We start from the raw sequence: 71,854 nt of genomic DNA on the forward strand, positions 1-71,854 counted from the left end.
GACTTCGCTTGCACCAATTCACTGACACAGTGAAAGTCAAAAGCCATATGTTTCAATTTGCTGTGAAAACTAGGTTCGATGCAAGAGAGATGCTTCTCATTTTATTACAATGCAATGTAGGAGAAACTGGTAGGAAAATATGTAAATCCTTAAGCAACTGACACAACCATACAACCTCAAGAGTTGTGTGTGAAAGATCCCTATACTCAGCCTCAGTGATGGATCTAGCCACAGTAGGTTGTTTCTTTGCACTCCATGAAATTGGATTATGGCCAAAGAAAATGCATAAACCATTTGTAGGTCTTTTGTCATCTGGAGATCCAGCCCGATCAGCATCACTAAACCTCTGTAAGGTTTGAAGACCCTTAGAGAAGAAAAGTTCATGATCAATGGTGCCTTTAACATATCTCAAAATCCTTTTAGCATCACATAGATGGACAATTGTAGGTTGATCCATGCATTCACAACAAAGCTGATCTCTGGTCTTGTCCAAGTTAAATACTGTAGAGCTCTTACTAAAGATCTATATTCAGTTGGATTTTCAATTTTGTCACCATCATTTGCACTTAACTTGCAAGAAATAGAAGCTAGAAAGAAACATGGCTTAGCACCAACCATGTAATGATTTTTATCCAGTAAATCCAAAGCATACTTGGTTTGACATAAAGATAGACCAGAAGAATTTCCCTTTACTTCCAATCCCAATAAATAACGCAGAACACCTAAGTTCTTGACAGGAAAATGAAAGCCCAAAGCTATAACAAGCTCATTGCAATAAGAAGAAGAATTACCCGTTAAGAGAATGTCATTTACATAAACCAGGAGGATTGTAATTCTTTCTCAACCCTTTGAACAAAAAGAGAATGATCAGTAGCTGAAGAATGAAAACCCATGGAGCGAATAACATTATAAAGTTTCTCATACCAAAACCTAGGGTCTTGTTTGAGTCCATAGACAAATTTGTGCAATTTGGAAACAAAATGTAGCTTAGATGCATCTGTACAAAACCTTGAGGTTTCTCCATAAACACCTCTTCATGTAAATCCCCATGTAAAAATGCATTTCTGGCATTTAGTTGCTAAATGTGCCAATTAAAATAAACAACTAAAGACATAATTAATCTAATAATTGTTGGTTTTGCCACATGACTAAATGTCTCATTATAATCCAAACCAATATGTTGATGAAAACCCTTTGCTACAAGTACTATAAACCATGTATCCTACAACATTCTGACCAGGTTCAGATGTTATAAGAGACCGTATGCCAACATCTTTCAGCGATGTGTGTTCTTGAACCATAGAAGTTTTCCATTTTGGATCCTTATTTGCTTGAGTAAAGCATGTTGGAGTGACTGGAACTGTAGGACTGAGGAAAGATGCAGAAAGAAGATGTTTTGTAGCAAAATACATCTTTGGTTTCGAAATACCAGACTTACCCCTTGTTATCATATAATGTTCATTTTTGAATAACATGAGAATGATGTTGAGAATCAACAGAAAGTGGTGATGTGGTTGTTGTTGATGTATTTTTATCATAAGAATGAGGTGATAGTGAAGTAGTTGCTGGAGAAATAGGAACTTCATATAACTGAGTAGCATCGATGGATTTATGAGCAAAATTTTCAAAACTTAGTGATGAAATAGATGCATGGATAAATAATATAATAGTATAAGAAAAGGTTATTTCATTAAAACTACATGTCTGGATATGTAAACCTTTCCAGAAATAAGGTCCAAACACATGTATCCCTTTTGTTGTGAGCTATATCCAATGAAAACACAAGGAGAACTTCTTAGAGATAATTTATGAGAAGTATAAGGCCTCAACCAAGGATAACATATGCATCCAAAACTTCTTAAAAATGAGTAACCTGGTTTCTTGCCAAATAATTTCTCATAAGGGGATAAAAATTGAATACTTTTTGTAGGTAATTTGTTAATTGTATAGTTTGCAGTCATAAATAAATCTGCCCAGAAAGTATCATGAAGAGTAGCCTCGATAAGAAAATTTTTGCCCACGTCTAAGATATGTCTATGCTTAACTTCTGCAATTTCATTTTGTTCAGAATTACAAGGACAAGTAAACTCATGTTTGATTCCATGTAAAGCAGTAAAAGTAGAAACTTTTTTATTTATGAACTCACCTCCATCATCAGTTCTTATAGTTACTATTTTAGTGCACAACTGGTTCTCTCTTTGTGTATTTGAAATTTAAAAATATAGTCTTGAAATCAGATTTAACTTGAAGAGGAAAAAGCCAACAAAACTTAGAAAAATCATCAATCACATTAACGTAATGGAGGTAGCCACTATGTGACATTACAGCAGGTGAAGGACCCCAAAGATCGGTATGTAAAAAAACTAAAGGTTTATAGGTATAAGAAGTGGAAATACTAAAAGGAAGTTTATGTGATTTTCCTAGCTCACAGCACTCACAGAAGAGTGGTGTTTTTATTACAGTAGTATTAAATTGTTGACACACTTTTTGTTGGGTTTGAAAAGAAGAATGAGCTAATCTGTGATGCCAGATTGCTGAAGTAACTTTATTGGTATGTAGGGCTTGAGTTGGTAGGTGGAAGTTGATTGGAAACTGACATGAGGAACCTACAACAGAATCTTCCAAGTTTGAAGATCCTGTACAATCTAATCAAATAAGTAATGGTGCAATCATTATCCGTGGTGAATTTATGAACTGGTAAAAGATTATGAGATGAATTTGGGACATATAAGACATGTTGAAGGCTGGAGTGTTTATTAGAAGTAGGAAAAGTAATAGAGCCAACCTAATTAGTGGACATACCTTCACCATTAGCTGTTTGAATATATTCGTATCCATCATAAGCAGTGTAATCATCAAGTACAAATGTATCATTAACAATATATGATTGTTTGCTCCACTGTCTGCATACCACAGATTATCATCAAAAATATTAGCAGCTGCCAACATAGATTAAAGATTTTGTGGTGGAGATTTACCTTGATAAGCAAATTTCAATCTGTTGGAGCATACTGGAGCCAAATGACCATTTTTACCACATATTTGACAAGGATATTTATGACAAGTAATTGAAGAAGGAGGTGGAACTGAGGCAAAAGTTGGAGCAGCTGATCTAAATGTTGGTGAATGAGAAACACCTCTATAAGATGGATGAAAAGGTCATTTTCCTCAGTATTAGGACTATATTCATCTCTCATAACAGGATGAGGACTACAAAAAGGATATGTTGGCGGATATGAATTGATATTATAAATCCTACGATTGTTTTGAGCTAGAAAAGCCTTATTCTCAGTATCTACAAGAATTGACTTAGATCTAGAAGAGAGAACAATTTCTTCACTAAGGAGAATATTATGAAGTTTAACACTAGTGACTGGTGGATACTTTACACGGACTGGCGTAGCGGAAGCATCAAATGAAGAGCCCAAACCCGATAGAGTTGTGACAACAATCGACCCAGCAGCTGCTAAAGCATCAACAACCTTTTGATTTATGTAAGATAATTGGTAATGAACCATTTCCTAGCTGAATGGATTGAAGTTTGGTACGAAGTTGAATTGTGTGAGTAGCAAAGACTTGTGAGAATCAATGTTGAAAATTATTCCATACCTCGAAAGAATTAGTAGCACCTGCTAAGTAAGGAACAACAAATTCAGACATTGTAGAGTATAAGAGAAGAGTAATTGTTGAATCCTCATTTTTCCACACATAATAATCAGGACTATCAATATTGTTGATTTGCTCATCCGAACAAACTTTAGCAACAGTAATATAATCCGTAGCACGATACTTATTGAGAAGCGCAAGGAATAAAGATTTACAAGTTAGAAAGTTGTCTTCTTTGAGTTAAAGAGTAATAATGTTGGCTAATTGATGAAGAGAAATCTTAGAAATTGACTTAGAATGATCCATTGAACAAAAGATTAAACAAAGTAAGAATGAGAAATAGATTTTAAAATCAATAAACATAAATAGATATGAAGATCAAGAAACGAAGATGATGAAAAAAAAACTAGATCTAGAATCGTAAATACGAAACTGGCTGAGAAACACAATAAACGAGTGTAACAGAAAACAGAGATAAAAGATCAAGAAAGAAAGATTCACTCGTTGTAATTGAAGGGAAAGGTTGAGCTCACAAATAACCATTAATGGCGAAGGTAAAACGTGGATCGAGTTGTACCTATGATACCAAGATAGATGAATTATGCTTCTCATTACATCAAACCTTACACATATCATCACAGACATAGAGTTTGTATACTCTCATTGACACTAACAACCACATAAACATTTTTTTTTTATCAGCAAAGAAAAATATTTCATTGATCAGAAAAAGGGGGCACAAAAGACTTGTACCACCCAAGAGGAAACAAACAGAAAAGAGAGAAGAGCAACAGAAACATAGAAGTAAAAAAGACCACAAGAAAAAAGACTAGAAGCTAGGGAGGATAAAAATACACCGTATTCCAGTTGTTTATGACTGAATCAAAAGACACCTGCTGAAACTCATCAAAACAAAGCGCCCAAGAGAAGAAACAGTACTTAGCTTTGTCGATAACCCATTGAAGTTCCGTTTTCTTGTTGCAGAAAACTCTAGCGTTTCTCTCTAACCATATAGACCACATAAATATTAAGCACACAATGACGGATACGTGTGAATGACAACACATTGTAAAAAGACAGTTACAATTAAAGAAATAGTTACAATTAAAGAAACAGAAACAGAAATGTTGACTGACTCACTGAGTGATATATTGACTATTATGTGCTAGGTGGATCCTTATTAGGAGAGGTAATGCAAATTATATATTTAACGGAGGGAAGATAATGCTAAGTTAATGATGACTCGTCTAACAGACACCTAAATATACAACCTAAAGCTAACCTAACCATTAGACGTTTTGCTAATGAATGATTTATAGGGAAGGTAACACAAATTAGACATCTTTAGAAGGGAGAAACACACAAAATACCCCTAAAAAATGTAAAGTTAGTGGACTTTAGAAAGTTACTTGGCTAGAAACAAAGCATCCGACTCAACCAGATATTTAGTTTCGGCGAGCCTTGACTATGCTATGACCTGCTACCCATCTGTAACATGGCATAGCCAAGACTTGGCCAATTAGCACATTCTGCAGAACTTGAGGAGCATATTTTTATTTTTCTTGAAGCATGTTTTGAGGAGCATAGTGGTTGCTTGTGTCATGCACCGAAAATGTGTCATAGTAGTGATGACTTTGGCGCAGCTTGTGGACGTAGGAATATAGTATATCGTTGTTTGTATACCCAAAAAAGAAGGCCAAAAAAATTTGTTTTTCCTGATTGACTGATCTTTGTGTTATTTTTTTTTTTTTTTGGAGGAACCTGATAAATCATAAATCTGACTAAAAACGTCATATCCCTCAACCATGTGATGGTCTCTCTTTTTATGAACTTCCCTATTTATATTCAAAAATAATCACAAAAAAATTTAGTTGTCATTGCCAGATTTGCCTAACTGGATGTCAAAAACTAATTCCTATTTAAAACTCTGAATTTCGATCTAAATCCCTAGAAAATTCCGCCCCACCTCTCTAATTTTCTCTCTCACTTCCTCTGTTCTTGAATCTCTGGAGAAATTTCTCTCTTTTAGAACTTAAGGAGAAGAAGAAGAGATATTTCTCTAATGGCGGATGGATCAGATAAAAGTTGGATATTAATGGTAACAGCACAATCGCCAACAAATATTGCAGTAATAAAATACTGGGGGAAAAGAGATGAAACCCTTATTCTTCCAATAAATGATAGTATCAGTGTTACATTAGATCCAGATCATTTATGTACAACAACAACTGTCGCTGTTAGTCCCAAATTTGAGAAAGATCAGATGTGGCTTAATGGAAAGGTACACACATTCATTCACACATTCTTTTTTTTGTTCTTGTTTATTGTTATTTCATGTTTCAAAATTTTAATGTTGTTAGCTTGTATACGGTTTTGTTTTAGTGTAGGAAATATCCTTAGCTGGTGGTAGATTTCAAAGCTGTTTGAGAGAAATTCGAAGCCGTGGAACTGATTATGAGGATCAAGAAAAAGGGATTTCTATTAAGAAACAAGATTGGGAGAAGTTGAATGTTCACATTGCTTCTTTCAATAATTTTCCAACTGCTGCTGGTTTAGCTTCTTCTGCTGCTGGATTTGCTTGTCTAGGTAAGATTAGTTTGTAATTTACTTCAAGGAATAAGAGTTTTTAAGTTTGTTATATCAGTTGAGTCAAAAATTTGATGAAGATGTTAGCAAGATGGAATTTTTAATTTATGGAAGGCGTTCATGTTTTTATTGGATTAGATGACTGTACTGTGATGTTCAGTGTGAAATTTCTAGTAGGAGTTGGCCGTCGGGGGAATAGGGACAGATCAGAGAATTTTTTTTTAAATAATTGTATCTAGTTTTATTCTGTAGACTCTGGACCATCAAATGCTTTGTTAACAATACTTGATAGCATATATACCTATGTGACTGTGTCTGACATCGGGTCTAGTTAAACTAGAGAAATATGTGTGAGCTAAATAAACATGTTTAGTAGTTTTAAAAACCTGCCTATCTGGTGATCTTGATCATATAAGATTTGTATTTTCGAAGATATTTTTTAATCAGTTATTTAAGGTATCTTAACTTTCTTTTTCAGTGTATTCCCTTGCAAAACTAATGAATGTGAAAGAAGATCAGGGGCAGCTTTCTGCTATAGCAAGGCAAGCCCATTTAACTCTGTATTTGCTCCTTATATTGAATTGCCAATGTTGCTCGTCTCGAAATTTCCTCCATGTGCTAGAATCAAGTATCTTGTTGCTTCAAAACCACTGTGGTTGTGAATTTGTCAGTTAAACTGTGCAGCTGTAGTTATGTTCACTATTATGTGTATCAATTCAAATCTTTGCATGCTTTTGAGTTTCACAACTTATTATGGTTTTACTTCCAATAGTTACACCTATTGCATTCCTATCTCATATTCCGAAGCTTGAATGTAGTATGTTCCCTTTATCCAAATATATGTGAATTAGCACAGTAGTTAATTCTTCATAAACTTGGGTACTTACTTCTACAGGCAGGGATCAGGCAGTGCTTGTCGCAGTCTCTATGGTGGATTTGTCAAATGGGCCATGGGAAATGTAAGGTCTTAATGCCTCGCGTTAACAGTGGATTGCTTATCTTTAGCCATCTCATCCATTTCACAGTCAATATCTAAATCCGTATTTGTAATTGGTTAGGATCCAAATGGAAGTGATAGCATTGCAATTCAACTTGCAACTGAAGCGCATTGGGATGAGCTTGTAATTATTATTGCAGTGGTATGTGTCACCCTTTGTCCTTTCATATAGTTAAATCAAATGGTATCTATAATTGCGTTCTTTTGGATTCCATTCATTTATTTTGAATGGAATGGAATTTTTTCCCATAGTTCTCTTTTATATGGTGATGCATCTGCAGGTGTGAGTGCCTTACTGATTATAAATTTTGATTTGATGATGATTCATCACAAGAATTAGTAATTTATGTAACATTAGGATGGAGCCAATCTAAGCGTGATGAGACTAAACCCAATCTTGTTCTTTTTATCAATTTCTATCTTCTGAACTCAGTTTAGCCTAATTCAATGACATTGACACTAGCTTCTATAAATTGCAATAGGACTACTCTACTCCTTCACCAGCATCCGCTAGTTACTATTTTATTTCCGCTACTTAGCTCTGATATTTAAGCTTCATTTCTGTTTATCTAGGTAAGTTCTCGACAAAAGGAAACAAGCAGCACCTCAGGAATGCGTGAAAGTGTTGAAACAAGTCCTCTTCTCCATCATAGGGCAAAGGTAAATTACAAAATGTCTATGCTGTATGTTTATTTCAAGATCTCATTTACATGCTCCGAGGAGTTACTTTATGTCCATGTAAAAGTACCACCTGTGATGGAGCCTGATTCTTTTTTTTTTTTTTTTTTTTGGATTCTGATAGGAGGTAGTGCCGGAACGCATAGTGCAAATGGAAGAAGCTATCAAAAATCGCGATTTTCCATCATTCGCTAAGTTAGCTTGTGTTGACAGCAATCAGTTCCATGCATGCTGCTTGGACACATCTCCCCCCATTTTCTATATGAATGATACTTCCCACAAGTGAGTTTTGTTGTTTTAGTTTCTCAACTCGATATTCATGTCAGCTGTAACTCGTGATCTAACATATTTCCTATTTGTCAATTTCAGAATCATCAGTTGCGTGGAGAAATGGAACCGGGCTGAAGGTACACCACAGGTAGGGAAATATTATACTTTACTAATTTGTATAAAAGACTGAATATACATAAATGTTCGTATACTGTTTCCTGGGAGAATTCTTCTCTGGTTATTGCAAATAAGTTATTCTGATTTATGAAATCTGGGACTTGACAGGTGGCTTACACCTTTGATGCGGGTCCAAATGCAGTTCTAATTGCGAAGAATAGACAAGTTGCTACCCTTTTGCTCCAGAAGTTGCTATTCTATTTTCCTCCTGCTTCAGAAACCGATTTGTCTAGGTATAAACTACTCAGGCTTTGTTTTCGTATTTCCTTTGCTTGGTTAGCATTTTTGTATCTTGAGATAAGGTATGAATGTATACTGTAAGTGCTATAACCATTGTTTTCCTAATATGAACAATTTCGTCCGATCTCTTGTTTCAGTTACTTGATCGGAGACAAGTCAATACTTAAAGAAGCTGGAATTGAAACAATGAAGGATGTGGAAGCTTTGCCACCACCTCCAGAAGTCAAAGATAACATCCCATCCAAGAATGCAGGTGATGTCAGTTACTTCATCTGCACTAGACCTGGAAGAGGTCCAGTAGTTTTCAGCGATGAAAAAGCTCTTCTCCACCCAGAAACTGGGTTGCCGAAGTAAATTATATCTGATGAGGTTTTCTGTTTTTTATTGTTCTTTTCCTTCGCGGCTTTCCTTATCCAATACCCCTGCCAGATTGGTTTAATCAGGCTACCCTCAGTATGTTAGGCTTGTCATTGTAATTGGTTTCTTGACCTGATCTCTGCTTGAGTTATTTTTCTTTCTCAATTTGTATTTGATTTTTTTTCAGTTTGGTTTTAATGTCATAAAGGGTTGTTGTACTGTTTCAGTTGGTTCAAGGACCAAGATAATAAAACTGTTATTTAAGAACTACTCTTTCACCATCTTCCATCAAGGCATGCCGTAGGCCCATCTAGAATCCTGCCAACAATTTCATTTCACTTCACCCTACTTCTTCCCATCTGGAAGGTAAAGATAACCAACGCAATCTGAAAATGGGTTCTCAACATGTTTTAGAATCAATGAACAAACTAGTCATAAAAAACCATAACAGCAAACACCAATCGGCAACAGGCCAATGAAAGACGCAAACAATCAATATTCTCTTTCTCTCTCCTCTGAATCGGGCGACAATGCACTTCCACCTCAGTTAGTATTTTCTTTGTTTTTTAACTAATAATTTGTTTGTTTCGAAGTTTGATCATCTGTTCTTGTTAAAACTAAAACTTTACAATGATTTGCATTTTCATTTAACAGATTTTTCATTCATAATCTCTGCTTATCTCTCTATTTATTCATAATTTCTTTTATTCATTGCATTATGTTCTACTAATCATTTAGTACTCTTCTAAGATGTGTTTGCAATTTGTTGTTCCCCTAATGACGTTTGTCACTTATATTGTTGTGTTCATGGCGTTTGCCGAGCTTGTATTTACAAATCGTTTGATGAAATGGAAGATCTGTGAGAGATTCAATGATGTTTGGTTGAAGAAGATTCAAAGTTGTACTGACTCAGTCCCTAGTCAAAAGTCCCGCTCACCAAAAAATTCAAAAAAAATCAAAAATTCCATTTACTTTATCATTTGTAAGTTTAGGCTTACCTTCGCTATTAGCCTAAACATTTCCAGCTGTAGTTTCCTTAGTTACATTCCGCCCCAATCCCATATCTTAAATGAGTATAATCCGGTAAAAGGTAACAATATTATCCGAAGTCATAGTCATTACCCAAAAACCTTTGTCACCACCATCACTATTAAAACTTGACAAAAACCCTGATAACTGTATCAACCCTAAAACTTTCAGTAATTTCATCATGGAAGAAGAAGGATCGACACAAGTTGGCGAGTTGGTTAGCAAATTCAAAAAAGAAACTCTGGAGTTAGGAGATATCAATGATGCAATCATTGTTCAGCCGGAGAATGACAAAGCTGTGGAAGAAAGCACTTGGGAAGCAAGTGCTATTGGAAGGGTCATTATAGAAGGAAAGATGAGTCATGATATGGTGCTTAAATACATACAATTTACCTGGCCTTTCATGACATAGGAAGATGTCAAAATCGTGGAGATAGATCCAAATACCTTCATTTTCAAGTTTAGCAACTGGGATCTTCTGAACAAAGTTATAAATGAACGTCCCTGGAATATCAACAAAAAGCTCGTGGTTGTTCATGATTATATTCCTGAGATGGTGTATACGGCAAAGCACTGGGGTTTCCAACACTTTTGGATACAACTCAGATTTATTTTGCCTGAGCATATGAATGTAGCAGTTGTGACGAAGATTGGATAAATCATGGGAGAGGTGGTAGATATTGATCCAAAGGATGCTATCCCAGTTGGTAGTGACCCAGTCAAAGTTTGTGTGAATGTTGATCTCACCAATCCTTTAAGAAGATGTGTTAAGGCAATAACAAATGCTGGCTTGACTCGCTGGATCAAAAAAAATTTTGAGCGCCAACCTCCTGGCATATGCACTGAATGTTACATGATCAAGCATTGTAGGGGTGCTTGCAAGGAAGCTGCAAACTACTTGGATAAGGCTCATGAAAAGCCATAGTTTTTCGGAAAGGTCGACAATCTTAAGAAGACAGTGAGCACCAAAAGTATTGTTAATGCACCGGCATCTAAAAGCAACCAGAAGACCTTTACTAAAACTACTGTTTTTGTTCCTCCTAAAGATGGTGAAGCTGTGAACATGGATTTTCTTCTTAAGCAGAAGGATGCGGATGATGAAGATAAAACTAGGCTAGGAAAAAGACTTAGGATTACTGATAACTCCAACCCTAACCCTAAGGAGGATGAATCTTCTTCTTCTACCAACATCATCAATGATTCAGGCACGGATTTCCAACAAGCTCAGAGATGCACAACTCGAGGAAAACAAACTATTAATGCATCAAAGGAGAGTCAGGTACATTCCATCATTAATTTAACCCCTTTCTGCATTAAATTTTACTGCTTCATAAATTTTGCAATCATATTAGTTTTGACTTTTACTCACAATTTAAGAATAGGTTTATCACGTAAAATTACACGCATTTATTCTCATATTAGGGTTTATAAACTTTTTACAAGTTGTTGTTTCTTATATTTTTTTTAGTAAATTCAAATTTTTTTGTCAGTATGAGAATACTTTCTTGGAACGTGCAAGGTTTAAAAACCTATGAAACCCGTAATCACCCGAATGATCTTGTCAGAACCCAAAATCATGATGTAATTTTTCTGTGTGAAACTAAAATAAAGCAAGAAAAGAGTAAGCCCATACTTAGTCACTACCAATATCTGAACCAAGCTTTCATTGAGCCAGTAGGATTATCTGGAGGTTTAGTGATCCTTTGGAAGAATGGTTTTTATATGTGATTTGTTAGAATCTAGATTAAATACTTTCAACCTAGCAGTTCAACATGATCCTAGTAAAGTTGAATACCTTCTTACTTGTATGTATGGCTATGCCAACTATAATAAGAAGAAAGAGCATTGGGAATTTATTCATCAAATTTGTGAAAACCATTCTGGACCATGGATTCTTATTGGAGATCTAAACTTTCATCTTATAGATACCAATAACAACACTACCTCTTCTGTTGATGGTCTTGTTAACAATATTGTTCAATCTTGTGGTCTTGAAGATTTAGGATTTGTTGGGAAAGATTACACATGGTCTAGAAACAATTTAGGGACTGGCATTAGAAGATCCAGGATAGACATGACTTTAGGAAATGTTGAATGGAATAACAACTATCCAAATTCCAAACTTATGCATCTAAACCAAATTGGTAGTGATCATAGTCCTATCTTGTTTCTTACTAATTCTCATGATTCTGCTTGTTGGAAGCCTTTTAAATTCTTTCTAACTTGGTTAGAAGATGAAACCTGTTCTTCTGTAATTGAAGAGGCTTGTAACATTGATATTACTGGTTCACCTGGTAAAGAAGTTTCAATCAGCTAGAAAGAGACTTTCATTCTGGAACAAACATCACTTTGGTAATATTAATCAAAGAGTGGATGAGTTACAAAAGGAGCTGGAAGTCTTACAATCACTTCCACCTACTGATGACAACCACAACAAGATTCTCTGCATCAACAAAGATATTAATAAGTGGCACAAAACAAAGAGTGAATTCTATCAACAGAAGTCTAGGGATCACTTTTATCAAAGATATGGACAACAACAACAAATACTTCCACACTAAAGTCATCACAAGAAGAATGAGAAATAATATTGATGCTTTACAAGATCATTCTAATAATTGGTTATTCACAAGGGAAGACATATCACATCATCTTACTTCTCACTTCAAGAGCATAAGTACTTCTGCTCAAGTTGTTCAAGATGAAGGCCTTTTTCAGTTACTTTCATCCATTGTTTCTGCAGATGAAAATGCATTGCTTACTAGAGTGCCTTCTCTTCAGGAAATTCATGATACACTGAAAAGCATGGAGAAGTGGAGTGCTCCAGGACCTGAGGGTTTCCAAGAAGGTTTTTATAAAAGTCAGTGGCATATTATTGGAGATGATGTAAGCCAGATGGTTACTAGATTCTCTGAGACTAAGCATATGGTGAAAGAAATTAACAAAACTTATATATCACTTATTCCCAAGAAGAAGAAAGCCATTTGTGCATCTTATTATAGACCTATTGGTCTATGTAATGCTTCTTACAAGATAATTTCCAAAATCATTGTTAACAGACTAAAACCACTGATGGAAAATATTATTTCACCTTACCAAGAAACTTATGTTTCTGGCAGGTTAATAAGTGACAACACAATCATTTCTCCAGAAGTAATTCATTCCATGAAAAATAAAAGAGGACAAATTGGTTGGCTATCCCTCAAACTAGATATTTCTAAGGCCTTTGACAGGCTTGAGTGGAATTTCCTATTAAAAGTTCTAGAGTACTTTGGTTTTAGCAAAGAGTTTTGTGATCTCATATATCAATGCATAAGCACTACATCACTGTCAGTTATGTTAAATGGATCTCCATGTGAAGAATTCATACCAACAAGGGGAATCAGACAAGGTGATCCACTATCACCATATCTTTTCATCCTTTCTATGGAATTTCTATCAAGACATCTTGTTGCTGCTCAACAAGATAAATCAATTCAAGGTATTAAAGTGGCTGCTACTTCTTCATCCATCAATCATTTTATGTTTGCAGATGACTGCTTGATTTTCACTCCAGCAAATCTTTCTTCAGTCAACAATCTGCTGGAGTTATTATAAAATTTCAGCACACAATCAGGTCAGATGATTAATTTTGATAAATCTTCAGTGCATTTTAGTAAGCATACAAAACCAGAAGTTGCTGCAACTCTCGCACAAATTCTAGGTGTCAAAACCATGAATTCAAAAGAAAGATAACTTGGTTCTCCTTTGCTTCTAGGACATTCAAAGCAGGAAGCATTTAAAGCAATTGAAGAAAAATTCTTAAGCAGATACTCCACATGGTCTTCTACTTCTCTCACACAAGCTGGCAGATCTACCATGATCAAACATGTTCTTAATTCTTTGCATGTATATCAAATGGGTACTTTTAAGCTTCCCACACATCTGATCAACAAGCTTACAACTATTCAGAGAAAATTTTTCTGGGGTCACAATTCTAATAGAGGATACAATCCAATTGGTTGGCAAATCCAAAGATTTTGGAGGTTTGTCTTTCAGAGATCTTGAGAAACTAAACTTAGCCTTGTTAACCAAATTGGCATGGAGATTGTGTACTGAAACAGATGCACTCTGGACTAATATCATGGGAAGCAAAGACTTCAATTATGGCAACATTCTTCATCAAGACATTAAAGCAGAAAATTGTTCTTATACCTAGAATGGAATAACTAAGGGTTTGCAGGTAGTTCAACAAAACTATTTCATGGAAGTGAATAATGGGAAGAGAACCAAAATATGGTTAGATAGGTGGATCCCAGGTGAATATACACCTCCTCAACCTGTTAACGATCTCCATAGATTCTATCAAGATGTCGATGAATTAATACTTCCTAATACTAACAGCTGGAATGTAGTTCTTCTTGATCAACTCTTTGATATCAATACTTCACAGAAGATACAGAATATATTCTTGGATCCTTCTAAAGAAGACAATATGGTGTGGATGCCATCAAGAGATGGAAAATTTTCAGTTAAAAGCACTTACAAAAAACTCACCATGAATACTTCAGAAGCTATAGTAAATGGAATAATGATTCAGAAAAACACTTGGAAACGACTTTGGAAGAGTAATACAGCTCACATAATTAAGTTGTTTTCCTGGAGATGTATTCATGAGTCTCATCCCACAAGAAGCAGATTGGCTCGATTTAATCCCAGCATAGAAACTCAATGTGCAATATGTGGCCACTGTGAAGAAACAATAAAACATATTCTATTCCATTGTAGGCATGCTAGAACTGTCTAGAGATTTGTGAATGTAGATATTGATGAAGTTCAAAGAAGTTATGATAATATCTCAGTCTGGGTTGAAAGATGGTTCTCAAACAATAATTATAATGAAGATGATAAAGGTTTAGCAACTTTAATGATCACTGCATGGATTTTATGGAAGGACATGTGTGACAAGGTTTTCCAGGAAGTTAATCTAAACCCTTTTAATAGTATGCATAAAGTACATTATCACATGAACTTTCATTTGCATAGCTCATCTGTGAGTCAAAACATAATACATCCTCCTGCACATTCTCTTTGGAAACCTCCCTTGCAAGATGTTTTAAAATTTAATATAGATGCCTCATTTGATGAGAATACTAATACTTTTGGAACTGGCATTGTTTTGCGTAATCATGCAGGTAGCTGTGAAGGGTTTAGAGAAAACTACTCAAATGGAGTGCTAAGCCGGAGGCTGGAGAATGCACAGCTATACGAGAAGCATTATTGTGGGCTCAAGAAAAGCAACTCACAAATATCCATATAGAAGCTGATGCAAAGCTAGTGATTCAATAGATTACTGATAACGTACTTCTCATTCAGTGGGAGAATAGGAATATACTGAAGCAGATTAAAAGTCCGAGTAACAGTTTTAATTCCTGCAATTTTACTTATGTTAGTAGAGTTGATAATAGAGTGGCTGATGCAGTTGCAAGAACTGTTAGAGAAACAACCACAACCATTAATCTTTTAAATAATTTCTCTGAGGATATCTGTAGTCTCTTGGCAAGAGACATAAACTCTTCTCCTATTTAAGCAATAAAATGCATTATTCGTATTAAAAAAAAATGTTTTAGAAAATTCCAATCGCAAATTTTTGCTTAACTGAGTAATGTAGAATGGAGAGATGATTTATTGATAAGAACCCAACAGACAATTAAGTTTAATACTCGACGACTATGTCAATAGTATTGAACGGCAAGCGAGCACTCCATAATCGGTGCCTATCCATCGGTTGTCCTCTAGGCATGGCTTCCTCATGCATGCCCCAGATAGGGGTGGGACTTGGGTTGGGTGGGTTCAACCCGAACATTGGGCGGGCATGGGAAATGTATTTTGAAATTTTGGGCAAGCTCGGACAAAATTTTAATAAACCCGAGTTAAACTTGGGCAATCATGGGGACAAATATTTCTAACCCGAGCAACCCACCCAACCCGAGGAACTATAATATAATTAATAAACTATTTTTATAATTGGTAGTATTATCTATTAAGTATTGTAGGGCTTGTAGCCCATTGATGTGCGGTCCAATATAGTATCTAGGGTTTTCTTCCTACATGTATATATAGGATATTGTATCTAGGCTCCGGGGAATGGCAACGCTCCTCCTCCCAACACGACACCTAATGACGCATCCAATGGAGAAATTTCGAAGTTGGCCGAATTGGCACGAGTACAGGAGATCCACGGAAGAAACATAGACCTGATGAAGGATGCAATCAACAACATACTCAACTTTCTTATCAGCCTGACATCGGATCCGAATGATTCACCCACCCCGGAAACTCAAAGACTTGGGACTGACGTCTCGGATGATCACTCTCAGGTTAACAGCTTCACCACCAATCAAAAACCGGTATACCAGGAAGCAGCTGCGTTGGTGGAAAATTTATGTGAACTTTTAAACCAGTGAGCTGAACATTTGCTGCTATCAATCAAATAGCCCTAGACGCATGTTTGGTTCCCTCGCGATCAAAGACTCCAAGATCAGGGATGTCCGTCAATAATATTACATTTACTGAGGACGACATGATGGCAGAAGAAGGGCATAATCGGGACCTACACGTCACTGTTCGCATCAAAGATTCGGAGTTCAAAAGGGCCCTTGTCGACACGGGGGCGTCCTCCAACGTTGTTACTCTCAGAATTCTCAGGATAGCCAAGGTGCGGCCAAGCAAAATCATACGTCAGTCTACCATGATAACGAATTTCGAAGGCAACCTAACCGGCACGTATGGATACATCAACCTGAATCTGTCAGTAGGGCCAATCCAGTAAAAGGTAAAGTTCGAGGTAATTGAAAAGGAGCCAAACTACCACATGATACTGGGGAGACCGTGGCTCCACGATAATAGGATCATTCCTTCAACATATCACCAGTGTTTGAAGACCATGTTGAATGAAGAAGTTATTTGTATCCCCGCGTCGTTATCTCCTTATGCTCCAATCCCCGCGTCGTTATCTCCTTATGATACTGCGGTATGGAGAAAATTTGCGGGACTCGTCAGGCAGATTCCACTACACTCCGTACCTGACATGGACATCAATCGAAGAAAAGGACAGACTCACATCGCTGCACCAAGAGACCCGACCTCATGTTCTCTCTCCAAAAGAAAAACACGCCAATCTCCCCTCATCAAGTGAAAGCATAACTCACACTCATACCAAGAGGGAGCGGGCTTTTATCGCAAGTCGTGACGAAAAAGGGAAAACCGTATATCGGCGCCGCTGTTAGCAATTAGCAGGGGAGACTACCACCCAGTCTCTCCGCCAAATGGAATGTAACCACAGCAGTGAGCCACAAGAGGAGGTGTCAGACGCACCACAAAAACTGCAAGACGGAACCAACTCCACCACAGACGAACTCGAAGTCGTCAACATTAGAAGCGAGGAATCTCCACGGCCGATCTCCATCAGTTCAACTCTATGCGCTCACGAACATGGAAAACTTGTGAACCTTCTTAAGGAATATCGAGATGTATTTGCGTGGACGTACGAGGAGATGCCTGGCCTGGACGAGAAACTGGTCACACATCATCTACATGTAATACTCATATCCAAGCCAGTCAAACAATCCCCAAGGAAATTCAGACACGATATAGAAGAACAAATCAAAATTGAAGGTCAAAAACTAGTAGCCGCTGGTTTCATCAAACCCATTCACCATCCCACCTGATTAGCCAATGTGGTTCCAGTAAAAAAGAAGAGCGGCCGAATCAGGTGTTGCGTTGATTTTAGGGATCTGAACAAATGCTTCCCCAAGGATGATTTTCCTCTCCCTAACATCGATATGCTGGTAGACGCCACCAGTGGACACAGCATGTTCTCTTTCATGGACGGGTACAGTGGCTACAATCAAATAAAGATGTACGATCAAGACGCAAGTAAGACAGCCTTTCGTACTCCTCTCGGAAACTTTTACTATACCGTGATGCCTTTCAGTTTAAAAAATGCTGGCGACACCTACCAGTGCGCCATGACAACAATTTTCCATGATATGATGTATAAACAAGTTGAGGACTACGTGGATGACATAGTGGTTAAACCCAAAACCCGGGCAGCCCATACAGAAGTGTTGCGGCAGGTGTTTGAAAGGTGTCGTGAATACAATATAAAGATGAATCCTTTGAAATGTGCCTTTGGCGTCTCTTCGGGCAAATTTCTAGGTTTCCAAGTGACCGCCGAGGGAATCAAATTCGACCCAACCAAAACCAAAGCCATCCTCATGATGCCGCCTCCACGAACTGTGAAAGAACTCCAGAGCTTCATGGGTAGGGTAAACTACATCCGGTGTTTCATACCAGGTTTAGCTCAATTGGTTGCCTCGTTCACTCCCTTGCTGAAGAAAGGGGCAAGTTTTGTTTGGACGCCGCTGCAACAAGAGGCTTTTCGGAAGATTCAACAGATATTGTCATCTCCAGCCGTCATGAAATCTCATGTACAAGGAAGACAATTGTGTCTCTACACTTCTTTTATTGATACTGCTGTCGGAGCCCTCCTCACCCAAGAAGATGAGGAAGGAATTGAGCACCCTATATATTACTTCAGTCGGACTTTGAAGGATGCGGAACTCATATACCCTAAAGCAGAAAAAGCGTGCCTAGCTATGATTCATTCTTTTCAGAAGTTCAGGCATTATTTACTTTCAAACAAAGTGGTGCTGATATCCAGGTCCGACCCGTGAAGTTGTTGCTTTCAACGATCATAGGCATGAGACAATTCACTGTGGTAACCAAAGCCGACGAACAATGCTTCACCACGTTCCTAGTGGCAACATGGCCATATTTTCTCCATATTTTCGTATACAGAGTCACGAATTCCTTTCGCACCAGGAATTTACCGACGCTTCGGTAGCTAGAAGACAAACACTTCATGCGGATTTCAAATGACAAGCCTGCACTGGGATATTCATAGCAAGAGATGCCCAAATCAGCAGCGGTCGGTGTGCTCGGTTTCGAAGAAAGGAGGGAGGTCAAATCATCATCATCAACGACAGTCACACATGTCTCAGTTGGATATCTCTGCGCAAAAAAAAATCTCCTTTCGTCACTTGCCAGCAATAATAAAAAAATATCTATTGGTCAACGAAAGCATACCGATATGATCTTCTTGACTCGAATAATCCGGATGGGGGAATTGTCGCAAGAGCAAGAACGTCCGCGCTTAACTGAAGAATCAGGCTGACTCGAGGATGATTCACTTCTGCTCGACATGATGAAAGAAATATGGGTTCAACAGGAGAAATATTTGTCTTGAACTGGGAAGGATGATATATATTGCGGAAACCCTAGAAAGAAACGGATGCTGGAAAAACGCGGTGAGCCTACATGACAGCCGAAAAATCAGCCACAATGAAATCTCTTGTCGAAACCCAAATAAAAAAAAAACGGTCAAACATTCAAGGGAGGAATATATTTTCCAGCTTGGAACCCTGGCACAGACGCGTACCTGGAATGTGTTCTTCTTCCACAGAGGCGTTAACCACGCAAGAGGGCGACCAAGACAAGCCGAGCTAACGGCTCCGCGCCCAAGCCGAGCCAACGTCTCCGCGTCCAAGCTATCTCTGCGCCAAGCTAAGCCAATGGCTCCAAACCAAACCATCTCCGCGCGCAATCCAGAATGCGTCCGAGCCGCGTCCAAGCCAAGCCGCGTCCAAAACGCGCCAAGCCAAGTCGCGCCCAAACCAAGCCAAGTCACGCCCAATCCAAGCCAAGTCAAGCTAGCACCGGTGCCAACGCCAAGACGAATCTATGCAAAATCCTCCAGCGCAAGGATCACAGATTTCTTATGCCTTTCACTAAAGGTTAGTTGAATTTCCTTGGCGATCTCTTCACGTATTTCTCTCTCGATTTTACTCTCACCTGTCACCATCTCATGCTTACCCCGCAAATATGTCACTGTTACGTGCTAAGCAGAGGACTTAATGTTGATGGTGGTTTTTAGCTTAGGGTTAAAATCGTAAAACCTTGCATCAGATGTGACGTCACTCTGCAAGGAAACAGTGCTGCGAGTATTAACCTCTCCACCGACACATTTATTGAGCCGCTCAATACACTTTTATCCATAACACTCTGTAAATTTCGGCACCTTGCCAATATGAGACTCACTGAGTACTTTCCTGTGCTATGTTCCCCAGCAGAACCCTTAATCGGTATGGCATGACGGATTTATGTGCACTCGCAAAGGAGTAGCATGAACCTCCAAGTACCAAAGTTAAGACCATTGCACGAAATGCTCAGACAGAAAGCACACTACATTCTGTAGATAAAGATTTTTGTATGCATACAAAATCCAGCTAATTATTGTGATAACTCGCAAAGAACTCATAAACCCAACTAATTTGAAAATTAGGGTTTCGCGCCCCACGCAGTATACTGGACCCCGTTGGTCGAAACCATGCTTAAACAAGTTAGGCAACCGAATCCGCCACATCGCGCTAAAAGTGCGGCCGCACCCTAGCATGCCGACCTCTTTCCATCGACCAATCAGGTCACTTCAAATCCGCCACCGCGCGTTGGAAATATGGCCACTCCCTAGCATGCTGGCCGCACCCCGTCAACCAATCGGGTTGCTCCAAAACTTGCCACAACCTCAAAAAGGTCGCCATACTAAGTTGGCTTCCCAAAAAACGGCAGCATGCCGCACATGTCAGGCGCGCTTGCCAGACGCGCACGCCAGACGCGCTTTCCAGACGCGCACGCCAGACGCGCTTTCCAGACGCGCTTACAGGACGCATATGTCAGACGCGCTCGCCAGACACGCTTACCAGACGCGCACGCCAGACGCGCTTACCAGACGCGCATGCCAGACGCGCTTCCCAGACGCGCATGCCGCACGCGCATGCCAAAAAGCATGCGTAAGCCATGCCAGCACGCTACCACGCCTCTGGCCACCAACGGAAGGTAGCCATAATCAATGGCTACCCTTCCTCCTGAGGTGCGGATCTCAGCCGTACAAGTTCGCCACCAAGCCTGTGGCAACTTCTGGCCGCAATGCCAAATTCTACGGTTTGTGTCAAACCCGAATTTGGCCACGCCAAAGGCATGCGCAAGCCATGCCAGCACCACGCCCACGCCACTGGCCGCCAAACGGAAGGTAGCCGCGATCAACGGCTACCCTTCCTCCTGAGATGCAAAATCTCGGCCGTCGAAGGTCGTTACTGAACCGGCAAGCCTCTCTATATTAACTTGCCGCACATAGCAACATGCTACACGTTTTCCAATAAAAACACTCGAGACATCAAAACATGTCACAAACTGGGGGATGCTCATCAGGGTATTGGTCTGGCGGTTTACAGCGTGCGGCGTGCAATACGTCTGTTACAAGAAAGTGTCATAAGAGTGAGGAGGTTATTAATGGAAAGAAATAAGTGGTGAAACGCATCTTCATTATGGAAATATTAATTCCAAGCGTTACCCGTTACCACTTTTCCACCACTCAACCGCTTCCACTTCTTACGAGGCCAGAGTACGTTTTATTACGACTTGTATAAATAGGTTTCACCTATTTCCACCAAACAACAAGTTTTTGGTCAGATAACAATACACATCCAGAAATCACCTGGTAGCTTTCCATTCAGCTCTCCAGTTCAACTTTCGGATACAAGTCGCAAAACACCCACACTTCCAGAATCAACTATTCTGGCCTCAACACTTTCTTCGCTTCCCTCCCTAAGACCAACCCTTCTCCTTCACTTTGTGACCGAAGCAAGCCTGGAACGACCATTTCTTGGTTTAGGCCAGGATTGTATAGATTGATCTCTCGAATCAAAAGTACTCTCGTGCAGTACATTGTTTTGGGTTTAGATTTGTTTCTCACCCGCACTCACACGAAATTACCGAAATCAGCAGAAACGGTTTTCACCCACAAACAATGAGGCAATTGATTTCGGCACAAGTCATCAAGGAGAAGACGACATTTGAAGAACTATATTCGAAGCACTAAATGTGAAGCACTGCGTATGAAGTTCTACTAGACCGCACAAGGGGGAGCATTGTAGGGCATGTAGCCCATTGATGTACGACCCAATATAGTATCTAGGGGTTTCTTCCTACATGTATATATAGGATATTGTTCGATGTAACCTGATGATGCTGATAATAGAAACCTCTTTTTGTCTCTTTACTTTCTCCATATTTTCCACTGCAACATTAAGAGCAATTTTAGCCATTATCTTCAAACCTAATAATGAAAATATAAATCATATCTATCTCATTATTAATTCAATATGGAAAAAAAATTATATTAATGTCAATAATCATAAGGTATTTGGAAATTTAAGCTAAATATAATAATTAAATCTTATAATTACTAAAATTTGTTGTTATCACATTAATAAAAAATAAATTTTAAGAATTAAATTATGGTCATTAGGGTTTCTTTGTGTGTATATATAGAGTAGTGCTACGTTGACCGAGGCTGGGTACCGGGAGAAATCTCGTGTCTCACAGCCCCTGAGACCCGCTGGAGCTTGTAGGGGGTGGGCTTATGGGTCCCACCGTGGGGTCCCCTTTTTTTGTGTGTTGCAGTAGCATTCACGGGATTCATGCCCCAGTGAATATAACATTGTTGGTATATATATGAGTCTACTAACTAAGTATTAGCATGGTCAAGCCGAGGAACCCGGAAAACTCGAGGAATATAATTTGGGCGGGACTTGGGCAACACCTTCACGGGTTTCATGGGCAAAGAATTTCTACCTCGGGTCTACCTTGGCCAAACCTTCTAACCCGATCAACCAACCAACCCAAGTCCCACCCGTAGCCCCAGATCTATTCTATTCAAGTCTAAAGCAAGCTTGACTTGGCACATCTGTTCGGTCAAACAAGCGCGACTGAAACTTTCGGGGGAATACAAACAAAAGGAGAAATTTTAGAAGAATCCAGATCCAAACAGGCAAAACTTTACCGATACAAACAATGAAGTGAAAGCTGTAGTAGTGTTAGTACTGTACTGTTGGCTTAATTTAAAGAACAGAAGAGGAGACTAGGCGTTTCCCGGCTTCCCCCATTTTGCTGCTGCCTCCATTATTAGGTTCTTCCAGGTCTCTCTCTCTCTCTCTTCAGGTTGGTACTTTTCATTTGAATTTAGGGTTTTAGTGTATTTCTAAATTTCATTTCAGAATTTTAAGGGTTTATGCTTTCTGTGTTATGTTTTCACTCATGCAACAAAACTAGTTGTATCTAGGTCTAAAAACTGGTAGAAAAAAGAAAAGAGGTAGAAATTGCTGTTCAAATGGGATGGGTATGGTTGATCTTAGTGAGTAACCTAGTGCAGCGTTGGCCATTCTCGGGAAAGGAGTAAAATGAGAAATAGAGTTTAGGGTTGAAATGGGTTTGGATTTTTGGTTATCATTTTAGGGGTTTTCACCTTCTTTTTCTGGTTCATTTATTTAAAGATTATCTGTATTCCTATTAGTACTAAAGATTTTGAAAAAACTCATTGCAGATGCATTATTTCTCAGCAACTGTATCTAAGAATACACCATACAGCATTCTCGTTTGCATTTATGAGTTATCACATTGAGTCTTTGTATTTGGTTTAGTTTTACTAATTAGTTTGTTTCTTACATCTCAATTTACAGTGAAAATCTTGGTCCTTCTGTTATTGGTTTGTAGCAGCTTTGAAACCCTTGAAAGTCGCATAAGAATTCTTTCACTTAGTTATCCCATTAATATGTTATAATAGTTACTGCATCAACAGGGATCACACAACTCTCTTTACGTAAAACGTTCTCGAAAAATAGGTGAAATGAGACAGTATAGGTTGGATGTCAAAGTTGCTTGGTGAGTAACATGGGTTTGTATTTTTTGGTTTAGTGGATTCTACACAAGCTCTGCAGACTACAAACTTTTTGCTAAGTTATGCCATTCTTTAGGTTTTTTTTTTTTATTTCAAATTAGTCTGTTTTTTCATGCATCTGAATTTGTTTGGTGTATGCTAGTTGATCTAGAAACTCAAATACTTACCCTTTCTTGGTTATGCCTTATTAGTAGCCAGAAGACCCTTGCAGTTCTTAAAAGACAAGCTATTTCATTACTTATTGTCTTTGTATATCAGTATATTTACTGCACCAACACATATCATTTGACTGTTTTTGCCTTCCTTGATTAACTGAGATATGATTTTGGGGAAAATGTACATAATTGTAGATATGAGCTCTTTTAAGCATATGAAGCACAGGTGTATTTAGTAAATTGACTATGAAAATGCATATATAATATCAGAAGTGAGTAGACGGTTAATATGTTCTATGTTGACGATGCTTTTCATGTATAGTTGTCAAAACCAATAAGTGATACTAGCCTTGTACAGTTGGGCATATTTTGCATTCTTACCGTGTTTACAACCTGGAAGTCTTCTCCTAATAGTTGAGAAGTTTTCTGGATTAGGTATTTTATGGAGTTTTAACTAACTGCATTTTTTCTCTCTTCTTTTTCGAGCAGGTAAACAGTCATGTATCTCAGGGTGGAATTATCGTGGAACGTAGTGGTGTCTGCTGAGCAGCTGCATGGTGAAGGGCTGCTTCTCCAAAGAGCTATAATCTTGCAATTGATGGAGGACTTCTCAAACCGCAAAGCGAACTCGGACTACGGGTATTTTGTGGCTCCTACTGCCTTGGAACGCATAGGGGACGGAAAGGTCAGGCAGGATTCAGGCGACGTTCTCTTCCCTGTTGTTTTCAAATGTATCACCTTCAAACCGTTCAAGGGAGAGATCCTGTGTGGTGTGGTGAACAAGATCATGAAGCAGGGGGTTTTCCTAAGCTGTGGTCCCATTGAAAAGGTTTTTCTTGCAGCTATCAAGATGGGAGATTACCATCACTTCCCCGGTGAGAATCCAGTTTTCCAGAATGACAAGGACTCCAAGATAGAGAAGGATGTGCAGGTTCGCTTCAAGGTCCTCGGAACGAAGTGGATTGAAACGGATAGGGAATTTCAGATCTTGGGAAGCTTGGAAGGTGATTATCTGGGACCTATCTACAAGGGTGAAATCTAATTTTGAATGTGCTCACATTCCCCCTCCATGAAAGATGTGTATATCTTTTTTTTTTTCCATTTTGTGTTTGGAGGGGCGGGTAAAAGAATAGGACTACAGGTTTGGTTTATCACTAGCACGGACGGATGGACAGATGGTTAGGTCTTAAGTAAATGGGGTAGAAAAAGCTACAATTAGGAGGCTCAGAAAGTATCACAGTAGATGGTATAACAATGCAAGTCGCATCTTTATATTTTGGAAGAAAACTATGCGAGCGTGCAAACTATCTGTTATCATTGACTTCCAGATTATCACTTGTTGAGATTAATTAGAAGTATGCCTGCTTTATTTGGAAACAGAGTTTAGGGTGATAATTGAATTCCAGGAAGAGGCTAAAGGGTGTCCCCTGATACCCTGGCTTGTGTGGCATCAATGAACACCAAGAATTAGTTGTCTTTTTATTCTCTGTTTTTAATTTACCATTTCCCTGATTATCAATTGCGGAAATCATTTCATAAGATTCATAACTTCAACTTGAAAAATTCTTAATAGTTACAAATCTATCCACATGTGCCATTGCTTTTAGAATATGAAAGAACAAGGAAAAAACTACAAGGAGGAGAGAATTGAGTAGTTTAGAAAATTGACCCTGCGGCTGTGACCAAATATTAACAAGTAGAAGAGTTTATCTAGTCCTACTTGACTACTTTTCTCCCAGTAGGAGTGACTTCACAATGGCATCATTCATACCATCAGCATAGGGGAACAAGTGTCCTGCACCTGGTAATTCGTGGTACTGAATCCATGGAAGCTTTTCGGCAATATAGCGTTGCAGACTAACTGGTACAAGTAAATCTTCATCTCCATGCCATAGGTGGACTTTACCTTCATTGTTACTGAAGGGACTCTCAAGATCCATAGGATCAAAAGTATAACCTCCAAAGGCCACATTCATGTCACTGAAAATTGACACGGATTCACCTTGCTGCCTTATTTGTGTCTGAAGAAACAAGAAATCAACAAGTAAGAACATACATTCTGTGCATAAGATTCTGACATAATCTGAAAGGTTTACCATAAGTGCATACCCTGTCTCCGCTTAAAAGCCTAGGAATAAGCTCTAAATCCTGCTTGGAAAATATATCAATGACGCGAGATACAACACTTGAAGCAGGAAACCATTTCTGAGTGTTCCACCAGTAGGTGAGGAACGGGGCGTAGTGAGACACTCGAAGAGTCCATTGGTCTTGTACACGTTGCAGATCATAGGCTTCTTTAGCTACCTTGGCAGGAAACCCAGGCCACCAGTAATTAACTACTGGAGCGAGTAGTGCTGCTCCTGCTAACCTGCAAAGTACTCCGAAGTTTTCTCATCTTAGATCCGTTCAAACTAGATACATATACACATGTAGGTGCTCAAAAACTAATCAACCTGAAATTATATTTTAAACTTAAAATTTTCTTTTGCCGATCAAAAAGAAAAAAAAAAAGCCCCTTTTGCATAAAGTGCTATCGGTACAGTGCAAATCAAACTCAATAAAGATAAAAGTGAAGGTGCAAAACCATACCGGTGAGGGATGTATTTGAGGCAGCCCCAAGTCGCCTTGCCTCCCATAGAAAATCCAATTACATAGAATTTGGATCCTAGACCCAACTGGTCAGCAAGCTCTTCCACATCTAACGCAGTACTCTTATCTGTACGTTTCGGATTCGGATCACTTTCTCCATACCCAGCTCTATCAAAAGACACCATATATATCCCCAAATCTTCAGCCAATTCCTGTTATTATCATCAGCACACACCCTTTAATCAACTAAACAAATCCATCCAAATAAAAAATCAACACCTGAACTGAAAAGCAAAAAAAAAGAAAAACAAACAAACAAATAAAAACAGAAGAGTACTTGAGACAAGGGCATTGGGTTGAGTCTGAAGGAATCGAATCCATGAATGTAAACAATCTTGTACTTGGCTTCATCTTTTGGAACCCCGTGTTCTTTGTAGGCTAAATGTCTCCCATCACTGAGTTTGACTCTAGGTGCCGTAATCGGTGGGCCATCTGAAGATCCACAAATCTTTGGTGCTGGAGATTGAATTGCTTGATAAACAAATGCCACAAACACCATCAACACTACTAGTGATATTGTCTTGCACATCCCTGAAAATTACAAAATCAAAATACAAATATTCAGTTCAAATCAAAATCTTGTTTTTTTTCCTTTGAGAAGAAAAAAAACTCAAAAGATGAAAGACCCACCCATTGCAAGTTTGAGTCCACTGTTCTGCTTCTTTTTTCTTGTGTGAGCTCTAGCTGATGCTGCAGAAATTTTCTTATTTATTCCTACCATTGCTGCAACCAAAACTTCCCTTATATAAATTCTACCAATTGCCAAAGATAATACACTCTGTGAAGGTAATGGTTCAGAGAGATGGATGGTGACTGATGGCGTGAGAGATCTGACAATATACCATATATAATGTGATTTAGCGTCCAATTAAGTTTATGGGAATTATTATTATTATTTTAATATTATCACTATTACATGAGATACCGTGATTTGATGGGAGTTAAGAAGTGAAATCAGTATATAAAACAAGATTTAGATTCCATTATTACATAGAGATAAAACTGTTCTAATTTAAGAAACGACGATTACCCTGAAATTTAGTTTATTAATGGGAAACGACGAGAAAGACTCTGGAAAGTGGAAAAAAATATAGAAATGGGCTATAATTGTCTTGTCTAAAAAAAGAAGAAGGAAAAAGACGGCAATTGAAGTCTGCCAGTTTGTACTTGCGAAAACAGAAAATCACATTTCCATGAAAGCGCAATTAGACCAAAGGCAAGATACATGCATCAACGTCAATCATTTTATTCGCATTCTACCGGGTCGTGGTTTTCATGATATGGTATGCGGGTTTTTAAGCTAAGACCCGATCCATGAGTAACCCATAATATGAGGCTCTTAATTAGAAGAAGTCTAAATCTAGGCTTCGAGTTATTAAAAGACATCTATGCCCTTTTACATATTGTGAAACCCCAAATTAAATAAAATTTAAATTTAAGCCCAAAATTATTAAATCTAGGCCCAAAATTATTAAAGTATAGTGTGAATGTGTAAATAGAAGTTACACATGCATATGACATGTGTATCCAGAAGTTACACATCCTTATGACATGTGTAATGCAAAGTTACACATCAAAAAAATAAACATCAAAAAGAACGCATACAAAAAATACATGTATCACTTTAATATTCATTTATAATAATTTCTTAGCATGTGTAACTAGAAGTTACACACGCATCTGTCTAGTGTAATTGAGAGTTACATATGCATCTATCTAGTGTAATTGAGAGTTACACATGCATCTGACTTGTGTATTCAGCGTCAACTCCAATTCCAGCGAGACCAATACCACAAATAAGCAATTAGCTTTTATGAATTTATCGGAAACCTGAAATATAACAACAAACAAACATGAACCAGTGTCAAAAGAAAAATGCAAAAAAATATTGTTCAATATTTAGGAGAACAACAAAAAATAGTCCATAAGAGTGCTTAATGTTGATAACAGTTACAATCAACAGACATATGAACCAATGCCAAAACAATAATGCAAAAAAATATTATTCAGTATTTAAGAGAACAACAAAAATAAAAGAGAAGAAAAATTGAAGATGCATCTGGCTAGTGTAACTAGCAGTTATACATGAAATGACATGTGGAAAAGCTGAAATATACATGAAATGACTAGCGTAACCTGAAATATAACTAGCAGTTATACATGAAACGACTAGTGTAACTTGAAATATAACCAACACATCCTCTCTGAAATTAGCATAACTACCACCATCAGCTTCTTCAAAAACTATACAGACACAAGCACTGAAGGTCATATTCAACAAGTAGTCACCAAAAGGTTTAAATGTAAAACAAATAAAATATGTTTCAACTAGTATACATCCTAAGTTACCGTAATATCATTAGTAACCAAAAAAGATGGACAATAATAATATGTTAAATCATTCTTATATTCTATGCAATTCAAAGCATCTAATTCAACCAAAAATCTCGAAAATTATAATACAAGCAAACAGTATTTTAAACTGCATATTCAATGGATTGGTTTCACATGAAAAACATTCTTGGTTCAGTTTAAATATGTCAATATATCTCATGATATCAATTTCCAAAGCTAGTCTATTAGTCGAGTCCAATGAATTACTTATATAAGTTTCAGACGAAATAATCCAAAAGTATTTGCATTTAAAAATAGAAACACAAACCTTGATCCTTGTACTTCTGATACTATTGAGCAAGCTCTGTGTAGTTTGAGGTAGTCAATCCACTACAAAAAAATAATTCAAAACCAAGTAAAGCAATCAAAATTATTACCAGCACTATTCAATATTTTCAGCATACATTTACCATAAATGAACCAAGAATCATATAGAGACATATCATCGTGTAAGCTTATACCAGCTGACTTGTGTAACTGAGAGTTACACATGCATATAACATGTGTAATTAGGAGATACACATGCATCTGACTTGTGTAACTTTCAGTTACACATGCATATGACTAGTGTAACTAGGAGTTACACATGCATATGGCTAGTAGTGATGGATGAATGGATAAATTCAATCAAATATGACATGATGACCAGGTTTGTAAACTGATTAATCAAATGCACAAAGGTTGAACACAGGCATACCTAACTTCACTAGTGAAAGCATCTCCTTTCTTCACCCAGCAAGCAGCCACTTGAATCTCATGATACAATGACCTTTTAGCCGAGGTAAGGAACACAAATGGAGGACTTACCATAACCTTTGTACAAAAAACATTCCCAAATACATTTAAATACTTCTAATCCATAGAAATATCAAATGTAATAGCGTATTCACAACATTTATCAGCGCATCCACTCACCAACAACATCTATGGATGCAATCTCAGCACCGTTAGTGTGTCAACAATCTTCTTTACTTGGTCCTCAGTTCCATTCTAAAATTCCACAATTGCTCAATTATGAATTCCACTTCCTCGTCCTCATTTCATCATTTCAGCGCCAACTCCAATTCCAGGAAGACCATCCTACAAAAATACCACAAATAAGCAGTCATTTTTATTGAGTTATTGGCAACCTGAAGAAAACAAAAAGCAATAAGCTTTTATGAGATTAAAAAGAACAATACACACAACAATGTATAACCAGTTTTACATGCACTTGACTTGTGTAAATAGGAGTTACACGTGTATATGACTAGTGTAACTAGGAGTTACAGAGCATCTGAATAGTGTAACTGAGATTTACACATGCAATTCGGATGTGTATACGCAGGTTACACATGCAATTCGGATGTGTAGACGAAAGTTACACATGTTGTGAATAATCATCAAAATAAGAAACTCAATCACATTGAAATCAATTCTGAACAAAAAAACAGTAAACTCAAATCATAAAGTATATACAATTTCAATATGATACATTCAAACCATTAAAAAACTCAAAGAAACTTATCTTATTTCACTGATTTTCTATTGAAATAGTTGTTGAAGTTGCTTAGATTCAAGTGTATGCTTCCAGTTATCTTTATCGATTAAGATTTCATCTTCAAGACAAGGTACTGAATGTAACAAATATAGATTGAACTTAAAACAATCAGCCAAGAACAAAATCCATTAAAGATGAACTCAAATCAGTTCGAAAATTAAAGTAAACGAAATTTATATCAAATAGATGGGTAAAACGAATAATGATTCACAAATTTCGAATCTGAAAACCGATTTTTGATCGAGGTGAGAGATTAAAAGATAGATCCAATTTTGTTCAAGAACCCTAGAAATTTTTCTTTGAAATTTCTTTGGAAATTTTCTCTCAAAAGTAAAATTGAGGTAAGAATATAATAAATCTAACTCTATTTATGGTTTCTGTAACATATTTGAACTGAAATGAAACTATTAAAGTTTCCCAAATGATTTTTCAGAAAATAAAAACTCGAAATCTCATAATTAAATCAACCAATTCAATTGAAATGTTAAAGATGAGATGCTTATCTTTTCTATTTGATTTTGTAGGTGAATCTTCAGATTCATTTGTTGATGATGATTATGACTTCGTTTTCCGTTGATTTTCATTGAATCATCCAAGAACAAGTGATGATGATGTTGAATTAGGTTTAGATAATCAGGATTTGTGTTTGTAAAGATTAGATCTAGGTTTTGAAACCATTTTTCTCTGAAAATTTGGATGAGAATTTGTTTCTTCTCGGCCGGATTTTGCTTCCAGGAGAGAGCCAAAGAAAATGAGAGAGAGGAAGAGAGAGAAAGTGAAAACGAAAATGAAACTGCAAACTAAACTAGACCTAGTTTTATTACCTATAAATATTAAAGGGCGGTCTTGGTATTATTAAAATTATTATGGATAATATTCTTATTGTTAAGCCCTGAATTCTAAAGTTTTTGGCCTAGAAATATTAAAATGTGAAAAAACGGAGTTGATAGTGAAGGATCCATTTTGTGGGACTTCTATATATTGAACCCATATAGTAGGGGGTTGTAGTATTTTTCACTATGTGTAAAGGGATATCAATACCATCACTAGTGGAGGTGATACCATTTGAGTGATCCGACGGTCAGAACATGTTAGCATTTATTATCTCACATGTAATGCATTTGTGCTAACAATGGTATCCTCTTTATTAATCGTGGTGGTTTAACCATGTAATATTATTTTTGATAGCATTAGTGTGTGCATGTGAATGAATGTATGTGAGTGATACTAAGAGCGTAAGGCACTTGGTAGGGGCGTCATCGATGATGACCGATCCGACTCGAACAGCAGCCTGTTGGCCATGCCCGGGCGCGCTATTCCGGATTGGACATCATCGGTTAGGGTGGAGGTACTTGGTAGGGGCGTCATCGGGGAAGTGGAATAGACCCAACAATTACATACGGTCTAAAAATCGAGACGGATCATTGCTTAAACACGAGAAGGATTATTAATCGAGTTGGGAAAGCCGATCTAATCAATCGGCATCGGCAGGTTGAGCCGAAGAGTGTTCTCCTTGGTTCCAACAAGGACGCTGAGGCGGTCAGGCCACGCCGGCGGGTTATGATGGCCGCAACACTCATGGTCGTCTTTAGGTGGCATGCTCACCACCAGGGCCGGATTAAAACCCGGTCCGAACATACCTTAAACCCCATGGCAATACGGGATCAAAAAGGTCATATTATTATTTACTAAGAGCGTAAGGCAGGTCCGATTTCGTAAGGTAAGTTTGTGAGAAACATGTGAGACTATCAGTGTTAGTAAAAACAATTGAGTACATATACTCATCGAACCACACTATAAGATCTATCTTCTTTTATCAATCAAATTGATTAAACATTCAACAGTAATGTAGACATCCAGAGTTTATCATGGTATCCGACTCAGAGAGTTTCATGATTCTTCAAAAACTCTTTTGCTAATGTTGCAACTAAAGGATCAAATTCATTGATGTGATTTGTCCTAATTTACTCTCTTGAGAGGTGAATTGACATTGATTTTAGGTTTTCATTTATGCATTTTCGCACCAACAGTTTGATTCTTGTTGTTTGATGAAGTTTTCTTGAAGATTGATGAAGTTTTTCGAAGTGAAAATTTGTCTTTAGAATTAGTGTGAAGTTTGATATATTCACTGCTACGTCAGTGTACACGATTAAGCATGATATGAAATTTGGTTTTCTCTCTTGAGCTCTTGGCGATTCCTGTTTTCTAATATAGTTTTCGGTTGGATCTCGAGTCTTAAATCCTAACTGCTAAAACCGAATATATGCTGGTAATCTCCTTCCTTTATTTTGATTACTTCAAATATGATTTCATGTGTTCGATTTTTATATACCTATCTCGACATAATTAGCTTTCTTCCTAAAAAATGTTCTCATCATAAGTATGTTTGGTTTCCACTAATTCTTCTATTAAGTCCTACTGGCACTGATGCCTGAATCTATTCAATTTGAGCATGCTTATTTCTTCTACTACATTTAGTTAGGAAGAATCTTAATTTTGTTCCATCGGATAATGGGAGATAATGCCTTTTTCAATTCAGTTGAACATTGATGTGTTATGTACTGGATGTGTGTTGCATAATTGTGTGCTTCCAGTGTTTCATTTTGGTTCATCCTCTCAATGTTATATTGGTATAGTCCTCACAATAATGTTACGTGAGCAAGTTGTCTTGTAATTGTAATGGTGAAACTGAAGATGAAGTTTTGAAATTGGATTTGGTGATGATATTAGTAAATAGATTGAAGTTTTCTTCGTTGTGTTCACATTCAATTATGAATATAGCTTGTTATCCTTTATCCTTTATTTTTTATGTTGCATTTTCCTTTCATGTTGGGGAATAATAATGGGTAGTTTCATAAGTACTTAAATATGTTGCTTTAACTACTATTTGATTGAAATCAGTTGTAATTCTTGCATAATACACATTGATTGAACTCGGATTTTTTTTTAGATAAATGGTTACATTTTGAAGAGGAATGCCTTGGTACTAGATCTTTCTTATACAGTAGTATTCATTATGCCAAGTATGGAGTTCAGTTTGCTAGTCTCTAGTGGTTCTCATTTTTATTCAGTACAGTGTCTCTAGTTTGAAGGTTTGGTAATAGAAAATGATATGCTCTAGTTGGGTACATTGACAGTCATCATAATTTGCACCACCAACTACCTCCTACTCGTGCAATTTTTACTGCTTTTGAAGTTTTTGTTGGTATTGATGTCTGCAAAAACTACTCTTGATGTAGTTATTATTCACTTCAGATATGAGTTTGGTTCCTTCATCAACTGTAGGGTATGTTTTTTAATTCTCTTCTTATATTCTACAACAATTTACTTAAACATGTTGCCTATGCATATTGTACCTGTCTCTTCCACCTGCGTCAACTATTATTCTTGTAGGTACCCGAATCTATGGATACTACTTCCAACGTCTCAGTTTAGATGCACACGGTTGGTTGACTGTTGCTGCTTAATGTGATGCGTTTATGAGTGACCTAGTGTTAGCTGATACTTTTACCTGGCCCAACTGATGTTGTCACACCAACTTCTAGTATACTTTCTACCTCATATTCTTTATCATGATCTTTCATCTCTGCTGCAATTGGTTTTTTTTTTCACTTTCTTATGCACATTGGAAGCTTCCTTATCACAGTTTTTTTTTAACTGCAATATAACTTACATAAAATTAGTGTTTGAGTGTGGACAAATGTATATTGAATCTCAAGTAGCTTCTTATACCCCCCTTGATCTTGGGAGGGTAATATCATTAGTGTGCAGTCTGGATGAATGTATGTGAGTGAGTGATACTAAGAGTGTAAGGAAGGTCACATTTTGTAATGTAAGGGTGTGGGATACACATGAGACTGGTTGCTAGTTAAAACAGTTGAGTATATAAACTCAACGAACCACACTATAAAATCTATCTTCTTTTATCAATCAAGTTGACTAAAATTGTTCAACAGAAATGTAGACATTCAGGTGCCATAAGGCTGCACGGAGAAAAAAAGAAGAAGGAATACAAACGAAACACCAAAAATGCAAAGCATTACGTAAGTGGGTACAACCAATTGAGGTAGAAGGGGGACTCATTGTGTTTCTTTAAAGAAGATAAAAATATTGGACTCAAGTCGCTCAACTCTAAAGATTTAAAAATCCCATCAACTCTAAAAGAGACTCACTGATTTTAAAATTTAAAGCCTCCAAGTGAAGCAACCTCAGCTTGCTTTTAACCCAATAATATTCTAGCACGGTTGAAATAAAAAGAGTCTCCGGGCTTTATAGGGAAAATAAAAATCTTCATCACTAATGTTAATTATAATGAACTAAAGTTATAGTTTTGTTACTCTCGTAGAGCAACCACAGTCACGATCAAATTTGGGTACTAAACCCAAATGTGATCCTAGAGAGTGTCGCAGTGGTGAGGAGTAAACCCAAATTTGGTCGCCAAATTTAGGGTTTGAGACCAAATGTGGTCGTCTGTCTAGACTAAAGAAGATATAGTGGGACGGAAGTATTAGGAACGTATGAAACCAGGCGTAAGTTTAATCACCGTATGCAATCAGGCGAGCATATAAACACCGTATGAGTCAGGCGCATGTATAAACTCCGCCCCTTCAAACGCATCTAATACATCCGCCCAATATCAGGCGTAGTTTTATTGTGCGTCTGGATGAAACGTAACTTTAAGTTACGTATGAGATGGGCGTTGATTATACGTGCGTCTGGATGAAACGCAACTTTAAGTTACGTATGAGATGGGCAGAAGAATAGTGTGCGCCTGATACCAGTTTTAATTTTCGTTGATTATATGTACCCAGTTAACTTCCTCTTTCACCATGGATGTGGTTTCTCTAAGCATTTACGCCCCCCATCCATATCAACATCATAAACTACCCGCTTTGAGGAGGAAGCAAGAAACGAATGTGCAGTGCTCAAATCATTTACTTCTCACGGACATTTTTTATTTTTTTCTTTGGCTACCCAGACGCACCTTCTATGTCCGCCCGAGTCATACGCACTTTCTATCTCCGTATGTATCAGACGCACATAACATCTCCGTCCCAGTAGACGCACTTTCCATCGCCGTCCCATGTTAGGCGTGAACTATACCTGCGCCTCAATCAGGCGCACGTAATACCTCCGTTTCGTTCAGACGCATATTATAAAGACGCTCGGTCAAGAAACGTGAGTATAAGTTCCGTCTCGCACCAAGCGTTCGTATAAGTTACGCTTCACCAAATTTTGGTCGTCCCCCATTACGCTTGAACACCCAGAATACCAAATTTTTTTGGCTTTTAGTCTGGCTTTTGGTACTTGGTCCGTCTCATGACTGTGGTTGCTCTTAGACAACTCTTTTATGTTGGATAATCAATCCATGTTTCCCAAGGGTAAATGTCAAGAAACTAGAGGTTATTAGAGGTCATTGTATTTCCTCTCTTTTTTCTTTGTCTATACAATGTATTTTCTTACATGTTATGATTGTACAATCTTTTGGTAACATAACAAAAAAATTCTCATTTTTATTGTGGTATCACGAGTATAAACAATCTTCCGATGTAAGAATCACCATTAATGGTGATTGATTAAAACTCTTTTCCAAGTTTCTTCAATGAATTTTTTCATTCATTTTTTTTATCCTTCTTCTATGTAACTCTTTTTCTTCATTTTTTTCTTTGTTTCATCATGAATCCAGATTGCGTATATTCCTCTCCTATATATGTAAAAAATTATTCTAATAAAGCTTAAGGAAGAAAATTACATGACGTGAAAATCTCTCATTCTTCTTATACCAAAATTAATTTTAGGTTTTTGATTTATTTTATTTTTGATGACTTCATTCAATATCCGTTAATGTAACTTACTTGAGGCAGTCGGACAAATTATGTTGCAATCCATCATGTACGGGTTGGCATAATGATGACCCAACTTTGATTATCTGGATTCAATACAGTTATGATATTAACAAAAACAAAAATAATCATTTATCGAATATTTTTAGTATTTTCGGATTTGTGAATCTTATAATTCTTACAAGTTTATCCCTTTGCCACACTGAACTAACCGTTTGTGTGGTAACCCCGAGCATTCTTGTAATACTCGTTCGAGAGTAGAGTATCCTGATTAGGTGAAATCTCTTATGTGCGCTTCGTCTAAAGACTTATGTGGGATCAAAGAAGCTCCAGTAGTACTATTGGCCGGAAACTAAGAATCATATTGTTATTTTAGTTTTCGATTATTGATTTGATTGACTAATGGTAAAGTTGAACCTCGATATCTAGTTTGTTTATTCTGTGATAAGGTCACTCAAACTAGTTCATGGATCAACGATTTCATATCTGCTTTATTGCATCTAGATCTAAAGATATGACTTTTGATTATCCATTGTTAACAGAATTCTTTATGTGTGTGATCGATCATTGGTGGAATCAAGTTATTTGTGAAGGTATTTTAAAGACTGAAGATTGAAGATTAGAAGATTTATTTTTGGTGTTTTGATATTTGTGATAACTTCGTGTACACTTGATTGACTGAGATCCAACAAGCTATTTATCTCGAATAGACTTTAAATATTGTTGTGTAGGTCGACAATTTATCTTTGTGTATCTATTTGAGATATAGTTTGATAGCTTGTGATCTAAAATTGATTATTTATGTAATCTTGATCTTAGTTGATATGACCGAACAAAGGAGTTTATATTAACTAAACGGAAGAACCTTTATACTCAACTTATCTTTGATTAAGTTGGTTGGTCTTGGAGATTGATACAGAGGTTACTGAAATAAGTTAGTCCTTTATTGTTTCGGATTACGATCCAATATAGTTGAGTTGAGATCTTCACAGTGGGTTAAGCTACTTGAGATAGTAGACTCTACCTAGGGATTCACGTGCGCAGACCAGATTTTTTGTAGGCATATGGATACTGAAGAAACTGAGTAACTTGGGGTTATTTTACTTGGTCTCAACTATATTAAGTTATAGTAGTTTTTATATAGCATATTAATTATGAGAGTACTCAAAATTGGACAAGTCCCGGGTTTTTTCCGCCTTGCAGTTTTCCTTGTTAACAAAATCTTGTGTGTAGTGTGATTTACTTACTTTAACGTTATATTTTCGTATCTTTATAATTAAAGTAAATAAACTTGTACGTTAATCAACCCTTGTTTTGATCCCGTAGATCGGTACAAATTCGAAATCATGTTATATACCAAGCGTACATCATGTTCAAGTAATCTCCTTGACAGTTCATGACTGTATTGGATTATACAAGGTATGTCATATCGAAATGATTATCGTGTACTTGGTACCCTCGTCGTTTCAAATTGGTGAATTATGATACTTAACTACCACTCTCTATTCTTAGCCAAGACTGATTTTAGAAAACTATAAATCAAAACATAGTTTTGATCAACTAAAACTGAGAACAAGCTTGATATACCAAAAATTGCGAGCTTGATCGAACGATACTATAATAGGGACAAAGTCATATTCTAGAACTTATGTTTCCTCGGGTGAAATTGTTTACGACTTTGAAAGACTTCACTAAAGGATTTGTGAAGCCCAATCAGACAATCTTGTAACTAATAGTTCTTTGTTATCAGGATCTTGTTCTTAATGATTGTTCTAGTTTCCTAATTATAGATCAGGAACAAGATAAATATAAATCACAAAGTACTCTTCATCTCATACTTTTTGATTCCACAAGATAGATATCTAAAACACTTCGTTTTGATTTGTTTACGATTTTTCTTGTGAGATAGAATCGATTAGGCATCTAAATATAACTTTTGAAGAGAGTAAGTTGTCCTAATTATTGAGTTTTATTGATATTTTTTTTCCTTGAAGATCCCTCATAAGCATATAGATTCTCATTACATTGATTGAATATCTTTATGAAGGAAGTCAAATAGGTTTTTCGTTAGAGACAAAATAGTCAAAAGTATTTACTTGGGTTGAAGAAGACTCATAAGTTTGTGAAGGACGCCAACTAGGAGAATCGTGTTACGTGGGTTTTTGGAAGATCCAAGATATATACGAAGCACAACTGAAGCTGAATTGCTCGTGGGGTCGATTTGGTCTCAAGTACGTTCCAATCTGAATTCTGATAATATGCTAGCATTTGTATCGGCTTAATACAGTGTAGTGTTCAAGTACTGGACTAGGTCCCAGGTTTTTTTCTTCACATTGCAGTTAGTCGTTAACAAAACCTTGGGTGTCTTATGTTATTTCTTTTCTGCATTATATTGTTTATCTTTATAAAAATATACAAGTAGTACGTTAAACAACCTAGATAATGTTTAAGCCTAAAAGACTGTGCTGAGCCTACAAGATTTATTCTTGAAATATAGATTACAAGACTTGTTCTTGTTGGAATTTAGTTAAGGTACATATTAGGTTGATTCTTATTTTTTAATTTTTGAGATCGTCCAAGTAACCTCGTGTATATATCAGGTATCGGATCTTTATTATTTATTTACCATTGATTGTCACAAGTTTATTTATACAGATTTCCAAACGAAAAAGTTGGTGGTATTGGTACCCTCTCATTTTCATGCTCAATTACTATGATTCCGCTGGTTCTTTGTTAAGGATCTCTTGTACGAAAGGATCATTTTGCAAGTACCACATGAAAATGATATGCATCCAATAAAGTTTCTTTGTCAATTTAAGCTCCTTCCGTGTTTTTAAAAGTTGAGAAACTTTGAAAGTGCTTAATATAAAAAATCACTTTGCAAAAATCCCACTAAACCCTAAGATGAAAAATATTACTTTTTTTTTTTGAAGAAACATAATTTTATTGAAAATTATGAAGTACAACAGAAAAATAAACAAACAACTACCAAACAACTAAACCCATACAACACACCCAAACAACAACACAAAGAAATAGCAGACTAAACTGCATCTCCAAACATGCAGAAAAAAAAGAAAACTAAAAAACAACCTAAAATCGCTTCTAAGCATCTAACTACATATCATCTTATCTTGCAGAATGATAGATGATATAACTTGAGGGGAATTAGATACCCAATGCTCATTACAATGATGCACTCTAGCATATTTTGCTGAAACATCAACTGCCCCATTGAATCTTCTAGGGTGATATTGAACCTGAACAAGAGGTAACTCCTTAATCCCACTTAAACATTTTAGTAACAAAGACCTATCTTCCCATCTTGCTGTGTCCATTTGACCTGTTCTCAAAGCTTCCATGATAATTTTTTTATACCCTTCAATAATGATCTTACTTAGCTTCTTGATGCTAATCCAGTGAACTGCTTGAAGCACAGCAAGAGCTTCAGCCTGATCAATATCTCTAGCATTCAATGTGATAGCCACGGATTCCATCAAAGTTCATGTATGATTTCGAACCGCAAAAGCCATACCAGTATAATTAGATTCAGGAATAATAGAAGCATCTATATTTAATTTAAGCCAATCAACAGGAGGAGGATGCCAATGCCTAGAACTAGTGCAACTAGGTTTTATATGTATATTGGACGGTGTAGGGTGAATGGCAATATGATACTGAGCATAGAAATTAAAAATTTGATGAATTATAATCCTAGGATGCAAATGTTTGCCTTCAAAAACTTTTGCACATCCACTCTTCCACAGCTGCCACATGGTAATCACGGCTAAATTGATCAACTCTTTTCCAGCACTACAAACCAGATGATCTCTATCCAATAATAATTAGCATATTGAAGAATATATTGAGAAACACCATACCAAACTTCTCTATCATAAGGGCAATGAAGCATCAAATGATCCTTAGTCTCTAAATATTGATCACACAGTAAGCAATTACTAATTGCCACCCTGCCAAATCTCTGAAACTTAGCTGCAACTGGTAATCTATCTCTAGAAATTTTCCACAGAAATAATTGACACTTGAAAGGAACATCCAAACGCCATATGAGTAACCACATTATTTCTTGTTGTTTGGTTGCTTGCTGATTTGAATGCTGCCTTAAAATTGCATTATAAGTAGAGCTGACAGGGAATTCACCATTTTTAGTGAGTGACTATATTATAGTATCCACAGCTGGTTGAGGAGGGATTCTAATTGTATTGACTTGAGAAATCTGAGCATCATTAAACATCTGATGCAGAACATCTTGCTTCCAATTCTATGTTGATGATCAATGAGGGCAGAAACTTTAATAGAATAATCATTCACATTAGAGCAACTAAAATCTTGATTTAACATATTACCAAACCAATGGGATTTTCTAGCATCTATTTTGGAGCCATCACCAATTTACCAAACATGGAATCTTTTAATCCAATATAAACCTTATTGAATCCTTGCTATATCCAAGTACCTTTTGTTTAATATTTCCATAAAGAGGATCAGTCTTTCTGAAGTATCTGGCTTATAACAACTGAACCCATTTAGCATCTTTATCATGAATCAATCTCCAGGCAAGCTTAGTTAAAAGAGCTTCATTGAGAATTTTTGTATGATTAAAACCTAAGCCTCACATACGCTTTGGTTTGTTTAGTTCCCTCTAGCCAATTATTCTTCCACCCTTTGAAGTATTTTTATTCCACCAATAATTCCTTTGAAGAGCTTCAATCTTCTTAACAGATTTATCTGGAATTTGCATACAACCCATCTGAAATTGAGCCATTGAAGCAACTACAGCTTGAATTTGGGTACTTCTACCAGTCTGATTAACCCAGCTTCCCTTGCCAAGACTGTAACTTAGCTCCCATTTTATCAGTTGTTTCATCAAAGAGTTTATTTTTATTTCTCCCAATGAATAAGTTAATCCCCAAGTATTTTTCATGTAAAGGCATACCATTTGTCTTCACCATTGAAGAAAGACTTTGCTTAGCTGCATCACTCAAGTTCTTACTAAAATGAATACTTGATTTTTGAAGATTGATTAGCTGCCCATAAATATCACAAAATTGGTTAAAATTTTTCATTAAGTTGCTGACAGACCTTACTAAAGCCTTTGAGAATAATATGCAATCATCCGCAAAAAATAAATGAGAAATTTTAGGACCTCCGATTGCTGGCTGGAAAGGAATAATCAAACCATTCATTTCTGCTATCTGCAACATTCTACTTAAAGCCTCCATATAAAGAATAAAAATACATGGCAAAAGAGCATCACCTTGTCGCAGACCTCGAGAAGGACTAAAAGATTCAGTAGGAGAACCATTCAGCAGTATTTTACTAATACATTGATTAATGAGTTGACATCATTTATCGCTAAACCCCAATCTCTTCATAATATTAATGATGAAAGTCTCATTCCATTCTATCAAACGCCTTAGGCACATCCAATTTGATTGATACAGCTCCAAGAAACATTTTAGTTTTCTTCATATAATCAATAACTTCATGCGCTATAATGGTGTTATCTAGAATATTCCTGCCTGGAACATAGGCAGCTTGCCAAGGCGAGACTATTTTGGAAAGATGTACTTTAAGCATATTAGCTAATGTCTTGGAGATCACCTTGTAAGCAATATTACATAAAATAATAGCGCGAAAATCATAAGGAGTTTCAACACACAATTTTTTCGGAATTAAAACTTGATAAGTATAGTTGAGTTATTAAGATTGTAACCTGATCTGAAAAATTGTTGAACCATAGCCACCAAGTCATCAGAGATATCATCCCAACATTTTTGATAAAATCCTGCCTGAAAACCATCAGGACCCGGAGAAGCCCATGGATTCATCTGGAAAACCACTTGCTTGATTTCCTCTTTACTACTAAGAGTGTTGTAAGATCTTCACTATCTTCTTGCGAAATTGCAAGAGTAATCAAATCTAAAATCACTGAATTCTGAACAGGATTACTAGTAGCTGAAATAAAACTGAAGTGAGAAATAAGCAAGCCCTGGATTTCTTCCCTTGTATAATACCATTTTCCATTAACATCCTTAATAGAATCAATTTGATTTCTGCGTCTTCTGAAATTTGCCTTAGTATGAAAAATTCTTGAATTTCTGTCTTGAATCTGTAGGATCTTCTCTCAAGACTGTTGATAACTGATATCCGCCTTTATTTGATACCATTTCTGAAGATCATCTTGGAGATGTCGAAGAACTTGGTGGTCCAACCCTGGTTGTTGCTTAATCTTCTTGATTTTAGCTTGAATATTCTGAATATGACCATTCACATTACCAAAATGCATCTTCTTCCATTACGAACATGAGTTAAATTCTTTGTAAATTGAGCAGCAGGAGATCCAGTTTGAGAATGTTAGAGCATTGCTCGGTCGAACTCGCAACCGTTGCTATCTCAAGCTTGTTTGTCAAGTTTAGTTGCCAAAACTATAAGTCTTGATTTCTAGTCTACTTATAGCTAAGTTTCGGATTAGTATAGTAAGTGTAGTTGAGCTTTAGACTCCACGGTGTTCATCAAATGAAGACGAAGAACTATTCAAGGGAACTTGTGAAACTTCATCAACAAAGAGGTATGTGGAGAATTCAACTTATCTATCACTCAAAAGTCTATCTATTCTATCTCCTATTTTGAGACAAAAGTCGTATTGCTATATAGACTTCGATTATACACATTTGCTATTTCGAGCCGAGTTTATCTCGCTTATCTATTTCTCGAAATATGTGTTGGTAAGCTTTCGCTTCGGCCAAGTTCATCTTTACTCATGACGAAAGTCATGTTGATTATTTCCACACGGTCTGCGAGTTATAACCCCAAAGGTGTCACCATCCTTCCACAAAAAACCCATCAAAACAAAAGTAACACAAAAACCCCATCAAAACAAAATTAATACAAAAACCCCAAATTTAAATGTTGGTTTCATCAAATTTTATTTTGGTTTCATCAAATTTTATGATGAAACCAAAATAAAATTTGATGAAACCAACATTTAAATTTGGGGTTTTTGTATCAATTTTTAAAAATTGAGGATTTTTGTATCAATTTTGTTTACGATGGAGTTTTAATGGATCCCAACATTTGAGTGGGGTTTTTGTACCACAAGTTTGGTCACCTTGGGTTTTTATGACTAGTTTTGATTTTAACATCTTCTAAGAAAGTTTCAATGATTGAAATGAGAGTTTAGAACAAGTAACCATGTTTGGATATAAACATAGTGTGTTCTCACATTTGTGTAAAAGTCCAAAACCGGGAACCTAAAGTATGCGTACCCTTACGCGTACCGGCGATTGTTGGAAATACGGGTGAGTATGCGTACCCGTACATATACTGGCATAAGTTTCACGTCCGTGAATTTCTACTGGAGTTTGGAAGTGAAAAAAAAACTCAATCCGGTCACTTAAGTATGCGTACCCGTTTGCATACTTAAGAAGGTTACTTTCTAAAATCGGTTTGTTCATGAACTAAGACATTTACATAATAAGGAATGCAATCTTTGCAAACTGTGGCCATAATGTTCATGAATTGATTCGAGTTAATCAAAATTGATTTTGCTTCAATTGTGTCTTGTATACTTCTATGAGATCTAAGCAATTGAACAACTCTCTAACTAGTTCATTCGAGTCATTTGAACTACTTATGGTGAAGATGAATAAGGTTGATATGAGAGTGCTAATATGGCTAACCATTGGTTAACTATTGTTGAACCAACTAGGTGTACACGTTTAGGTACGATTACCCAAACCTTAATGAAGGTAGATTTCATTTGTGTATAACAAGCTAAGTTCGATCTAACGATTGAAATATATTAGCTTGAATCTAATTAGGTTTTCATCTAATGGTGAATATTGAATGATTTGTTACCAAGGTAACTTAGATTGCAAACCCTGATTTGAAATCTATATAAAAGAGAACTCTAGCAACTGGGAAACCTAATCCCCACACCTAATGTGTGATACTAGTTTCATAATCTAGAGTCGATTCTCCTTTAACCTTAGGTTTTTCGCGAAACCCTGTAGGTTAACGACTTGAAGACTTCATTGGGATTGTGAAGCCAGACCCAACTATTTTCTTTGTAGTTGGTGATCTGATCTTGTGGTTTTCTATCGTGTTTGAGTACAATCGTAAGATTGGCTTCAGATTTATATCTCTGATAGGCAAGATACAAAAGTAGTCACAAACACTTTCGTCTCATCGTTTGTGATTCCACAATATCTTGTTTCGTTAATCGATTAAGATTATTGTGAGGTGATTGATAATACTAGGTTGTTCTTCGGGAATATAAGTCCGGGTTATCAATTGGTTCCTGTTCACCTTGATTTATCAAAAGACGGTACAAAAACTCGTAGGTATATATGTGGGAGACAGATTTATCTATTCAATAGACTTTTCTGTGTGATACAGATTTGTTTATCAAGTCTTCGACTTTGGGTCGTAGCAACTGTTAGTTGTGGGTGAGATCAGCTAAGGGAATCAAGTGCGTAGTATCCTGCTGGGATCAGAGACGTAAGGAGCACGACTGTACCTTGAACCAGTGTGAAATTGATTAGGGTTCAATTATATTCCAGTCCGAAGTTAACTTGTAGTAGGCTAGTGTCTTTAGCGGCTTAATACAGTGTGGTGTTCAAATCTGGACTAGGTCCCGGGGTTTTTATGCATTTGCGGTTTCCTTATTAACAAAACTTCTGGTGTCTGTGTTATTTCTTTTCCGCATTATATTTTGTTATATAATTGAAATATCACAGGTTGTGCGTTGAATCGATTAATTGGTAAATCCAACCTTTGGTTGTTGATTTAAATTGATTGATCCTTGAACATTGGTCTTTGGACCGTTCAAGTTATTTCTATTGTATTCAATCAGGCTCTCAAATTCCTATTTATTTGATTGCGGATTGAATCAAGAAATTGAGATATAACTCTTTGATATACTTTTCTTAAGATTGAGTCTGACTGTCTAGTTGATTCTCTTGAAAGTACATTAGAGTTAGTCCGTACATATTTCTAAGCGAAATATTGGGTGAGGTTGTTAGACCCCCGCTTTTTTAATTGGTATCAGAGCAGGCAAACACGTTAAAGATCTCATAAGTCTGTGTTTGTAGCAATCTGATTATTATGGACGAGTCTATCTCTAATAACGTACCAAGTCAAAAATTACCAGATGATTTTCAAAGCTTGAATTCACCTGAGAGAACTGTCACATCTAGTTTAATATCGAAACATTCTCTTAATGTAAAACTGTTGATTGGGAAACACGCCTAGAAGAACAGTTGGATGAACTTTCTGATGAAGGTGATTCAAATATTGATAGAGATGTTGATGAGGAAGTCTCAGAGTATGTTAAGTTTTTGGATTCGTTGAAAATTAAGAAGATTACAACTTCTCATGGCACACCTCTTCTGACTCCTCTATGTCGAGAAAATAAAAAATTGAAAAGGATTTACAGAGGTCTTTATGGTTGGAATCGCTCTTGCGAATCGATCCTCAAAGATTCCGAGGAAAACCTGAGTAGAAAGTCACTTGAATGTGATAATGTTTATCAAAAATATTTCTTGTTGGAAGAGAAACTTACAGAAATTGAAGCAAGGATTAACTCCTAGCAAGCAAGTTTTGATGACATAGAAAGCGGTTATCTCGCTCGAGAAAAACGCCTTGAGGCTGATTTAGCTGCTGCTCTTGATAAAATCAAGATGTTGGAAGATGACTTGAAAAAGTTCAATACTACTTAAAGAAAATTAACCATTATGCTAGGAGCAAATAAAAATCATCGTGATACACGAGGATTGGGCTATAAGGGAATAGATGCTCCAAATATTAGCAAAGAGGTAAAATTTATCAAGGCTAGTGATTCTTCTCAACAAAAGGTTTCCACTGATGGCAAAAGTGAAATACCTCCACCGGCAGTTAAAGTTCAAAAGAACAAAGTATATCAACCTCCAAAGTCAGCACACACGGACCGAGGTAAGAACATTCCTTATGTTTGCCACTATTACGGAAATAAAGGTCATCTGGAAAGGACTTCCGCATAAGGAATGAGAAACTATATGATGTTCTCGTTTGGGCATCACAAGAAGTTGTGAAACCAAGATCGTATGTTAAGACTAATCCCCTTAACGTTACAGGTTGTAACTGTCCAACCTTTAGGCAAAGGAATCATTGTTGTGATAAACCTAGATTTACATATAAACGTCATACGAAGCCTTTTCACAATCGCAATGGCTATCAAAAGGATAACTTCGTAAAGACGAAGACAAGATCCGATGCTCCCAATTGGAGAAAGACTAACTTGCAAAAGAATAGTCAATCCAATTCTCTTTTGAGAAATCTTGACGAGAGTAATGGGAAGAAGGTACCGGTTGTTCCTAAACACACTCAGAATTGGGTTCCAAATAAATCCAATGATGCTTTGAGTGTGAAAAGGAACGATCTCCCAGAAAATTCCATGACTATGGAGAAGGCAGTATCCATGATGTTGGAACTTAAAGAGTTCTTTGGAAAAATGGATTTGGATGCGAAAGGTTCTAAAAGCGATCTCTTTCATGATAATCCAAAAGTCACTTGTGGTGAGCAATATATTGTTCACCTAAACACAACTTGAGTGTGTTGAAAGTGCATCCTCACCAAGGAATTCCCTGCTATGTATACGGTGAGGGAAGCATGAGAATTGGGGGGCACAGATTATGTTCGGTAAGACTGTAGAATTCGATTGGATTCTTATAAAAAGGTATGTCTATATACTTGAGCAATATTTTTGTTTTTATTTGCTTAGAGTGCTTATAATGATCCATGTACCTTGCTTATCGTTCATTTCTACCTAACTTGATATGTGTTTAAGGTTCTTAAATGTTTAGGGTTGAATATAGTAGTTCGGGATGTTTGGACTTCATGGTACACATACCAGGTGTGCATACCATAATTGAAAATCAAAATCCAGGGATTTTAGTACGCATACCCTTTTGCATACTACTCCAGGTCATGAAAATTCGTTTGCAAACCGGTATGCATACTTTCCCTAGACGTCGATTTTGGGTAAACTTGTTTTGGCCGTAAATTTTTCATCCGAACTCGGAATGACCTCATTCGTTTTGCATTCTCTTCTTCTTTGAATTCTCTTAAAATGGTGATGAGAATTTCTGAATTTGGATGAGTTAAGGTTGGTTTTTGTCCCGTCTCTTGTGTTTTGAGTGTTTTGCTCCGTTTCGTTGCACTTGTTCCACTTCTCTTGGACTTGGGCACTTGGATTATTGGAGTACTACTCTTCTAAGCTCATTTGTAGCTATTACAAGAATGATGTTGGTGAATCAAAAAGAAGGAAGTTCAAGAATGGGCAGTAGTACACATTGCTATGGGATTCTTGAATGTTCACAATCATATTTTGTGAACTACGGTGCATGGTCGTTAATGACTTTGTATTTTACTCTTTGTTAAGAAAATATTTTTATACGTCATTGGTATCCATTCTTGGTGTAAATACGTGCGAAAAATATTGATTCTACCTTCAAGGGGAAATAATTTTGCAGTATTAATCTTTATGGTATCATATATTGCAACTTGTTATGGGATATGTGTGTTTGCGTCTGTGAGCTATGATTGTCCCATGCATGTCAAAAGTAAAGTATTTCATATGTCATTATGCAAATACTGATAAAAGATTGAATGAACTTTTGACAAACAAAAGTTAAGTCTATTATGTCATTATGCAAATATTGATGGAAGATAAGATGAACTTTTGTTTACAAAGATTAAGTCTATTATATGTCTCTATGCAGATAGTGATAAAAGATAGAATGAATTTTTATTTATTCCGCAGTATTGATCTTTCCCTGATCCACATCTTATGTATATACTGTGTTGATCCGTAAGTCTTGTTTTGTTGAGCATGACTAATTGAATTGATCATTTTCCTTGTGGTTAATTCAATTGAGATTTTTGGATACAAATTCATGTTTCATGTGGTTTGTTAATGTCCAAAGAAATCCTTATTTTCTTGTAAAAGTAAGGTCGCTCTTGTTATTCTTTCTGGAATGACATTTTATGGGGGAGAGTTCTTATTTGAACTTGTGCTTAATTGCCAAATCTTTTTGGGGAGTGTGGTTGTGGAATATTATAGGGGTTACCTTGTATCTTTATAAATTCCTTGATGAATGCATTTAGTTTCGGCTATATGATTGCATCTAAAAAAGTTGATATGTGCTTCTCTTTTGGTCATGAAGTGTCTCTATCGATATTTTCATTAGGATCCCACTAATTTTCGTACCTTTGTCAATTTTATTGACAAAAAGGGGGAGAATTAATGTGTAGTTCACACTACAAATACATATGGTTTTTGGATCATTATGTAAGGGGGAGTGGTTTTCATGTGAGATGGAGTATTGACTAAGGGGGAGTGATACATATCACCATAGTATTGTTGTCGAAGTTGTGATGCAATTGAACTTTAATGTTGTGTAATAATACTATGACACTGTATAACTATGATTGAGAACTATTGTTTTCTCATTGATATTGCTACGGATCTTCAAAAAAAATGATGCGGAATTGAACACATTTGGAATCATTGGAGTACTTGGAAGTGACGAAGATATCGAGTAATGTTGAAGAACCAAGGAGATCAAGCATTTGGAAGAGAAGCTACAAAGTTTATTTATTTTGTATTCCGTATGTATTGATAGTTTTGTCACTAAAATTGACAAAGGGGAGATTGTTAGAGCATTGCTCGGTCGAACTCGCAAGCTTGATATCTCAAGCTTGTTTGTCAAGTTTAGTTGCCAAAACTATAAGTCTTGATTTCTAGTCTACTTATAGCTAAGCTTGTATTAGGATAATAAGTGTAGTTGAGGTTTAGACTCCACGGCGTTCATCGGATGAAGACGAAGAACTACTCAAGGGAACTTGTGGAACTTCATTTACAAAGAGGTATGTGGACACTTGAACTTATCTATCACCCAAAAGTCTATCTATTCTATCTCCTATTTTGAGACAAAAGTCGTATTGCTATATAGACTTCGATTGTACACATTTGCTATTTCGAGCCGAGTTTATCTCGCTTATCTATTTCTCGAAATATGTGTTGGTAAGATTTCGCTTTGGCCAAGTTTATCTTTACTCGTGACATAAGTCATGTTGATTATTTCAATAACTTGAAAATCGCTTTGATGAAAATAGTTTGTGAACAACAATTATTTTAACATCCTCTAAGAAAGTTTCAATGATTGAAATGAGAGTTTAGAATAAGTAACCATGTTAGGATATACATAGCGCGTTCTCACATTTGTGTAAAAGTCCAAAACCGGGAAATCCGGGTGAGTATGCGTACCCGTACGCATACTAGCGGAAGTTTCACGTCCGTGAATTTCTGTGGGAGTTTGGAAGTGAAAAACAAACTCAATCTGGTTACTTAAGTATGTGTACCCGTTTGCATACTTAAGAAGGTTACTTTCTAAATTCGGTTTGTTCATGAACTAAAACATTTATATAATAAGGAATGCAATCTTTGCAAACCGTGGCTATAATGTTCATAAATTGATTCGAGTGAATCAAAATCGATTTTGCTTCGATTGTGCCTTGTATACGTCTATGATATCTAAGCAATTGAAAAACTCTCTAACTAGTTCATTTGAGTCATTTGAACTAGTTATGGTGAAGATGAATAAGGTTGATATGAGAGTGCTCATATGGCTAACCATTGGTTAATTATTATTGAACCAACTAGGTGTACACGTTTAGGTACGGTTACCTAAACCTAAATGAAGGTACATTTTATTTTAGTATAACAAGCTAAGTTCGATCTAACGGTTGAAATATATTAGCTTGAATCTAATCAAGTTTTCATCTAACGGTGAATATTGAATGCTTTGTTACCAAGGTAACTTAGATTGCAAACCCTGATTTTAAATCTATATAAATGAGAACTCTAGCAACTGGGAAACCTAATCCCCACAGCTCCTGTGTGATACTAGTTGCATAAGCTAGAGTCGATTCTCTTTTAACCTTAGGTTTTTCACGAAACCCTGTAGGTTAACGACTTGAAGACTTCATTGGGATTGTGAAGCCAGACCAAACTATTTTCTCTGTAGTTGCGTGATCTGATCTTGTTATTTTTCGTCGTGTTTGGGTAAAATCGTAAGATTGGCTTGAGATTTATATCTCCGATAGGAAAGATAGAAAAGTAGTCACAAACACCTTCGTCTCATTGTTTGTGATTCCATAATATCTTGTTTCGTTAATCGATTAAGATTATTGTGAGGTGATTCATAATACTAGGCTGTTTTTCGGGAATATAAGTCTGGGTTATCAATTGGTTCTTGTTCACCTTGATTTATCAAAAGACGGAACAAAAACTCGTAGGTATATCTGTGGGAGACAGATTTATCTATTCAACAGACTTTTCTGTGTGATACAGATTTGTTTATCAAGTCTTCGACTTTGGGTCGTAACAACTCTTACTTGTGGGTGAGATGAGCTAAGGGAATCAAGTGCGTAGTATCCTGTTGGGATCAGAGACGTAGGGAGCAAGACTGTACCTTGAATCAGTGTGATATTGATTAGGGTTCAACTACATTCCAGTCCGAAGTTAACTTGTAGTAGGCTAGTGTCTGTAGCGGCTTAATACAGTGTGGTGTTCAAATCTGGACTAGGTCCCGGGGTTTTTCTGCATTTGCAGTTTCCTCGTTAACAAAATTTCTGGTGTCTGTGTTTTTTCTTTTCCGCATTTTTTTTTGAAACGAAAAAGAAGATTGTTATTGCATTTGATAATCTGTTACATGAGTGGAATCTAAAAGCAATTGGGATCTGATCTCAACAGGTGGAGATTCAGTCCATGACATAGATAATTCTTCCTTCCGAGCTAGTTTAGAAAGGATATCTGCAACTTTATTTCTTTCTTTGGTAATGTAGTAACACTTCCAAGAGTTGTAAATGAATTAATGTTTTTGATGTATTTAAGCAATCTCCAATCAACAAAGTTATTGTCTTTAGTGACAGCTTCCACCACCACCTTGGCATGAAGCTCGAACTGCACATTCTCCAACTATAAACTTTATCCCATTTCATAGCTTCCCACAATCCAATGCATTCATCTTGATTTGCGCTTCTGATGTTCTTTAAGTGGATGCACCACGCTCCTTGTTGTTCACCTGCACAGTTACGGATTATTAGTCCAATGCCTCCATATTTATTATGATCTAGAAAAGAGCCATCACAGTTTATTGTAACATAATTAAGAGGAGGAGGAATCCAATGCAAGTTTCTATGATTAACACCCTGCATCGTCTTAGGCATATAAGACTTTCTGGAAGCGTGCTCTTCAATAAGTAACCTTCATTTTTGGATAGTTCTCTCAGGATTTGGTTAGACTGTTGGAAGACTTTTTCACATCTGACAGTCCATATGCGCCAAGATATAATGCTTCTCTTTACCACTTTCTGTTCAGAAATCTGCCTATTATGAAGACTATCAAACCAGTTGCCCATCCAATCTGTAAGTTCAGATTGGTTGTTAGAAGTTCATCATGCGACTGCAAACCATACAAGTCCAGAGAAGGGACATTCCATTATAAGATGTGTTGCAGATTCTGAGTGTTGATCACATAGAGGACATAAATCATTGTTGCCAACAACTGCTTGTCCCAAAGCCATTCTTGTTGGAAAAAGACCAGGTATTGCTTTCCATAAGAATTGAAGTATTCTTGGAAAGGTTAGAAGTTTCCACAGCTTAGTGTAAATTTTCTGAAGACGAGGGCCAACTGATTGGGGAATATGAGTCTCTTCATACATCTTTCTGTAGCAGGATTTGACAGAAAAACATCCGTTCTTCTCAAGCAACCAGACAAGCTTATCATCACATTTCTGGTGAATAGAAATATGACGAATGAGTTCAACTATAGGTGGATCAAACAACTCGTTAAGAAGATTTATGTTCCAGATTGCAATGTCAACATTAATCAGTTGCTTAATGAAAGAATAGTTGTGATTAATGACACAACCTATCTTGGGATTTGTAGGACCTTCTATCTTTGAAATACACCTATGTTTCCAAATATAGATACTTTCACCGTTACCATTATACCAACAACTGAATTTTTGTACGAACTGGAGTTCAGAACTAATGTTGTTCCATGACCAAGTGGAGTTATATTTTTTCTTTAGATCGAAAATCTCACCATCAGGAAAATACTTAGCTTGTAAAGATCTACCCATAATAGATGTCTTGTCAGTACAGATCTTCCGGGCTGATTTAGCAAGTAATGCCCTATTTAGAATATGCATATCTCGAAAACCCAGACCTCCTTCAACCTTTGGATGATTGGCTCTTCTCCAAGTAACAACATGTCTTCCTCTATTAGTTTTTTTATTTCTCCAAAAATATTGTTGGGAAGAATTTAACTTCTTTATCGTAACATCTGGAAATTTGAAACTAGTCATATGGTGGATAGGAATAGCGTTTGAGACATTCCTAATCATCACAGACCTAGCCGCTTCTGACATGTTGCTAGCATTCCACTTTGAGAACTTGTAATCCATCTTGTCAACAAGAGTAGAAAAAGGAATCCTTTTATTTATCCCTACAAAAAAAGGAAGACCCAAATACTTTTCTTCTTTAATATTTAGTTGTCTTACTTACAGAAATCCACTTAGGTCTTGACAATCTGCTGGTTCCATATTAGAAGTGAAAAACACCGCAGATTTGTTAAAATTAATAAGTTGCCCAGAGCATGAGTTGAATTGCTCAATAACTTGAAGTAGCTTACTTGTTTGAACCTGATTAGCTTTGCAAAATAAGATGCAGTCATCTGCGAAAAGTAGATGGTTGATTTTTGGTGCCGATCTCAAAATCTTCATGCCAGTAATAGAACCATTACTTTCACAATGTGCAAGATATCTTAAAAACGACTTCATGGCCAGTGTGAACAAATAAGGTGAGAGAGGGTCACCTTGACGAATCCCCCTTATTTTCCGCATCATATTTTGTTATATAATTGAAATATCACAGGTTGTGCGTTGAATCGATCAATTGGTAAATCCAACCTTTGGTTGTTGATTGAAATTGGTTGATCCTTGAACATTGGTCTTTAGTACCGTTCAAGTTATTTCTCTTGTATTCAATCAAACTCGCAAATTCCTATTTGTTTGATTGCGGATTGAATCGAGAAATTAAGATATAACTCTTTGATATACTTTTTCTTAAGATTGAGTCTGACTGTCTAGTTTATTCTCTTGAAAGTATATTGGAGTTAGTCCATACAGATTGCTAAGCGAAATATTTGGTGAGGTTGTTAGACCCCCGCTTTTTCAGAGAAGTATCCCAGTTCTCTTTAATCATGACTTTAAAATAATGATGCTTAGTCCAGGTTTCATATAGACGAAAATTTTTATAGAGTTTAGGAGATTGAGGGGAAGTATCCAATAAAATTGGAGCATGGTATGAACCCACGGGGATTAAGTTATGTATGATAGTATCTGGAAAAAGAGAGAACCAATCCAGGGAAGATAAAGCCCTATCTAATTTGGTAGTAACAAACTGAAATTGATTACGATGATTAGACCATGTAAAAGGACTCCCTGAAAAAGGAACTTCCTGAATCCCAAATTGATTTACGGTTTGGTGTATAATAGTTTAACTAGAAGATTTATGGGTAGAAAAAGATTTCCTATCAGAACTAGACAGTGTAACATTCAAATCTCTAATAATGACCCAAGGCAAGTCCATATGCAAACCCACATCTCTAATAAGATTCCACTGTTGAATTCTCTCCTCAGTGTAACAAAAGCTATACATACATGTTAATACCCATTGAAAGTTCTTAGAACCCGCATGCACAATAAAATTTACCATATTATCAGTAAAATGCATAAGCTCAATTCTAAAGCAATCCTTCCAAAGAACAACTAAACCCCCAGTTCTAACCCTTTGATTGTAACACCACATATTAGGATAATTCATATCATGCATAAGGAATAAAGCTTTTTTATTTTGTTGTTTAGTTTCTGAGAGGAAAATTATATCATGAGTATATTGAGATACGCAGTCTTGTAAATGATGTCTACTATGTTTATTGCCTAAACCTTGAGCATTCTAAGCCAAAATTTTCATTTTTACCAGAGGGAAAACAGAAAAGGATAAAAAAAAAGGCCAAAACAACTAAATTGGTAAAATAAATAAAAGAAGTAAAAAAGGTTGTAAAATTAAAGAAGCAGGAAACCAAACCGATAAATTTCGAGAAAAAATTAGAAAATAGACTTGATCCTCCTGCTCTGCTAGAAGATTCCTCTTCTGATTTATAATAAGCTTATCCCATTCCCCGGTCCGTGGATAAGGTCTATAAAATCTTAGATGTATGAGATGCTCATTACCATAGTATTCCTGCGGAACATATTCATCTTGGCACTCCTTAATTTCTTGATCCTCTTGATCTTGTTGACCATTGATCTACTTGAATACTAGCTGGACTTCTTGTACCAGGACTATCTCTTTTTCTCTTTAGACTTATAGCTGTAGAAGTCTCAGCACCACCCTCTGATTGAGTATAAATAGTAGAAACATGAAAACCATCTTCAGGTATCTGAAAAGCCTTCTTCTCTAATTCTTCTTTCCCCTTGTCTTCTTTGGAGAAATAAGAATCTTTTCCCCTTGCCTATATTTGGGATTGTGCTGTCTTGGATCAATTACTTCACCAAAGTCTTCACCAAACTTGAAGATATAATTACCAATAATCTGAACATTTTTTGCCTTATTAGAGCATATTCCAATTCATTATGATCCATAATAAGGCATGCTGGACATTGCTTTCTTGGTTGTCTTTGGAAGTATATTGGTACCCGTTGAGTAACTTTAGCTGCATTTTCTACTAGCAAACCTCTTAACATAGGATTCGAAACATTAAATTCAACCAGAACACTCACAACATTTGTATTAGTGGGAATGCCATCTTCAGGAACTATCTTGAGTGGATTTCCAATAATACTAGCAATCTGATTTTCCACCTCCAAGTTTAGAAATTCTGGTGGCAACTTTTTGATATCCAACCAGAATTGTTGAATGTGAAAATCAGGTTGTTCAATTATAACAGAAGTATTCCACTCTCTGAAGACTACAACATAACCATCAAAGCTCCAAGACCCTTCTTCCATAACATAATTATAATTGTTCCAATCATAAAAACGAAATAAGTACATATCCTTGGCATGCCTTCTAAGTGAAAATGATTACCCACCCACCCACCCACCCCCCCCCCCCAAGCCATAACAACCTCTTGTTCTACCTTATCTTCCCCCATTGAATGCTCACATAAGATTTTAGAAATTAAACTGATTTCTCATTTCTGAATGCTCGATTTGAGTTTGATATGAGGATAGCTAATTACTCTCTGAATGTTTTCCTGCCCATCTAAATTGGTGTTTTTAATTCTCTCATTTAGATCAGAAACTTCCCCTACAGATTTTCTTGTTGACATTGTAAATAAGCAAAGGACATAAAGTATGAATATGAAGGTATGAGTTTGATGAAACCCGAGGGAGTGAGTATTTAAAGACCTGGTGCATGATTTTGTCTTGCAACGTGTTAGAGTTCTCAGAGAAAACAAGCCACCTCTTCCAAAAGACACAAAGTAATTCATCTTCCTATAAAACTGAACATGTTTTTTGATGTGAAATCTCTTCTTTATTGTAGCAGAACAACTTTTAATGCAGCAGAAACATTTATTTTGATTAGATACCAAAGACTGAGCATTGATGCTTATCTTCACGGAACAACCTTTAGTTATGGGACAACCTTTAAACAGGAACCTTTAGCAGAAAGAAGTATCAAAAGCCATCTAGCAATACCACAACAACACAGGAGATTAAGATAAACTTGAAAACATCAAGAGAATATAGATTAGGGCATTAACAAAGATCAGATAAAAATCGATTAAAACAAAATTTCCTAGAACGAAACGAATTAGTACACGATAGAGAGAAAATCTAGATACAAAAAATAAAAAATTCGGAAAAAGACAAAGATTAAGCTTTAAAATCGAGAAATTTTTGAACTCAGTTGACCGATTCCATCGCCGAGTCAATCCGCGATTCTATCGCTCCAAAAGAACCAAAGTTGTAACCTGAAACATTACCGAACTCCGTAATTGATGAGAATTGGTTAAGAGATCCATAATTGATTACGGGAGGAGAAAATTTCGACAAACATGGACCAGCGCACAAAGTCAAGGCACTGCTATTTGGCGCAAGTGGTATCAATAAATTCTAAGGAAAATAAGTTTGATAAAAAGATTGGAAATTTGATAAACCTAACAAATGAAACCTAACAAAAATGTTCAATTTGATAAAAAGATTAGAAATTTTCATGTCCATGGTTACTTTTTCACTAGACAAAATTGTCCCTCCATTTTAGTCCAATTACTATATCTACTTGTGTATCCTATCTTTTTAGGGCTATAATTGGAAAACAAACTTCAATATAACATATCTAAAAATTCGTGTCTTGGAATTTTACAAATTTCATATCGTTGGAAAGGTTATAAAAAAATCTACGCAATGAGTACAAACAACAATATCAAATTTAAAGTTTTTATGAAAAATTCGGAGGTATTTATCATTTTAGGCACAATTTTAGAAAATTAAATGTATGTTCGTCATGCAAACCATCACAAAGGATACATAATACTTTATGTATCCATATTTTGGTTTATGCATCAACTAATTTTCCTTTGCAACTAATAAAATGATGTACTCGCTTCGTTTCAAGAAAAGTGATATTTCATTTTAGGCACAATTCTCGAAAATTGAATGCATAGCCATTATGCAAACCACCACAAAGAATGTATAACACATCATGAAACCATATTTTGGTTTATGGATCGATTAATTTCCCGTTTCTGAAAAAATGATATTTTCGCATTTTGTTTCAGGAAAAGTGATACTATCACTCCGTTTCAGAAAAAGTGATACTTTCACTCCATTTCAGGAAAAGCGATCACTTTTTCTAAAACGAGACAAAAGTAGTCATCAAAAATCCCATTATCCGATTTTTTTCGGTCGGCCCTTCCACCGTGGCAATGATTGTACTAGTATAGAGATGTCTATCGATATTGCCTCTTTCAAAGACTTTCACCTCTAGCATTGTTCTCTGTTGTCCTCTTTGTAATGAATCACGACAGTGACCGTGGATCATCTGTCTATTACTTGTCTAATATGTTTGGCCTTACGTTGACTATCACCTGCTTTCAGCATCGATCCAAGCATAAACTGTACGGAGATGAGCAGCAGCAACATATTCTTCTCACTCCTGCCAAAGTAAAATGTTCGGTGTTTTTTTTCTTTCATCAAAACTAACAAAACTTACACAAGCTTAGTTGGAATTTCATCGAGATCGAGAGGGAAGCAAGAGAGACCGAACATGCTTATGGACATTTACACTTGTGTTGATACCACAAATCGTCTCGGTCTTTTTAAATTCATGATCTTTTGTTTTAGCGACCAAGAAAAGGCTTTTTGCTCCCGGCTACTGAAAACTCAGAATCGGGGTTAAGACCTTCTCTAGGACATGCCGGAAAGCAGTCATTACATTCGCCAGCGCATCCACCCGCGGATGCCACAACATTTGGATTGCATTTGCAAATTGCAATATATTGGGGTCAACATCGATATGACTTGACTCATCAAGGCGCTCATCATCCATCTAACCTTCAAATTTTGTACCTTTTAGAAACAAAATGTATGAGATTATGAAATGAGAATCATATCATCTATTAGGAAATGCCAATTTATCATCTATTGGTCTAACAAAAGTTACAAAATCAATAGAATTACAATGAAACTCGATCACAGTATGTAAAAAAAAATGTAAAGAATACTCCCCTAGTCCCCCTTGACATTTTCTCTGCTCATTACGTAAAAAACCCTGGACACATTGTACTTGTATGAATAAGACATACTGTTGTGTATAGTCATTTTTACCTTGCCAACATGTAATCAATTATTTTACAATTTTAATACCATACCACTAATCTGTCCATCCACATAACATGAAGGCTTCACTATCCCTCTTTTTTTTCTCCCAGCACAAGTGCCTTTATAATGGCATCGTTGATTCCATCAGCATAAGGGAACAAGTGCCCTGAACCTGCTAATTCGTGGTACTGAATCCATGAAAGCTTTTCTGCAATATACCGTTGCAGACTAATAGGTACAAACAAATCTTCATCCCCATGCCACAGGTGGACTGTACCTTCACCGCAAGTAAATGGATCTTCAAGGTCCATAGGATCAAACTGCCAGCTTCCGAAACCAACATTCAGGTCACGATGAAGTGACTCGAATTCACCTTGCTGCGTTATTGGTGCCTGGGGATGCAATAATTAAAATACGAGTTAGCAAGAGTGTCATGAAAGGGGCGGCTTCATGCTAATCCTACACTCTCTAATAGTTCATATATAACATGAAATTCCAGTATCCTACTAAAGCAGGCAGTAGACACATTCTAAACTTGGCATTTCTTCGACTAAGTAGATGTAGAGCATAAAAACTGAAAGGTTTCAAGGAAGACACCAACCATGTCTACCCTAGGAATTTTGGAAAGGATCTCTCTGTCTTGCGTAGAAAGAATAGCACTGGATTTGGCTGCAACACTTGAAGCAGGAAACCATTTCTGAGTGTTCCACCAGTATGTGAGGAATGGGGCGTAGTGAGACACTCGAAGAGTCCATTGGTCTTGTAGAAGTTGCTTTTCATACGCTTCTTTCGACAAATTGGCAGGAAATCCGGGCCACCAGTAATTGATAACTGGGGCGACTAGTGCTGCTCCTGCTAACCTGCAAGTACTCCAAGGAGACAATTTTAAACTATATGGACACCCTTAAGCGGAAACTATTAGTAGGAGCAGATCAGTTCATCAATCTAATGTAACTTTACCTACTGACTTACTTGGCTAATGCACAGAAAACATACAAATGTGAATTTCGTGATATTTAAGAAACGTCAAAACTACTTTCCACTAGAATTTAACAAGCTTACAGTGTGCTATGTGACTACGTCACTGGGTACTTGGTGCATTATTATGTCCTCATCACATCAAATGCACTGTTGTGCATAAAACCTTACAAAATAACCACAGACTAGATTACGATATGAATTTGGTAGAAACATACCGGTGAGGGATGTATTTTAGGCAGCCCCAGGTCGCCTGACCTCCCATAGAAAATCCAAGTACATAGAATTTAGATCCTAGACCTAACTGATCAGCAAGCTCTTCTACATCCAATGCAATACCCTTCTCTGTCCGTTTTGGATTTGGCTCACTCTCTCCATACCCAGGTCTGTCAAATGACACCATATATATCCCCAGTTCTTCAGCAAGTTCCTGTGATCCCCCACAACTATAGAATCAACTACGCAAAGATCTAAAAGCAATAATAAATGAAGAACTTGAAAGAATAAAAGAAATCAGAAAAGTACTTGAGATAGGCGTATTGTAGTAAGTCTGTATGAACCGAATCCATGAATGAAAACAATCTTATATTTGGCTTCATCTCTAGGAACCCCATGTTCTTTGTAGGCCAAATGCCTTCCATCACTGAGTTTGACTCTAGGTGCAGTAACTGGTGGGCCATCTGAAGTGCCACAAATCTTTGGAGGTGGAGGTTGAATTGCTTGATAAGCAAATGCCACAAACCCCATTAAAATAACTACTGATACCGTAGTAAACATTCCTGAAGATGTGCAACATTCCCACTTAAATCAGTAACTTATTCGAGAAAGACAATATGCAGTCTAGTAACTCCAAGAAAGAAGTTAATTGGTTCTATGAATGGCAGAAAGCTATAATCAAGCAATATCATTTCATCAAAATTGTCCAATACTTATACCTGAAGTCATTAATTTGCCATAAATTTACTCAATAAATTCAGATACAATGACAACAACTTAATGAACTACACTAATTAGAAAGTTAAAATCAACCTAGAAATGAAACTATATGTAGTTGCTAGTAGATACATTACAGCTTCATGAACAAATTGGAAAGGAGAAAATAAAGAAAAGCTCACCAAATGGAAGTTTAAAACCACTGTTCTGTTTTGATTTTCGTGTATGAGCCCTAGCTGATGCTGCAGATATTTTCCCTGCCATTTTGACAGCCTCACGCTCCTGCTCCTTGGATAAGAATTCAGCAGAAACAGCAAGAAAAATATAATTCTCAAGGCGATGACGATGAGTTTTAGAGAGATCTGAGATTTCGTACTTTTTCTTGAATACAACTACTTTTTCTTATAACACCCCGTCCCCCTTCAACTTTTGGGGCTGACTGGTGATGGTTAAACTGACATTTCAAAATTTTATCTCCAAGGTCAAAAGTAACAGGAAAGGAGCTATTCACCCGAAAACCCATCGCCCACTTTTTCCCATCATTTTTTCTTAGATCAGATTTACGCCCAACATCTAAAGCATAATGTCGAGAGGTCATTAGAAAAATAAAATAAGACACTAGCCTTTTGTATCGAGAATTCGAATGCCAACGAAATGCTTTCATTGCAAAAACGGATACGATACAATGTTTTATAGCGAGTGTTTGCGTCTGTGTGAATGTGAGTGTTTTGAAGGTATTAAAAGCGCGAACCGGAGCGTGACTCGTTTGTTTGTTTTTTTAAAGTTATTCGTAAGTTAAAGTGTGAAGCGGCGATTCATGGTTGGCGGTGAATCGTAAAATATAAAATTTGATATATTATAAATAGGTATAAAAATTTATATAAATATAAAATATAGTCAAAGATTATCCTAAATAACCATGTAGAACAGTGGTTGAGCATTCACATACCACACATGAGGTGGTAGGGTTTGAACCATTATATTTTAATTTTTATAACATTATTTCTTGAAGTTTGACCATTTTGCGCTTCTGACTTTGGCCAAAATCATTGACTACACGCTTCACAGTTAGAACGCTTCATGTGTACGCTTCAGAGCGTTTCTGAGAAAAATTGAAGCGAAGCGTGAAGCGTACGCTTTTAAGAACCATACTTTTGAGAGTGTAGGTGATAGAGATTGCGAGTGTGTTCCAGGAGCACGTGAGAGTTAGAAGAGAGTCTGAGCCTGAGAGTTTAGAGTTTAGAGTCGAGTATATATACTCTGTCTCTCAGTTGTAACAATTCATCTTCTTCTATTAGTTAACTGATTATGAATCATCTGGGATGTAGATTTTTAATGAATCTAGTATGGTATCAATCCTGAAAATTTCAGTTCTCAAGGGTATCGATTCTCTTTCGTTGATTAAACTTTTCTTTAATTAAACTTCTTTTGATGTTGTTCTTCATCAAATCTCCGTTGATCGGAAATTCACGAAGTTTGATTGGAGTTGTGGTTACTAATGGTTCTTGATGTGAAGTTTGATTTGGACATGATGCTTCACTGCTACGTCTTCAAACAGAATTAAGCATAATTCTCAGATTTGGAATTTGGTTTAAATCACTTGAGCTCTTAGGCGATTTAGGTTTCCAATTCGTTTTATTGGAACTTGATTCTTCTATCTCAACTGCTTAAATCGAATCAAAGTTGGTAATCTCGAAACTTATCTTTTGCTTACTTCAAATTTGATTTTACGTATCCGATTTTTTTTTTCACTACCTCGACAAGATCCAATTTCATCTTCAACCGACGATTTTCGTCATAATTAGCTTGTTTTTACATCTAATTTCTAAATCAAGATCTGATGTTCTTGTTCCCTGATGTCGATTGAGTCTGAGCTTGTTCTAGTCAGCTACACCAAGGTCTAATTTAGATGAAAACTTAAAGTTGTTCCACTAAATTGGATTCAACAGAAGGTTGAGAGTTTGTGGGTGAAAATGATGTTGCACATAGTGCTTAACAACTTATTCTTTATACTTCCAATCTCAATTCTTATTTCAAGGCAGTCCTCACTGCGATGTTGAGTATCTTGCGCCTTTAATGATGTTTCTGAGTTTGGACATCGAATTGGAGTTGGTGTGTGTACTAGATCAGAGATTGGAGTTCTCTTTGTTGAGTCTACATTAAATTCCGAATGTAGCTTGGTGTCTTTATCTTTTACTATCATGTTTGTTATTTTGAATGAATAATATAAGTTCCAGCTGAGATTATGTTGTGACTACATCAATAGAATAAGTGGAAAGATTGGATAAGTGACTCTTAGTTCTTGATGTTGGCAAGAGGTATTGAGTATTTCAGCTATAAAGTTCTATGGTTGTGCTGGTTGTTATAGTATACACCTTCGAATTTTTTGGTTTTTCCAAATTGTTACAACAGTTTGTGGTAAAGGTGTTCCATATTGCTGAAACAATTTGGATAACCTTCCGAAGTGGAATTTTTTTAATTGTGTTGAGGGTAATTACATGGAATATCAGCAGGGATGCTCACTATTGGTTCTCTTTCACTCAACAACATTTGGAGGAAGGTTTTAAAGAGAAGGAACCAATGCAGAGAATTATGGTGGTCTTTGAGGATTATAAATAAGTATTTAATGGCAAACTGCCTTTGAAGAAATACAAGAGAAAAATGTGCATTATGTAGGAGGATTGTTGGTGAAAAGGGTGATTCTGATTCAAACAAAACCAGTGCAGAGAAGCGAAGATGTTCCTACATGGATACCATCCCCTCCTGACAAAGTTAAGATCTATGTGGACGCGGCTTTTTCTAGTGGAACTGGAGCTGTACTGCAGCGGCAAGGAATTTTCAACACTCCTTTAAAGGAGGAACTACCATTGGCCATCATCTATCAAGCCCGTTGGAAGCTGAGACTAGGGCCGTGTTACTGTGACTTGAATTGGGTTTGAAGATAAGTCAGGATGACCTTATCATTAAGAGTGACTCTCAAATAATCGTCAGAATTCTCAAAAATGAAACTTCTTCCTTTCCTTAGAAATTAAGAAGCATGATTTTTCAGATCAGAGATTTACAAAAGCAGTGTACGGATGTGGAATTCTCTTTCGTGAAGAAAGATGCGAACTATATGGCGCACAATCTTGCTAGCTTTGCATTTACCAACCAGAAGTTTGACTGGTGGTTCGAAAACCCTCCTTCCAGTATTGCCAATCTCTTTGAGTGAGACTTTGTTCTATTTTTTCTTTTTGCTTTTTCTGTTTTTTTCTCCCTCATTCAACGATAAGTTGGAGGGAAACAACAATGCTCTTGTGCAGAAACTACATCCCTCATTCAACGATATATTGTACCGCATAGCTCTATGGTAATAGAAATTAAGATTGAAATGGCTTTCATATTATTCGTTTTTCTTTTTTAGCTATGCGTTGTCTCCAAATTTTCCAACGAAATTAGAATTTAGAACAGTTACATAGGAGCACAAGCCAAGAATGTACAGAAAAAAACAAAAGAATTCTTTCAACTTTTCCTCCTTTCTGTAGCTTTAGCCATGTACAATAAAAACTCTATAAATTAATATTGTTGGGACCACCAGAATTTATTAATTAAGCGAGATATTAATTAACCGATAAATCAATAATTATTAATTTATATATTGATTAATATCTTATTAACTTATAGAGAAATTTATTATAAGTATTTAGAAAATAATTATTTTCTAAATACTGTAGAATATTAAAATTTTCAAGCACCCTTCAATCTCCCACGTTGCTTTATTGTAAGTCGATCAACATATATTACAAGTTTAGATAATTTGGATTAACATTTAGACAGTGAAATCACTCAAGACTTGCAAAATTTGATCGAAAAGCTGGGTTATACCAATTCAATGAATGTCAAGATGTCCTGAATATCCGGAGAAAAACGAAGTTACTCAACTATTGACTGGTGAAGAAATAATTGAGAGCGTTACGAGAACTGATAAAAATGGGAAAGAAGATGATGAAAGTTCTACAATAGACCCCCCTTCACGAAACGAGATTATTAAAGCGGCAATCACATTAAATAATTTCTTGATGAGTTATGAGAAAACAACACAAAAAATTCTTACGATGATTTGAAAAATTAGAGATGAAATTCAATGTAATATTGATTTTAAAAATAAATAGAAGACAGTCGAATCATTTTCCAAACCATTAATGTATTGAATATATAATGAATTATTAATTTATATTTCATATGGTGCCTACATACATAGGTAATCAATAGTTTATTATTTAATAATTTTAACGAATTGTTAATTGGGCGCCTTGTTCCCAACTCGGGACCTGCTAAAAATATTATTTAAGAGAGTTTATTAAATAATCGAGTATTAATTAATGGAGTTTCTACTGTATAAAAAACATGCTACCTAATTGTAAAGAGATGATGTTATGTGCAGTCATTTTGTCTCACACGCATGTACTTGATTAGTTTACAACTTGGAAACAATACCACCAAAATGTACCCTTGAATAACAAGAAGAATTCGCTTAATCCATGTCTTCTCTCCTAATACAAGTGCCTTGGCTCTATTTCTTTTCTCCAAGTACAAGTGACTTTATGATGGCATCATTCATACCGGCAGCATAAGGGAACAAGTGTCCTCCACCTGTTAATTCATGATAGTGAACCCATGGGAGCTTTCCTACGATATATCGTTGCAAACTAACAGGTACAAATAAATCTTCATCTCCATGCCACAGGTGGACTGTACCTTCACTGTCAGTAAATGGATTTTCAAGATCCATAGGATCAAACTCCCATCTTCCGAAACCAACAGTCAAGTCGCGATGAAGTGATTCGAATTCACCTTGCTGCCTTACCGGTGTCTGAGGATGCAAGAACAAGTAGGGTCACTATCAGCCTTCATAGTTCATACCAATGCCACACAATAAAAAGAAATTCCAAGAGACTATGAAAATAATACAGATTCTAAGTGCAACATTTGTCATTGTTTCAACTCATAGTCAGGGGTTAGGAATTCAAGCAAATTAAAAGGTAAGAATTGGTACATACCCTATCTACCGAAGGAATCATAGGAAGGAGCTCTTTGTCTTGAGCACAGAGAATAGCAGGGTCCCTGAATGCAACACTTGAAGCAGGAAACCATTTCTGAGTGTTCCACCAATAGGTGAGGAATGGGGCATAGTGAGCCACTCGAAGAGTCCATTGGTCTTGCAGAAGTTGCATTTTGTATGCTTCCTTTGATAAATTGCCAGGAAACCCAGGCCACCAGTAATTGATAGCTGGAGCGACTAGTGTTGCTCCTGCTAACCTGCAAGTATTCCAGGGTTCTCACTTGAGAGAGATTCAAACTAGACCCGGCACCACTGTCGGATAACATACAGATGTTGTGACAGCAGAACAATTCCAATCACACTTTTTCCTTACTACTTGCTTCAGTTTGCAGAAAGCAGACTTTCAATTGGTCATTCCATGAATCTGACTAACATCAATATTACTTATTTTTATCAATTGTGAGTTATTATAATGTGCTTTTTCTGTTCACAGACTATACACTTTTTACTACTCAGTTCAACTACACTATTCGGCAGTCTGCAAACCAGGCTTAATAAAAATAATATTCAAGTTGAAACTATACCGATGAGGGATGTACTTGAGGCATCCCCAAGTACCCTGACCTCCCATAGAATATCCAAGTACATGGAATTTGTTCCCTAGACCCAACTGATCAGCGAGCTCTTCTACATCTAATGCAATACCCTTCTCAGTTCGTTTTGGATTTGGATCACTTTCTCCATACCCAGGTCTGTCAAATGTCACCATATATATCTGTAGCTCCTTTGCAAGTTCCTGTAATCACCTTACGACTATAAATTCAACTAAACAAATCTATAAAGGCATAAATGAAATACTGGAAAACAGAAATTGAAAAAGTACTTGAGACAGAGGTATGTTCGTAAGCCTGTATGAATCGAATCCATGGATGTAAATTATCTTATATTTGGCTTCATCTTTGGGAACCCCATGTTCTTTGTAGGCTAAATGTCTTCCATCACTGAGTTTAACTCTAGGTGCTGTAACCGGTGGTCCATCTGAAGATCCACAAATCTTTGGTGCTGGAGGTTGAATTGCTTGATAAGCAAATGCCACAAACCCCATTAAGAAAACTAGTGATATCGTCTTAAAGATACCTGAAGAGAGTATTAATTGCCCATTAAAAATCAATCAATTATGGTTGAAAAATTAGAATCAGGTACAAATGTAATCAATAGTAATCATGGTTGCTAGATGATTTGATTGAACAAAGAAATTCATTAAACTTTAAATGGAACCAAGAACTCACCAAATGGAATTTTAAAACCACTGTTCTGTTTGGATTTTCTTGTATGAGCCCTAGCTGATGCTGCAGAAATTTTTCCTGCCATTTCTACACCCTACCACTCCTACTCCTTTGTGTACCAAATATAGGAAAAAAACACGCTTAAACAAGAACCAAACTCACTGAATTGCCGAAAGGAAGTGAAGAAACCCTCTGGCGATGAGTTTTATGATTTGGGGTTTCGGCACCTTTTTGTTTGGTAAAGACAACTACTCATAATTAGGTTCTAGCTTTTGCATAGGTGTAAACTGTAAAGACAACAAACCTCAAAATTTGTTTTATTACTGAACAATTTTCATTCAGATATTTTCAGTCACAACGTCTGGTAGGAATACTAAACAGAAAATACGAATAACAGCGTAATGAGTCTAGTGACTAATAATAACTACGAGCAAGCACTATGGTTTATATAGTTAGTTTTTCTTGGCCACAATCTAGCAATTGGCAACCAATGTGGTAGCAAATTAGCTAGACTGTGGCCACAATCTAGCAATTGGCTTACCACAACTACACATTTGTAGGCTGCTCATAGGGCCGGCCCTGAGATTTGGTTACCCTATAGTGGTGGTAAAATTGTTGCCCCGTCGATCCTGTGCTCGATGCCGTCCTTGTTACACCCAACTGATGGGTTTCTACTAAGTGGATTCAACCCAATATCCTATAATTTGTGTTACGCTTATAAGTGGGGTTTGGCATATCTAACAGTGAAGAAATATTGTTGTCTCGATTGTGTACGTGAAAGGGATATATGCATCCATCCCACAGCTGTTAAAGCTAACTTACCAATCACATTGTAGTTGGCAGTCCCATTAAAGTGGAAAGTTATTGCATTATGCCGCTCAGCCCATGTGTGTATGGGTAGAAATTCCGAATTAGGTCGAATAAACTTGAAAACTCATCTATTATAGTATGGGAGTTCCTTTACATATCCCAGCAAACACTAACGGTACCCCTAACAGTTAGTTATGTTAGTTATAATTTGGCTAACATGAAAAATGTTGAATCATTATAATTTTTTGATATTGACACCCCTTGTATAACCGTACAAAAAAGCTTCAGAAAAATGAAATTCGGTATAAAAGAATCATCTTCGGTATGATTCGAACTACATGGAGCTTCTGTTTGAGATCTGAATGGCTCGACCTATCATTCCATTTATAAAATCAATTGCGATCTACTTCTGAAAATTCTTCATAAGGCCTGGATTTCCAATAACGTTTGCATTCTTCATCACCTCATCATCGTGAGTGTACGCTTCTTGAAGCAATTCAAAGTTCGACAAGAAAGTCCATCAACATCCTAAACTCACAACCGTACACTTCTCAATACATAGAGAATAATACCCTAGATTACCAATGAAAAACAACGAACCCATGCTAAAACATAGATGCTAGCGTTGTCATCACTATTACTACTAACCAAGCACATCTTCTGATTCAACCAATTAACACTTTTTTTGTCAAACAAACTAAACCAAAAGATATAAACCCTAAATACCAACGAAACTCATGTCCAATAAATAAATTTCCAATTTCTGCCTAGAAGCCACTTCTTTTACATAGACAACATTAAAAAACATACAAGAAAACTCCCAATATCAATACCCAACAGATGAACAAAACCAATATTTTCGGAAAACCAATGCATAAAATCCCAATATTTCTCATATTCACTACAAAAACATTGAAACAAAAACTCTGTCAGTGTCTAATCAAACCTCCTCAATCAACAAAACAAACAACTAAAAATAACAAAAAGAAAGTGATGAAGACAAGATTAAACATAAGACTATAAGAAATCAATAAGTTATGGGGCACCATTTAATGTCAAAAAAGGTTCAAATAAGAGCTCAAGCTACCGTTAGAGGTTCTTCGACCCAGATCTAGAATTTGAGGAGATTAGAGAAGAGAAATAACTCCGTAGTCTCATCATTTTCAAAGAAAATTGGCTTGGGTTTTTGTTTATCTTGGGGGTATGCCATTTTTGAAGATTGACGGGGTAGGTAGATAAATGTTAGGGGTAAGCAGATAAAGGGGTATCGTTAGTGTTTCTGGGGACATATAGAGGAACTCCCTATAATATCATCACCTGCACTTGGTTGTTCTTGGACGTGTGTAAACTACTATACAAAGAAGGATGATGAATATATGAACCTATTTTGGGATTTTTTTAATTACAAGGCAGGCTGATATAAATAATGATTGTTTTCAGGGATTGCCACCTTACATCGTAGCAAATGTTTTTTTTTCCTTACGTAAGAGGTTAAAATTTTATTGAAAAGTAAAAAAGAAGTATAGATTGATGACGCCTAAGAAGATCGCAGTGAAGGCAAAGCCTCCAAAAACAACAAAAAAACAATACTTCTCCAGCAACAGGCTTAGGGAAAGCAAACAAGAAGAACAAACAAGAAAAACCGGACTTTAAACACAACAATTACCAGTTTTTCTTCATCAGAGACCTACAACCTCTACCCAGATTTTCCTCATCCTTATAGATTCTAGGATTACCATCCCAATGAAGCTTGTAAAGTTCCCGCCCTTTCTTCTTGATCATCAATATTTCCTTTTATCTCTTATATGTGAAATCTGTTTTTCGAAGTAGAAATGCCAATATGCATATCTTTTCTTTTATTTGTTGGAATACTATCTGAAGTAGCCTTTCCTACGGATTTAGAAGGCTTCCACTGATACTCCACTGGAAGATCTAAAAAAATCTTACCGTTAATTAAAAGAGGTATGCTGGTTGTATAGGAGAAATTTAGCTTAATTTCTATACATACTTTAGCATAAGCGAATCTATCTTGATTTATCGTACATTCATCAGCAAATAAATGATTCCCAAAAAATATATTGCAGTCCCACATATGGAGTGGTGCCCTATAAATCATAACCCAAATTGGTACATATTTTATCATTGAAATTGAGTTCCAGTGGAGTCCAGGGTCTCAAAGTAAAAAGTTTGCCGGTAATGTAAACAAAAACAATATGAAGCACTAATTTTTTATCTTACTCATCCTTGAATTCAAAAATGAAAGCAATATAAATATATATACTATTGTAAAGCTTGATAGTTACCTCTTTCTTAATTTTTTTAGAGATTACTCACTGCAACTTTCAATGCCTCAAGTGAAAGTAGTTTCTCCACAAAGAAACCTACTACACTTTGTTTTCACAACTCTGCATACCGACTGTAAGCTTTTCTGTTTGAGCATCCACTTGAAGTTTCCCGTTTACTTCAGACGGAAGAGTAAACTTCATAAGAATGGAAGAAAAAATTCTAGGTTCTGGGAATATCCATCTCCATCCTTGAGTATTTCTGCTTCATATGGCTCCCTGCATAAAGAAGTTAGTTTTTTTTCCCCTCCTTCCTATTATAGCTAAGGTTATTACTTGCCTCAATTGCTCTGTTCTGATAAGAGAATGCATTTTTCTCCATAATAGTATTCTTTTCGACTTTATCACGAAGAATAATCTCTGGGTTGATATGATTTTTTGTTAGAGCATTGCTCGATTGAACCCACCAGGCGTTGGTATGTCAAGTTTGGTTGTCATATTTTAGTATCAAAACTCAATTAGAGTCGCTTGATTAAGATTACTAGAGACAACTTCATTTAGGTTAGACTGGAAAATCTAGGAATGTTGAGACATACAAGTATTACTCTGAAAACCTGAAGAACGTGAAGACGTAACGACTACAACGAAGACATCATTCTTCCATTTGAGGTTAGTACTAATGACTTGGTGTTTCCATTCTTATTGTTTCTTTCAAGTCGGTTAAGATTGAAAACATAACATGCGAGGTTATATATACGACACTATAGTATTAGACTTGGTCATATTAGTATAATGAAAGTGTCAAGGAAGTATATTGAATTACGAAGTATAACGTTTATCATTTGAACTTCGTAAATACGACATCGACATAATCTGTGTAACTTTTTATTTGATTGTGTATTGGATATATGTGTGATTTCATCCTAGGAAACTACGTTTTATTACATTGGTTTAAGGACGTAGATATACGAACTTGTTTCGTAATCGAAATGAAACCAATAAGGTATTTTCGTACGATTTTCTATGAAGATCTATTGGATGACCAATTCGAACCTAAGGAGGTAATTCAGATAGAACCACTCTTAACTTATGTTGAGAGTCAAGGTAGAACCGATCCCAACTTATCTTGGGATACTTGGTAGAACCGATCCTAGCTTTTATTGGGAGTCAAGGCAGAACCGATCCCTACCTATGTTGCGCTTAGGGTGCCAATTTTTTCCAACAATTAGTATCAGAGCCATCGACGGGCTGGTGTGACTGAACCTGTAATTGAATGATAGTTTAATTTTCGGGTGAAGAAATATGTTTTTTGAAGATAATGTTTCAACTTGTATTGCACAAAGATGTATTTATGGTGTGACTTAAAAATCAGAGGTTCAACTTGGTAGAAGTGTATGTTCTTTGTTTGGTTTTATGATGTGGTATGGGATATAAAATAAGGGTGAGTGAGGTGGAATCCATATATACTTCTCGAGTGGTGTTACTAATCTTGCACTATAAATAATGGGGTACAAAGTATGAAGAAAGGATGGGGTCGTGAGGTCTCATGTAGAAGCAGATCCAGCAATGCTTCGAAGTGATGCACGAGATGTTATAGATTTATGTTCTTAAGTCTATGTTAACGTATTTTATGGATTGCATGTAATATATAAAAAATGTGCCGGATTTCAGAAGCACGTCCCACAATAATATGGGCATTCACGTGGTATGTATTATGAGCGAATATGTTGGGTGTGATAATGGTAAAAACTATGTCAGATTAGTGACGGCTTGGGAACCGCTCAAAGGATTAAGCATTTTAATCACTGTGGAGATATCTGATGATTAGTTTCAGATACACGGTAACCATGACATGTGCTAGAGTATGATATTGAAGCTAATTATTTCTTTCGGGGTTAAAGTTCAATATGTTGTTATCGTACTGGTTAGGTGGATCTATCAGTGATTCTTCTTAATGGTTCTCTTTTTGATCGATGGTGGAGTCTGTGTAAGGATTCATTGGTGATGGTTGAAGATTTTGATGGTGTTTGTGAACGTGGCCAGTTTCAAGTATTGTTCAAAAGAAGATGGTTTGAAGACTTTTATCAACATCATGGTATTTTGGTCGAAGAGATGGTTCTATGAAGATGGAAGCTCGGATGTGAGCTTCAAAAGTAATTTTACGGGTATATAGAGATGGTGAACAACTCTGGTGAAAGATGGAGGTGATT

General features: G+C 36.5%; 6 protein-coding genes across 8 annotated transcripts; 3 read left to right on the forward strand and 3 right to left on the reverse strand.

The window, feature by feature from the left end:
* The first annotated feature begins 5,448 nt into the window (after positions 1-5,448).
* LOC113311043 (diphosphomevalonate decarboxylase MVD2, peroxisomal-like) lies at positions 5,449-9,181 on the forward strand. The gene is made up of 10 exons (XM_026559892.1): positions 5,449-5,887; positions 5,994-6,192; positions 6,671-6,734; positions 7,088-7,151; positions 7,251-7,331; positions 7,763-7,849; positions 7,992-8,149; positions 8,237-8,285; positions 8,423-8,547; positions 8,692-9,181. The coding sequence occupies exons 1-10, from the start codon at positions 5,669-5,671 to the stop codon at positions 8,906-8,908; spliced, it is 1,263 nt and encodes a 420-aa protein (XP_026415677.1). The 5' UTR covers positions 5,449-5,668; the 3' UTR covers positions 8,909-9,181.
* Positions 9,182-11,651: 2,470 nt separating this feature from the next.
* LOC113312645 lies at positions 11,652-12,257 on the forward strand. Its single transcript, XM_026561382.1, has one exon. It carries the CDS (start codon positions 11,652-11,654, stop codon positions 12,255-12,257), a length of 606 nt encoding a protein of 201 aa, XP_026417167.1.
* Positions 12,258-22,858: 10,601 nt separating this feature from the next.
* LOC113307548 (DNA-directed RNA polymerase V subunit 7-like) lies at positions 22,859-25,306 on the forward strand. Of its 3 annotated transcripts, XM_026555986.1 has the most exons (3): positions 22,859-23,038; positions 23,676-23,758; positions 24,419-25,306. In XM_026555986.1, exon 3 carries the CDS (start codon positions 24,429-24,431, stop codon positions 24,969-24,971), a length of 543 nt encoding a protein of 180 aa, XP_026411771.1. In that variant the 5' UTR covers positions 22,859-23,038; positions 23,676-23,758; positions 24,419-24,428; the 3' UTR covers positions 24,972-25,306. The 3 variants fall into 3 exon arrangements, with proteins under 3 accessions (XP_026411771.1, XP_026411769.1, XP_026411770.1); XM_026555984.1 differs by lacking the exon at positions 23,676-23,758; XM_026555985.1 differs by lacking the exon at positions 23,676-23,758 and having other exon boundaries at positions 22,860-23,016.
* Positions 25,307-25,465: 159 nt separating this feature from the next.
* Positions 25,466-27,501, reverse strand: LOC113307547. Its single transcript, XM_026555983.1, has 5 exons — positions 27,209-27,501; positions 26,856-27,109; positions 26,519-26,730; positions 26,039-26,297; positions 25,466-25,950 (listed from the first exon to the last, which is right to left on the reverse strand). Exons 1-5 carry the CDS (start codon positions 27,297-27,299, stop codon positions 25,654-25,656), a joined length of 1,113 nt encoding a protein of 370 aa, XP_026411768.1. The 5' UTR covers positions 27,300-27,501; the 3' UTR covers positions 25,466-25,653.
* A 30,595-nt stretch (positions 27,502-58,096) lies between these two features.
* On the reverse strand, positions 58,097-60,691 carry LOC113307546. Its single transcript, XM_026555982.1, has 5 exons — positions 60,408-60,691; positions 59,818-60,071; positions 59,511-59,722; positions 58,916-59,174; positions 58,097-58,706 (listed from the first exon to the last, which is right to left on the reverse strand). Exons 1-5 carry the CDS (start codon positions 60,487-60,489, stop codon positions 58,401-58,403), a joined length of 1,113 nt encoding a protein of 370 aa, XP_026411767.1. The 5' UTR covers positions 60,490-60,691; the 3' UTR covers positions 58,097-58,400.
* Positions 60,692-64,508: 3,817 nt separating this feature from the next.
* Positions 64,509-66,889, reverse strand: LOC113308159. The gene is made up of 5 exons (XM_026556639.1): positions 66,556-66,889; positions 66,150-66,403; positions 65,851-66,062; positions 65,265-65,523; positions 64,509-65,077 (listed from the first exon to the last, which is right to left on the reverse strand). The coding sequence occupies exons 1-5, from the start codon at positions 66,635-66,637 to the stop codon at positions 64,778-64,780; spliced, it is 1,107 nt and encodes a 368-aa protein (XP_026412424.1). The 5' UTR covers positions 66,638-66,889; the 3' UTR covers positions 64,509-64,777.
* Between the last annotated feature and the right edge of the window lie 4,965 nt (positions 66,890-71,854).

Source organism: Papaver somniferum, chromosome 9, assembly GCF_003573695.1.
Source record: "Papaver somniferum cultivar HN1 chromosome 9, ASM357369v1, whole genome shotgun sequence".
NCBI classification, from domain to species: Eukaryota; Viridiplantae; Streptophyta; class Magnoliopsida; order Ranunculales; family Papaveraceae; genus Papaver; species Papaver somniferum.

What these genes read in the sequence shown, in the direction of transcription:
- LOC113311043 (XM_026559892.1), top strand. Translation starts at nt 5,669, where the DNA reads ATGGCGGATGGATCAGATAAAAGTTGGATATTAATGGTAACAGCACAA. An exon ending in TTGTAATTATTATTGCAGTG is followed by an intron (nt 7,332 to 7,762) that starts GTATGTGTCACC and finishes CTGTTTATCTAG; the next exon opens with GTAAGTTCTCGACAAAAGGA. An exon ending in TCAGAAACCGATTTGTCTAG is followed by an intron (nt 8,548 to 8,691) that starts GTATAAACTACT and finishes CTCTTGTTTCAG; the next exon opens with TTACTTGATCGGAGACAAGT.
- LOC113312645 (XM_026561382.1), top strand. Translation starts at nt 11,652, where the DNA reads ATGGTTTTTATATGTGATTTGTTAGAATCTAGATTAAATACTTTCAAC.
- LOC113307548 (XM_026555986.1), top strand. Translation starts at nt 24,429, where the DNA reads ATGTATCTCAGGGTGGAATTATCGTGGAACGTAGTGGTGTCTGCTGAG.
- LOC113307547 (XM_026555983.1), bottom strand. Translation starts at nt 27,299, where the DNA reads ATGGTAGGAATAAATAAGAAAATTTCTGCAGCATCAGCTAGAGCTCAC. An exon ending in CTCAAATACATCCCTCACCG is followed by an intron (nt 26,298 to 26,518) that starts GTATGGTTTTGC and finishes AGTACTTTGCAG; the next exon opens with GTTAGCAGGAGCAGCACTAC. An exon ending in GGCTTTTAAGCGGAGACAGG is followed by an intron (nt 25,951 to 26,038) that starts GTATGCACTTAT and finishes TTGTTTCTTCAG; the next exon opens with ACACAAATAAGGCAGCAAGG.
- LOC113307546 (XM_026555982.1), bottom strand. Translation starts at nt 60,489, where the DNA reads ATGGCAGGGAAAATATCTGCAGCATCAGCTAGGGCTCATACACGAAAA. An exon ending in CTAAAATACATCCCTCACCG is followed by an intron (nt 59,175 to 59,510) that starts GTATGTTTCTAC and finishes GAGTACTTGCAG; the next exon opens with GTTAGCAGGAGCAGCACTAG. An exon ending in AAATTCCTAGGGTAGACATG is followed by an intron (nt 58,707 to 58,915) that starts GTTGGTGTCTTC and finishes TTGCATCCCCAG; the next exon opens with GCACCAATAACGCAGCAAGG.
- LOC113308159 (XM_026556639.1), bottom strand. Translation starts at nt 66,637, where the DNA reads ATGGCAGGAAAAATTTCTGCAGCATCAGCTAGGGCTCATACAAGAAAA. An exon ending in CGAACATACCTCTGTCTCAA is followed by an intron (nt 66,063 to 66,149) that starts GTACTTTTTCAA and finishes AGGTGATTACAG; the next exon opens with GAACTTGCAAAGGAGCTACA. An exon ending in TGATTCCTTCGGTAGATAGG is followed by an intron (nt 65,078 to 65,264) that starts GTATGTACCAAT and finishes TTGCATCCTCAG; the next exon opens with ACACCGGTAAGGCAGCAAGG.